The 70,662-nt window shown below is 38.5% G+C and overlaps 4 protein-coding genes across 6 annotated transcripts in view; 2 read left to right on the forward strand and 2 right to left on the reverse strand.

The window, feature by feature from the left end:
- Positions 1 to 1,904, reverse strand: part of tfap2c (transcription factor AP-2 gamma (activating enhancer binding protein 2 gamma)) — a 13,537-nt gene extending 11,633 nt beyond the window's left edge. The window contains exon 1 of the mRNA XM_060868235.1: positions 1,784 to 1,904. Coding sequence (XP_060724218.1) covers positions 1,784 to 1,813 — 30 coding nt within the window. The 5' untranslated portion in view covers positions 1,814 to 1,904. The remainder of the gene's footprint in view (positions 1 to 1,783) is intronic.
- Positions 1,905 to 12,026: 10,122 nt separating this feature from the next.
- On the forward strand, positions 12,027 to 16,565 carry LOC132844611 (beta-1,3-galactosyl-O-glycosyl-glycoprotein beta-1,6-N-acetylglucosaminyltransferase 7-like). Its single transcript, XM_060868237.1, has 4 exons — positions 12,027 to 12,440; positions 14,160 to 15,119; positions 15,290 to 15,385; positions 15,535 to 16,565. The coding sequence occupies exons 2-4, from the start codon at positions 14,183 to 14,185 to the stop codon at positions 15,762 to 15,764; spliced, it is 1,263 nt and encodes a 420-aa protein (XP_060724220.1). The 5' UTR covers positions 12,027 to 12,440; positions 14,160 to 14,182; the 3' UTR covers positions 15,765 to 16,565.
- Positions 16,566 to 21,264: 4,699 nt separating this feature from the next.
- On the reverse strand, positions 21,265 to 53,143 carry rtf2 (replication termination factor 2). 3 transcript variants are annotated; one of them, XM_060868238.1, is made up of 9 exons: positions 52,953 to 53,142; positions 48,657 to 48,751; positions 48,459 to 48,552; positions 46,370 to 46,509; positions 43,302 to 43,380; positions 33,824 to 33,937; positions 33,670 to 33,724; positions 24,638 to 24,691; positions 21,265 to 22,202 (listed from the first exon to the last, which is right to left on the reverse strand). In XM_060868238.1, the coding sequence occupies exons 1-9, from the start codon at positions 53,019 to 53,021 to the stop codon at positions 22,021 to 22,023; spliced, it is 882 nt and encodes a 293-aa protein (XP_060724221.1). In that variant the 5' UTR covers positions 53,022 to 53,142; the 3' UTR covers positions 21,265 to 22,020. The 3 variants fall into 3 exon arrangements, with proteins under 3 accessions (XP_060724221.1, XP_060724222.1, XP_060724223.1); XM_060868240.1 differs by lacking the exon at positions 21,265 to 22,202 and adding an exon at positions 22,678 to 24,267 and having other exon boundaries at positions 52,953 to 53,143; XM_060868239.1 differs by lacking the exon at positions 24,638 to 24,691 and having other exon boundaries at positions 52,953 to 53,143.
- LOC132843974 (beta-1,3-galactosyl-O-glycosyl-glycoprotein beta-1,6-N-acetylglucosaminyltransferase 7-like) lies at positions 37,358 to 41,809 on the forward strand. The gene is made up of 4 exons (XM_060867119.1): positions 37,358 to 37,583; positions 39,404 to 40,380; positions 40,586 to 40,681; positions 40,831 to 41,809. Exons 2-4 carry the CDS (start codon positions 39,462 to 39,464, stop codon positions 41,055 to 41,057), a joined length of 1,242 nt encoding a protein of 413 aa, XP_060723102.1. The 5' UTR covers positions 37,358 to 37,583; positions 39,404 to 39,461; the 3' UTR covers positions 41,058 to 41,809.
- Positions 53,144 to 70,662: the final 17,519 nt, after the last annotated feature.

A 70,662-nucleotide genomic window follows, 5' to 3' on the forward strand; every position in this document is an offset into this window, starting at 1 on the left:
GAGCTTAAGCGCCGATGTGCATTCACTTTACAACTAAGCAGCAGATCTTCTTTCTCATCTTAATTATCGAGCTGCTTTCCCGAGGCCTCTGTGGCGACTTTCTCTTGGTTTCGCATACAAGATGCAGGATATTACATAATAATAGGATGACCTCTTTGTAAAAATCGACTTTTGAATAATAAATCATATTTATTGCCTATTATTATTATTATTATTATTATTATTATTATTATTATTATTATTACTACTACTACTACTACTACTACTACTACTACTACTACTACAACTAATAATAATAATAATAATAATAATAATAATAATAATAGTAATAATAGTAATAATAATAATAATAATCTTTACTCGTAAAGCAGTGGCGATTGATTGTTTTTAAATGGCTTCGTTATGCCTAATTCATTTTAGATTTTCATATTTTAATGTTTCTTTTTCCTTTTTTTTTAATTTATTATTATTATTTTTTTTACTTTTATCCATTGGAAAAAATAGCAGTTTGTCCAGCAGTAAATGTCATTGCAAGCCATTTGGTTAAAGCAGTGTAAACAACCTATGCTATAGTCTTTATGCTTTAGTATTTAACACGTCTTAATTAAATGCAATATTGGTTATATTTGCTATGTGAAGCAGCAATAAACGAATGGTTAAAAATCCTACTTGGAAGTCGGATATATTCGGCTCTTCTAGATCATTACTGTAAAATATTAAAACGTGTAAAACCTACCAGCGGATTTCGGCTGTCAAATGTGTTATTGTTTATATGTTTCATTCTTTCTATAAATGTAATATAAAAAGATTTATATACATACAGACACACATATTCACACACACACACACACACACACACACACACACACACACACACACATATATATATATATATATATATATATATATATATATATATATATATATATATATATATATATATATATATATATATAAATATTTATATATATATATATATACACACACACACACACACACACATATATATATATATATATATATATATATATATATATATATATATAGATAGATAGATAGATAGATAGATAGATAGATAGATAGATAGATAGATAGATAGATAGATAGATATATAGATATATATAGGGTTTTGGGCTTTGGGGTTTAATTATTTATTTGTATGATTTTGTTTTTTTGTTTTTTTAAAGAAATCAACTCTTACTAAAAAATGTACCAATAAATAGACTTTTGACTTTTGTATATTTCTCGTACGAAGTTGAATCTCAAACGAATAATAAAGCTAACGGGGACGCAGACGAGGACAATTTAGTCTAAACAAGTCAGAATTCTGTCCGGGACCCCATATGTAATGTGTTAAGCACTAATATTAAATAAATATTTAATTAACACTCCTTGTAATATATTTCCATTGCAGGTTCTGTCTTAGCTCTTAATTAGAGATTAATTAAACCCATTAAACTCATCTCACCCATAGCCAACACAGTCACGATAAACAGCCTACTGATGTTCAAAAACTAAAAACAATCGGTGAACTTATTAATATTGTTTTTGTGTTACTTTTGTCGTTGTTTTATTATTAATAAAAACCTAACAAATTATTAGATTACTTTTTAAATTGTCTAACAAGCCTGTACAGCTTAGAACAGGTAGCAACTTAATCTCAACAAAAGGATGCTCTGGATAACAAATAAAACTTCAAAACAAACACAAATCGGATCGCTGGTTGTGTGGATTTTTTGTAATATAAAGATCACACTCATTATTCAGAAAAAAAAGAACTTACCCGCCAGTCCAGCCTCTCTAATAACGACATCTGCAAAGATATCTGTACAGTCCTTTCCGAGTAAAAGCGAATGCCTGAGATCACAAGTGCGCGTTATCGCTGACTACACCTGGCTGCCGACTTCTCATTGTGCGCATGCGCGAAACCTGCACCACCTGAGCAAAAACAGTAAAGACGATGGACCGAGCTAATAGGTCCAAATGACGAATGCGGTGCCTTCATTCAAATCAGAATAGACACGTGGTCATAAGGCTACGATCCGTGAACACGTGAGTCATGATATTTAACCCATTTTGTTTGATTTCAGCGGTTTTCCTACCTTCGTTACATGATATATACTCACTGCTGTAAGGTCACTGAATCCAACAGTGGTTTTCCCTTTAATTAAACCGTTTCAAGTCAAAAAGCATAGTATGTAAATAAACAAATAAACAAAACAAGAGAACAATGGGAATCATCAGCAAATCCACACCATAGATATTTGAGATGCAGATGGTAAGGTAGACAAAATCAAAACCAAAAAGTCTTCATTCTCAGTTATTGGTAATGATTTAGACAACAAATAATCCGATGCAATAGTGTTTAATAAATCATAACATGAGGACAATCAAGTTAAACCGATACCCAGCATCTGTAAACACGAAATAACTCAAAATGTAAGATTTACAATCAAGCACCTGATCACTGAATTATCCAAGAATCAATGCTTTAGAAGCTTTATTTACTATCCAAAATGTTCCCAAGCTAATAATATACAACATTTCTCACCGAGGCTGTGGATCTCATCTAAGTGAGAATAGATAATGACTGCATGGACAACCAGTCAAAGGTGATTTAAGGTGGAAATAAGCCAGAATACACACAGAGTAATGAGTGTAACAACGTGTATTTTTCATTCTTTTTTCCATGTATTTATTTCATACAGTAATACATAAATCCACAATTTTGAATTAACAACAAATTAGCTTATGAACAATTCATGTTTTGCGGATTAAATCTGTCCAAACGTAATGTGTTAATGTGCTAACACAATATACTGGCGGATTGCAAAGTAAATATATGTGGTCTTGTTTCAGTGAACAGTTTAGAGTTGGATTTAGTAATCCTTTAACCAAAAATCAGTACTGTGCTGCCATCTGCAGGACATTTATAGGCACTACAGGCAGAGGGAACACTACCTGGGACCGTTGTTTAGAATTTACCCTTTTGAGTATTTAAGGGAAGTCAAGACTTCACATAGTAAGAATCACGCTGTCATGTTCATAATTGTGGTTCATTTTTAACAGTTCAAAAGACAATTTCACATAGGACACTCACAGAGAGGTGATAAATTAAAGCAAGAACTGTCTCCTAAAGGGAAGGGTCACTGCAAATCACTAAGGCGCCAGAACATGTTCCAGCATGGCAATGCACCTGTGCATAAAGTAAGGTCTATAAAGATTAGTATGGAATTTGAACGACAGTTGCATTTCAGTCATGGGGAAGTCGTGGCCTAATGGTTAGAGGGTTTGACTCCTAACCCTAAGGTTGTGGGTTCGAGTCTCGGGCCGGCAATACCACGACTTAGGTGCCCTTGAGCAAGGCACCGAACCCCCCCAACTGCTCCCCAAGCGCCGCAGCATAAATGGCTGCCCACTGCTCTGGGTTTGTGTTCATGGTGTGTGTGTGTTCACTGCTGTGTGTGTGCACTTTAATGGGTTAAATGCAGAGAACGAATTCTGGGTCACCATACTTAGCTGTATGTCACGTCACTTTATTAGTGCCTGACCTCATTAGAATGCTTGAGGATAAATGATCTCTACGATCTACTACAAAGTCTAGTACAAAGCATTCTCAGTAGTGTGAAAGTAATAACAATAAAGGCCGGATCTAAATTTGGAACAGGATGTTAACAAAAAAAAACATAGGTGTGGCTGCTCAGATATTGTTACACCAGAAGGAGGGAGACAGACCCAGATACAGGATAGCTTCAAATAAACAGTGTTTAATAAATAAACACAGAACAGGAACACAGACGAACTAGACAGGACAAAGGACGAGGGTACACTGACGATGAGCACGGTTAAATAGACATGACAGTAAACATATAGGGAACAGGTGAGTAGATACGGGGAGGAGTAAACAAGGGCGGGGCAGACACGTGACACGGAACATAAATAGAAGCACATGGCCAAAAGTCCAGGCTGAACCGTAACAGTACCCCCCCTCGAGGTGTGTCTCCCGAAGCACCAATCCTGTCTTAATAACAATCCCGACGAGGTCCAGGAGGGGGGGAGCAAGGCACACGGCGAGGCAGATGGGGGAGCAAGTCACACGCCGACGCAGATTTGGGGAGCAAGGCACACGATGGCGCAGCCAAAGAGGGCCGTTCAATGTCCACAGCCGAGTAGAAGGGCCAAGCAACGTCTACCACGGAGCAGAAGGGCCGATCGATGTCCACCTCTGAGCAGAAGGGCCGAGCAATGTCCACCGCCGGGCAGAAGAACCGAGCGACGTCCACCTCTGAGCAGAAGCGCTGAGCGATGTCCACCGCCGAGCAGAAGGGCAGAGCACAACCCCCAACACACCGTGGCCAGACCATGTCTCAAAGACCAGAATGGAAGGGAAAGATCCTCCGCTATGGGCCTGCAACACCCCCCGCGGAACAGAAGTGCAGTGACGTCCTCCATGGAAAACCAGGAAGTGAAGCGATGTCCCCCACCGGAATGCTGCAGAGCACCAAAAAAAAAAAAAGAGGAAAAAACAGGGATGGTGACATACTCCGCAGAACAGAAGTGAGGCGAAGTCCTCCGCTGGGAACCGGAAGTGGAGCAGCGTCCCTCAACGAATAAAATGCGGAGCGATGACACCGAAAAAAGGAAAAAGTCCTGGGGAGAGAAAAAAATAATAAAACATTATGCTCCCAATAAGCCGGTCCAGGCTGGAAGCTATCCTGCTGGGTCCGAGTTTGTGCGGAATCATTCTCTCACAGCAGGAGGAGGAAGACAGACCCATCCGCAGGATAGCTTCAAATCAACAGGGTTTAATAAATAATAAACAAAGAACAGGAACACAGACGAACTAGACATTTTGTGTAGCAACATGATTATCAGACCATTTATTACTGACTTACTCTCAGGCCCTGTGGATGTGGACACTGCCATCACTCTCATCAGAACAAGTGTTTCATGATAATAAGTACAGAATTTGCAGCGGTCCTTCTTTCTGTGGAAAGATTTACACGAACAATATCAGCAAAACACCCCCACTGCATAACATAGCCATCCATCTGAATATCCACTAGTTCTAGTAAAACAGTTTAACATATCCTAAGACTAATATCAGACAAGAGAAGTTTCCTCAACAAAATATGAAAATGTCTGAGAAAACACAAAGTAGCTGTTTGGCAAAAAACCATTTATTATCGCTACAAAACACTGAACTACACAGTAATTACTGAATAAGGCAAAATGTCTTACAAGGAAGAATTGAAATTTCATATTAAACAAAAATGTTGGCAAAAGACCTTTGCCAGTAGAAGGTGCTTTTTGCTTCTTGCTTCTTGGCTCTCATAAGTGGTATGGTGGGTGTACAACCCAGATGGACATCTTGTCTTTTGTATATGGTGTAGATGGTTTTTGGGTCTCCTACAAGTCCTGATCTCCCTGCTGCAGCAATGGGCTTCATTGGCTTTAAAACCAGAGGGTCCTAGAGCTGTTGATATGTGGCAACACAAGAGTGTGAAAAAACTACGAATCATAATTGTCATTAACAGAAATAGTTCATGGATAATTACATACTATCTTGAGTATGATTATAAATAGAAGTTTTTCCAGATTCACATTAGTTTCATGATTACAACAGCCAGGATTAGAGCTGACTGTAAACAGGAACTTAAACAGAAATGCACATAGGATTTTTTTCTTCATCTAAGGTTAACCTAAAGTTCAATGTTTCAAACAGACATGTTTCACTTGAGAATGTAACACCTGCTTCTGTATTCTGCGTTCTCTCACTACTAGTGAGAGAAACTAGCAAGGGTAGATTTGATTTGATTTGATTTGATTTGATTTGATTTGATTTGATTTGATTTGATTTGATTTGATTTGATTTGATTTGATTTGATTTGATTTGATTTGATTTGATTTGATTTGATTTGATTTGATTTGATTTTGGGTAGTGCCACAGGATTGCCTGAGTATCCTGGTACTGTTTTTGTTACTTTACTTACTTGTACTTATTCCTTTATAACAAGGTTTTAGCTTGGCATTATGCTTAGACCTGGACCTAGTTTATCTGACTCAAACTGCTAGCCACAGTATCTCACAGAAGTAAGTAAATCCCTCACATTGTTGTAAATATTTTATTATATCTTTTCATGTGACAACACTGAAAAAACAACACTTTGCTACAATATAAAGTAGTGAGTGTACAGCTTGTATAACAGTGTAAATTTGCTGTCCTCTCAAAATAACTCAACACACAGCCATTAATGCCTAAAAACGCTGGCCACAAAAGTGAGTACACCCCTAAGAGAAAATGTCCAAATTTGGCCCCATTAGCCATTTTCTCTCCACGGTGTCATGCGACTAAGTAGAGTTACAAGGTATCAGGTGTGAATGGGGAGCTGGTGTGTTTAATTTGGTGTTATCGCTCTCACGCTTTCTCTCAGTGTTGTCCCATGAAAATATATAATAAAATATTTACAAAAATGTGAGGGGTGTACACATTCTTTTGTGAGATACTGTAACAATATAAAAAGTAATACTGTGTAGAATGACAAAAACCCATCAAACAACAAAAAAATCATGCAAACACCTACTCAGCATACATACAGAGTAAATTATCATTACATCTTGCCAGCAAACGGCAATGTATCACAAGCCAGACTAATGCAGCACTACACAACTTATTATAAGCAAAAAACAGAAATGACAATGACAGCCAACAGAACTCTGAATTCATTTATAATTAATGAAATAAACCCCATGCATTATAGAACTACAGGATTCATGTATTATTCATGTACTATTTGTCAATGTTCTCTTTCATTTGCTTCCTGTTTTAAACACAAAAAGAGCTAAAAACAATTTTAACCATATCCTGTTTCTCAAAATGTGAGCTGGTGCAATATCCAGGGCAGAAGTAAATGTGAAACCAATAGCTTAGCAGTTAGTGTGATGGTTAGGTGACAAAATACTTTTGGCCACACAGGATGTTTCACACATTGCCTGAGCACGATATGTGTTTTTTCTTTTTTTTGCAAAACAGTACTGGATTAATTTTAAATTGAACCTCTTGTTTTCTTCCATCACCAGTCTCACTCTCGCTGTCTGTAAGTAGACTGTAAGTAAATTTTCAGTTGTTTTTATAGCCGTTTTCATCTGTTTTTAGATGTTTCTAACTATATGGCCAAACGTATGTGGGCACCTGACCATCACACCCATATTTAGGCCTGTATAAAGCACACAGTTAGATAGGATGTCTTAGTATGCTTCATTTCATTACACTTTCCCTTCACTGGAACAAAGGAGACAATGAAGACATGGTTTACCAATGGAGGTATGGAGGAACATTATAGCAGTACATTTCTCACTTACTCATTTTCTACCGCTTATCCGAACTACCTCGGGTCACGGGGAGCCTGTGCCTATCTCAGGCGTCATCGGACATCAAGGCAGGATACACCCTGGACGGAGTGCCAACCCATCGCAGGGCACACACACACTCTCATTCACTCACGCAAGCACACACTAAGGACAATTTTCCAGAGATGCCAATCAACCTACCGGGGGAGGAAACCGGAGTACCCGGAGGAAACCCCCGAGGCACGGGGAGAACATGCAAACTCCACACACACAAGGCGGAGGCGGGAATCGAACCCCGGAGGTGTGAGGTGAACGTGCTAACCACTAAGCCACCGTGCCTCCCATATAGCAGTACATTGGAGACTGTAAAGACGTTTGGAGAGTGTAAAGATGTAGACATATATGAAAGGGTGCAGCGGATTTATTTGTTGTTTTTGGGCCTTAAAAAAATGTTGTTACAAAATGTATTAATTTTCTTACAAAAGCTTAGGGTTCCTACACAGCTAATATTAACTATTACCATAAGATTAGCCTATATTTGCAAATTTATCACTTGCAGCAAACATTTAAATTCAACAGTAAAATCTTGGGTATTTAAAGAAATTTCACAAATTCTAACTCATAACCATAACTAGAATTCCTAAAACTGCATTGCAAGATATGCTTCTGAGAACTTCTTCAAATCTACCAATGAACATGATCTATCTGCATAAACACCAGTTATATATACAGGATGCCATGCTTTCACGATTTCCGGGTTGATTCACTAAGGTGGAAGTTGTGGTATTCAGTTGCAGTGTAACCAACCGTTGACAGTTTTCTAAATCAGCAGTCAGATTAAAACCCAGCTAAGGAGAAACATCCTTGTGTTCTGGTGTATGCTTTCTGTGTACACAAGACAAACCTTCAAATCAAAAGAAAGTAATGTAGCAGCATAAAGAGAAACAGGGAAAAAATTTACATATACATAGTTTACATACAGTATACTCTATGTGTATCCCCACTTAGTCATATGCACATAGCCTACACATACTGAGCTTCCATCACAATGTTTTATGTTAACTAGTAGGCATTAGAGGGGAAATATTTAGAGCGTTTAAAATCAAAGTCTGGCCATCCCCATAAAGCAAAAGTGAAAAAAAATTCAAAAGGGAAAATCTTCAACTCTACTTGACAGACTGATAGTTAGCACCTGCTGCTTATTAATTTTACATGTAGTTAATTTAATAAAAGAAAATAATATTCATATTATGTGTAGATTGTACAATTATTTCAGATTTAATATCCATATAATCTGCATATCTTATATACCAGGCACATTATCAAAAAATTTATTACTTGTGGAAAATACACTTCATCAGCATAATCCACCCTGGTTTTTCTAGTCTTACAACCTGGAGAAAAATACGCCATACTCTGAGATCAACAAATCATATTGTAGTTTTCAAAGAGTAGGAACATGTATAAGCACTAAAGTCTAGAAAAAAAATTTAGATGAGGCTGATGAAAGTCTCTTTTACAATAATCTTTTAACACGCCTATATAGTGTTAGATGTTTTCCCTTAGCAGCTGATCACTTGTGTACTGGTTTAGTACAGTGACTTCATTATTTATCATTTGTACACTACTTTTTGTCCACCTTTTATTTTATGATGGAAGTTGAAACTCAGTAAAATGCAGTGGTCACAATGGGATTTATGCAAATGGTGATTTATGTGGAAAAATATGTACTGTAGGCCTACATTTGCATATTTGCAAAGAAATCACAGGACAGACGTCCCTGCATGATAAAAAGCATGATGAAACAACATATGAATGTTTGTGTGTGATTCTTTTTTTCATGAATAATGGTGTCTTGCTAACATATGCAATATATACATAAAGACCTGGGTGTTATATTAGACAGCAAATTGTCTTTTGAAAATCATATTGCCCATATTACAAAAACAGCCGTCTTCCACCTTAGAAATATTGCAAAGCTGAGAAACATTCATGCATTCATGACCTCTAGACTGGACTACTGTAATGCATTACTAGGTGGTTGTCCTGCATCTTTAATAAATAAGCTACAGTTAGTCCAAAATGCAGCTGCCAGAGTTCTTACCAGGACAAGAAAATCTGATCATATAACCCCAATTTTATCATCTCTACACTGTTAAGTTTTGAATTGAATACAAATTGTTGCTACTTGCATACAAGTCTCTTGACGGTTTAGCTCCCACGTATCTAACTAGTCTTCTAACACGTTACAAATCTTTGCGCTCTCTGAGATCACAAAACTCAGGACTTCTGGTAGTTCCCAGAATATCTAAGTCTACTAAAGGCGGTAGCTCCCAAACTTTGGCATAGTCTTCCTGATAGTGTTAGGGGCTCAGACACACTTTCCCAGTGTAAATATAGATTAAAAACTCATCTCTTTAGAATCAAAATCAGAATCAGAAAGATCTTTATTGTCAGGTATGTTTTCACATATGCAGAATTTGTTCTAGTACAGAAGCTCCAAAGTGTAAACAGAATGGCATTGACAAGACATGAACGCATATAATATAGACAGCTGTATGTACAGTGGAAAAATGTGCAAATTGAAATATAAATAAGTAAGTATGTGTTTTAAGTAAATAATGTAAGAGTAGTGTGAGTAGAGTGTGTTCTGTGTATGTCAAGTGTTCGTCAGATGGATTGCCTGAGGGAAGAAACTTCCTATGGTCGTTCTGGTGCTCAGGGCTCTGTAGTGTTGACCAGTTGGCAACAGTTCGAAGAGTGAGTGTGCTGGATGTGAGGGGTCCAGAGTGATTGTCTTTGCCCTTTTGCTCACTCTGGAGAAGTACAGGTCTTGGAGAGGGGGAGTGGGGATTAGTTTAGTCAGGCAAACACATAACACATCCCATAATATTGTGTTCTATTACATCAGACCAAATGCACATCTAGTGCTTGCTAATATTATGAACAGAAGCTACGTTAATCTCCATGAACTCCATGTGGTCTTTTGAATCAATACAACATTTGTCAGACTGTATATTTATAATCACACCCTCCAGGGTCACCCCTATGAGGATGGGTTCAGCTTTGAGTCTGGTTCCTCTCAAGGTTTCTTCCTTTCATTCAAGGGAGATTTTCCTTGCCACTGCTGCCTGAGTCACCTCAGACTTGCTTATTGGGGATAAATACAAGCACATTTACATATATCTTGAATTTTGTATTCTATTACTCTCACTCTCTCACTCACTCATTTTCTACCGCTTATCCGAACTACTCGGGTCACGGGGAGCCTGTGCCTATTTCAGGCGTCCTCGGGCATCAAGGCAGGATACACCCTGGACGGAGTGCCAACCCATCGCAGGGCACACACACACTCATTCACTCACGCAATCACACACTACGGACAATTTTTCCAGAGATGCCAATCAACCTACCATGCATGTCTTTGGACCGGGGGAGGAAACCGGAGGAAACCCCTAAGGCACGGGGAGAACATGCAAACTCCACACACACAAGGCGGGAATCGAACCCCCAACCCTGGAGGTGTGAGGCAAACGTGCTAACCACTAAGCCACCGTGCCCCCTGTATTCTATTAATCGTTCTATTATTCTTTATAATAACCTTTTGTTCTATATTTATGACCTGTAAAGCTGCTTTGAGACAATGTCAATTGTAAAAATGCGATACAAATAAACATCATTATTTATCTTAAGATTATTAATAATCTTTGTTATTTATGTCTGTTTGTATAGTATTAGTGTTATTTAAGTTTGTACTTTTGAGAGTTACAAACAGCTGGAACCAAATTCCTTGTGTGTGTCAACACACTTGGCCAATATACCTGATTCTGATTCAAATATCAAGAGCCTTGTTTTTCTTTTCCTTTTGACAGAAAACGGTGAATTAAACAAAAATATATTCACCGTCTGATTACAGGATGTGGTTAAAAGCTTGACAATGTGAGGTAGATACAGGAAAATTTGTATTTTCTATTACAAACTGTTAGGGGAGACCATTCTTTTTTCCATTTCCTTTGGCTGATGTCAAACACAACATCATATTGAAACAAGGTATTTCCAAACTATTAAACATTAGACGGTTCAGAATTTCAGAACCCTTAAATATGAACTTTTAGATTGGAAATTATATTGATATTGATATTATAAGAATGTGGTGTGCTTGGACTGAGAATTACTGTCAAAACAATAAGAAACGGAACAGGAGGTCCATTCAAAAGCCTTGCATAAGTGCATACTTAAGTGTCATTGGTTAGCTACTGAGGAACAGATGACACTGACTCAACACTTTCACAGCACTACTTCCTCTAAATCCTGTAGGGATGTGCTAACTCATCATATTTGAGAAAACCAACGGCTAACGGCTAATCAAATGCATGGTGTTAAACAGGGTCTGAAAATACTGTATGTCACTTGACAAGATAAATTTAAAGGTATTTTTTTATATTATATTATATGTTAGAGGAAATAAAAGCCAATTGATTGATTTAGTAGAAAAAAAATCAATCATTTTCTTTTAGAGTGGTCTATCTGAAGAGACTGGGCTGACACAAGGACTAATCTCCTGAGCTGACCAGGCAGAGCTCACAAACAAGCTTCCCCTAGGGCTTACAACATCCACAACACCAGGGAACCAATCTCACACCAGAACCAGTCTAAAAGTAAAGTACTTTAGAGAAGAGAGGGGAGGAGTATTGGAGAGAGAGAGAGAGAGAGAGAGAGAGAGACGGGGGCATGAGTAGTTGCTAGGCAAGCTCAGCCTCTAAATCGCTATGTTTCTCTCTAGTGAGCTTTCGCTTGTTGTATCACATGGGGAATGTAGCTGAGCAGCCAAGCAGCCAGTCACACAGAGAAGAGAGGACAGCACACGGATTACACAGCAGCAGAAACAAGAGCTTCAATAACACCACAATCTGCATGCAGCGTGTGTGTCGGCAGACCTTCCAGCTAACTAAATGGCAGGCATGACTCTCCTCTGCCTTAGGCAACACATATTTAGCTGAGGTCACAGTGGAACAGACTTTTCTGGACGTCAGAGTATTTAATGGTTAACCTTATTTGATGATAGGATCCGACTTTTCTGCAGCTAAAAGGTAGGAGTCCACTTTGTTTGATTATAAAGTCATGTGTGCTTTTGGGGTATATCTGTAGTAACATCAAATTGGTCACCAGATGTAATATCTGTAGCTGCTTGGTAGAAATTTTCCACAGGTCAAGAACAAACGTTTTATAAATGATTACTCTATTGCAAGACCCAACTTGACTGAAATGAGAGGACCTCAAGATAAACGGGTTCAAATGAAAAGTTAAAGATTATTCATTTCCGCTAAGATACTTACTGCTTCTGAGGAAAGCAAAGAATGTAGTTTAATCCTTTGTCTTATTTCTCAGAAAGGAAAAAAAATGTACATTTTAATCATATACTAATTCAAATTTTTATGAGTAAGGAGAATGTGCTTAATGGTGCATGTAGGTGTGTTACTCTGACAGTGATATGCAAATAGAGAAACACTCGGTGCCTGTGTTCAAAAACATATAATGTGAAATTTGCATGAGGTTATTGGGAAACATTTACCACAGGCAAACAAAAAAGAGATGACCTATGAGAATGCTAGAACATGAGATCATATTTTAGTAGGTAAATAGGACATCAAGCAACAATAATAATATAATTATAAATGTAATCCAAACCTGCCTATGAGCAAAAACACATTTCATGAAGGTGTGACTGTCAAAGTTGTGACTGTTTAAAGTCACAGTACGTTTTCAAAATTAATTATTTATTATTTATTTAGTCTAGCACACGTATGGACAAGGTTGCACCACAGTAACCACCGAAACATCAGGGTTAAATATATCTGTGCTGACCAGCGCAGGAGATCATTTTGCATTTAGAATCGCTATCAAATTATCAGTAGCCAATAATTAATAACAAATTCACATTAAATCTATTTGTAAAGTGTTAGATTTAACATTTTCTTATAGGCTGTCTCTTTTGCTTGAAAATGTGCGTCTGTTAAAATGCAGTCCAGATCTAATACTACCACTATTAATATTATTATAAATAATATTTAATAATAATAATAATTAATAATAATAATAATAATCAAACAATGCTATATTAAATCATTACTCACATATACAAACCTTCAAAAAATGAAGAAAGGTATTACGTACAAGACCTAATACAGTACATTAATGAATGATCTATAAAGCATGGGATATTATTCTAAATCATGACACTTTTTTAATATCACGAATATACAGATCTCCGATATCATGTGATCATGTACCACCTTGCATGGTACTGAGTGAAAGTAAAACCCTGTAATCGCTCTCAAAATTCTTCAAGATTAATCTTACCTGTTAATTTCATCCAGTTATAGAGATAATTAAATAAGACCTAGTTCCATAATATCTATCACTTAAATGGAGACAAGAGATCAGATGGTGGTTCAGGAGAACAAAGCACCATCAACAAAGCATTCAGATTTAAATTTAGGATGAGATTAAACTTGTGTAGATACATTAAAGAAGAATAAACCCAAGGCAAAAAGTGTTACCTTCTTTTGAAATATAGATAAACAGAATGAAATCTTGTCCTGTCTTGTCTAGTCTTGTCAGTGAATGGTGTAGGAGGTCTATAAATTGTACAGAAGTGTGAAAGAATTTTGTTTTCTGGAAAAGGTAAAAGCACCAACATTTAGACAGCACCAGAAAAAATGTTAAAGTCAAAACATTTTAATTTCAGTATATTTAGCCATGAGTTTGCAAAATCAACAGATTCCTTTTTATTCCATGGTCTTTCATAGCCTGGTCTGCTTGATGCTGGATTATGCTCCAGCTTGAGAGTGCCAAGTGGAGTTTTCTTCTGTGCCTTGGAATCAGCATCTTGATCTGCTCAATCATTTATCTTAAGGATAAGCCTTCTTCTGTTCCAAGGCCGCTGCATCATGCCTTAGGATGCCATCCACTTGCTGAAAACTGTAAAGTTTTTCCACCTACCAGCCCTTACACAAGATGGGAAAGAACAGAATGCCAGGCACCAAAGTTTAACAGTCCACTCAACTGCAAACGTATACAATCAGAGCATCATTTTATTATGAAGACCCTAAGCAAAGAAGAGGAGGACTACCCTCTGGCCTTCATCATTACTATCCACAAAGACCTGGAGATGTTTGTGCGCCTGCTCAGAGCCATCTATGCACCACACAACGTCTACTGCATTCACATAGATGACAAAGCCCAGGCAGAATACAAGCTAAGTGTTCAAAGATTGGCAGAGTGTTTTCCCAATGTTTTTCTAGCCTCAGTTAGCGAGATAGTGACCTATGGTGGTTTTTCTCGCCTGAAGGCTGATATTAATTGTATGGAGGACCTAGTAAGGTCTCCAGTGAAATGGCGAAAGGTGATCAACCTGTGTGGCCAGGATTTTCCTGTCCAGAGCAACCTGGAGCTGGTAAGATATATGCAAGATGAAAAATGGAAAGATAATAACATGACTCCTGGCATAAAACAGCCAGTGAACTTTCGACACAGGACTCAGATACAGCATGTAGAAGTTAAAGGTGATTATGTGGCCTCCTTGGGTCACAAAAAGACCCCTCCTCCACACAACCTGACGATCTACTTTGGTACAGCCTACTACAGTCTACAAAGAGCATTTGTGGAATATGTGCTCACCAGCCCAGTAGCCAAAGACCTGTTGGAATGGTCAAGGGATACCTACAGCCCCGATGAACATTACTGGGTAACCCTTAATCATCTGGAAGGTAAGCATAGACTACTCATGAAATTTGATCCACAGCTATTCAAATAATCAGGGAAGGTCCCAGCATTTGCAAAAACAAATTGAAACTGTGTGAAAATTCAGAACATTTAGGCAATTGACAAAAAGGGATTATAATAAATATATTCACTACCCTGCTCAACATTTCCACAGATGCCCCTGGCAGTAATGTAAATGCTGACTGGGAGGGTAACATTCGGGCCATTAAATGGAAAGACCAAGAAGGGTCAGTACATCAAGGCTGTAAAGGTATGAACACTACAAAACATATACCAGCCATTACAATACTGTATGAAACACAGGAACATTGTGCAACTATTGTACATGTGAGAAGTTTATGTCATGCGCTATACAAGAAACAGGACAATCTTATCAAAAAGCTATATTTGTCTTCAAAGGAATGTACATCAGGGATATCTGCATCTACGACGTTGAGGATTTACCTTGGATAATTGAGAGGAACAGCATGTTTGCTAACAAGTTGGACACCACTAGATTTCCTCAAGCTCTGGACTGCCTAGAACAGTGGCACAGGCACAAGGTCCTACAGCAGGCAAAAGTGCCCATTCAGTTATCATGGCAACTTGCAACAGAGGTCAATATTACTAATGCTACAGTAGCAGGCTAAATGAAAAAGGTTAGACTGAAAGCTAATAGATAAACTAAATTGTCAGTCATTTCAACATGAATTCATTAATCGTTGGAACAAGAGCTAATGAGATTAAGCGCAAGCCTGTTAATTTTTTTGTATTTATTTATTACTATACAAGGTTATGTATCTATGGCTGCCTGTACAGTATGCATTTATGTATTTGTTACTTCTAATGTGTGGGTTAAAACTATTATTTGGCATATATTATAAAGGAGACTATAGAGTTTTTATTTTGGCTGGCTGTAAGTTTCAAGTGCCTCATTCACGAAATGCCATGTTTACAAAGAAAAATAATGTACATAGAGCCAAAAGAGAGAGTTACGCTTATCATTAAATAGAAGCAGCTGCTCGATAGCCACTGATTAACCAAACAATAAACCTGCTTGTCAGTTTAGAGAAGCTGCAGAAAGTAAACACACTGGTCACACTTCCACTTCCTCATTGTTTTATGACCGTTCAAACGATAAGTTAAATAATTAGATATCTACTAACTGCCATAACTGATATGATTGTAACTGTGATGCAATATCAGACTTATTCATTAGGCTTATGACATCATAATATTATGCTTTTTGAACAGGATTTAGCATGCAGTTTGTGTGGCGCTGTTTATATATTACTCTGTTTTTCTCCTTGGCCAAAATGGGGTTTAATTCGAAAAGCCTGGCCTCTTTTTACTAGTCTAAAGGCATTTCACAAATTGCTATTTCTTGTGCCTCTTTTTTGAAGCAGACTTTTTTGTGTCATCAATAAAGTGTACAACCATTTCATAGTCAATGGTCTGACAATGTGCCTTTATACTTGTTTAGAAACATGATACCATGTTCATCTATAATTACTAATACAGTATGATAGTAATTATACTTACTTTCTGTTATCCATATTCCACTTTTCCTCAAACCTGGATCCTCCCATCACACTGATAGATACTGCATTTGTCATCTTACATTGCTTTGTAGAACCAAGCATTTTCATATCCATGCATACAATGCTATGCAAATATTTGGGCACAAACTTTTGTTGGTTTTAAAGCAAAAAGAAAAACACACCCAATCAACATGCAAGAAAACTCTCAGATCGAACTGTCCTTTACTGGACAGAAAAGGCAAAATCACTACATTGGAACAAGGACCTGTAAGAATCCCAAGCTGATACAGGAGTGTTGGTGAAACATTCTACTCTGCAGTTCTGCTTGCACAAACATGATCTGCATGGAAATGTCATCAGAGGAAATTTTACCTTTACTCGTATTAAGAAAGACAGTGTCTGTAATCAAAATGATAAGAACATACAATCATTTTGCTCAATTTTTGCACAATTTTATCTAAGAAGACATGTGTCAGGTCTAATCTAGCCACAGGTCTGTTAAACTAGCCAAGAGCAAACACTCCAATTTCCACAACACACCAGCACGCCTACTTTCACGGTCACTGGATTTATAATTATACTCACCTGTATTTAATTACACACAAACAAACAAACGCACACACACACACACACACACACACACACACACACACACACCAGGAGCTGGGCCAGATAATTTTGAACGCAGGTGCTGATAGCACGCCTGTTTATTTACAGTTGGGAGCGGAGTCATTACAAATAATATATGCAAAATAGATCTTCTTCTTCTTCTTCTTCTTCTTCTTCTTCTTCTTATTATTATTATTATTATAATTATAATTATTATTATTATTATTATTATTATTATTATTTATTGTTTGAAATCCAAGGAGCACTCAGATTACAAAATTAAATGATTTTGCATAGACATTAATTAAACACCAGAATGTCAGTCAATGGCTATACAACAAACATCTCTAGCACTGAGGTATTTATGGGCAAAAGTTGTTGTTTCATCCAAAAATCTGAACAATCAACATCTGAACCGTTCGCGTTTTCACTAGAAGCGAAATCTGAATTAGAATTACAGCAAGAAGTCGCTTATTTGTCACAAGAAACCAATTAAAAATAAAAATAAAATAAAATGATATGCTAATCCAGTGTAGCCACAACTCATGTCACATGACATTACGTTAAATGTTTTTACTTTATTTCATTTGTTCTTTTAAACGATGAACCAAATTATTGAGTAGAACACGGTCTTTATTTTATTGCTTTAAAACTGTTTGGGGGTGCTATGAGGGAGTTTTTTCTTTATTGGGGACGCTGAAGCACCTGCTAGCCCCTCTCTGGCGCCGCCTATGGTTCATATTTATAAGCTTCTCTTTGTAAGAGCCTCAGTGCAAAGTAACTGTTGACTTCATGACTATTCATGCTAGTTATGTTGAAGCTTCTATGTTTGTAGAAGCCAACATTCTGTTATATTACTGGAGTTATTTTTCTTAGCCAACTTTTTATTAATTGCTACTCCTCCCAGAGCTTTCGAGCCACATACACCAAATCCTGGTCTGAAGTTTGTTGCTATTACTTTTCTAAGCAATAGGAATTCCGGCATTCCCGGTACGGAAGCTCAAAGTGGCCTTTTTTCCCATAGACTCCCATTATAAACTCGGCAAGTTTTCAAGCGATTTACACCAAACTCGGCCAGGTTCTTTAAGACCTTACTCTGGACGAACCTTTGGACCTTATTCTGGAGGAACCTTCGGTTTTCCCATAGCCAACGATCGAAAAATCCCAAAAACTCCCATAGACTTGAATGGGGAATTCTTAAAATTCTCACACACGCAGCGTGCACAGAGCTCAGGCACGGCTTCTCTTCTGTTCTCAACTATCACCTCCACACTATCAATCCGATGATTCCAAAAGTATTGGCCCCAGTCAATACATTTACCACACATCCATCCATCCATCCATCTATCTATCTATCTATCTATCCATCTATCCATCTATCCATCCATCCATCCATCCTTCATTCAACATTAAGAATTACATGTACTGTTCTATGCAGTATAATAATAAGTAGAATCCCATAATGACTACAGTATTGACATGAAATGTCCAAACCCTCACTAGCCACTTTTCTCCAAAAGTATTGGCACTCCACCGGGTATTCTGGTGACGGCACTCGACACCACGCAACATCACGTGCAGCCCTGCCCTAAAATAAGCAAATCAAATAGGAAAATCAAACATTAGCACACCATGGACATGTGACATATCAAAACATTCAGCCCAATGAGGGGAACTGCCTCATGGGTATTCTGATGACGTCATGTGAAAATAAAAAATTAGCACAACACGGACATGTGACATATCAAAACACTCAGCCCAATGTCACGTGATGTCACGTGCAGCCCCGCCCCAAAATAAGCAAAATCAAAAAATTTCCAAAACATTGACATGTGACATATTATAGCACTCAGGATAATGAGGGTAATTGCGTCACGGGTATTCAGATGACGTCACATGCTCATATCCGCTTGCCTTCAAAAGTATTGGAACCCTAGCGGGCCAGTAGCTTTCACAAGCTTTCTGCCCACTTGCCTCAAAAGGTCACACATACCCTTATGTCCAGTCGCCTCCATAAAGCACCGGCCTTTGCGAACACTTGCTTTGTCAAAGCCAACATCAAATTTTGCTGTTACGAACTTTACAAATCTAGTTATTTATTGTTTTTGATCCTTGTTCTACTGACATTTTTCATCAGAATTTTGCACTTGATTTTCAGTTGGTCGATTGCCTGACCTGTGCCTGATCTTTTCTAACCATTTGGATGTGATTACTTCTGTAGTAAATACCATGCTAACTTCCATTTGATCTTCCTTGAAGTCTGAAAAAGAAATCAGAAAAAGTCTGTGAGATTGAAAGTGTCTTCCTTATCTTCATATACTTACGTTCAAATGAACCTAGCTAATTATTGGACCACCTGAAGGTAATAATTATTGGACTAATTATTGGACATAATAATTAGCTTACAATAAGAAGTCAGTCGATGTAACAACAATGTAACAGTACAGATTACAAACTGTCAGCTTCATAATATCGAGTCTGGTAGAGGCACTCAAGAATTTTTACAGCTCTTGATAATAGATTATTTGAAGATTTGTGACTGTAGAATCACGTGTTCATACTTCTTTGTTAAATCTTTGGTAAAATTATCAAAATCAATATAATGCTATTTAAAACTAGTATAAATAATGACATTTAGGCAGTATGTGTAACAACTGAGGTTTCATTTATCAAAGCACATGTACACACAAAGAAATGTATTACTGTAGATAGAGAGCAAGAGAGAGAGAGAGAGAGAGAGAGAGAGAGAAAGAAAGAAAACATGTTAACCATTCACAAATAAGCAGTGTCACGTTAAAAAAAAAATAAACACCTACCTGCCACAAAGAGATACCTCATTTTGTCTGTGAGAGAACCGTGAAAGAAATGTGAAATGATATAGTGATATATGGTCAAAAAGGGCCAAAATGTAAATACATGCATGCTTTGAAGATCATTTGGGGTTGTCAGCAAGATAACCAACAACCAAGATGGTCAAACACATAAGATTTCAGGCCTCTCTGCTTTAAAGTCAATCAGAGCCATGAGATATTTGACTGTCTTCTTAGGAAGACAGAACATTAGCTATGCTTCTGGTAAATTTTTCACCAGACACTTCCTTCCTTTCAAGCACATTAAATCAGAAAATTGCTTATCATGGTTTGTGTTGTTTGGATGGTAATGGCTTTCTTAATGGATGTGTAATATATTAATTTTCCCGAGAAGACCTCAGCAAGCATGTGGTTTTCAAATACATTATAAAAGCATACTTGTAACTTTGGAGGAAAATTTGTTAATGCACTCCAACTGTATGGCATGTTTTTAAGTTTTTTGCTGCAAATATCTTCAAATGTAAGAGGCAAGATCAGGAGACCAACCCTAACTAAATAAACAAGGACAACATCTCTGCAGTGGTGTGAAGTATTTAGAAATGTTGTAAAGTATATTTACATACACTACTAAGGGATTATTACAATACAAATATCTACATTCACCTTCAGGTGGTGCTATAATTCCAAAATTAGAGGTTTTGAGCTCATTTGCAACTCAGGTCATTAGAAATCAGCTAAACTAAAACCGGTCCCCACACAGAGAGCTAATCATATGACTACTGATATCTTTAGATGTTTTCTGCATGCCAAAGTTATTAAGATCAACATCTGAACTGTTTTCAAGTTACTGCATGTTTTAGTAAAGTGTGACTCTTGCACTGCACTTGGAACAAACTCAAATGAAAATGAGAAACCAGCAAGTTGATTTGCTGGTTTCTAAATCCTGAATGTTCAGGTCAAAGTGACGGACCTGTGGGATTAGAAATAACCCAACATATTTGGGTTATTTAACACCAAATAAGCCCAGAAGTCTTATTTTCTGTGTATAAAATCTGTCAAATGTACCAACATAGTATAAATACGTAGTTTTGTTTCTGTAGAGGACTCTGTACTCATAAGGCTGAAACTTAACCAATTATCAGTACTGTGCTGCCCTCCCATGGGCACTATAGGAACAACAGGCAGGAAAATGTTTGCAAAGACCTTTATTTTCAAACCATGCACCCTCAAATATGGAAGCATGATTTTACATTATACGTTATAAGAAGCACGCTGCCATCTCCTAGCAAGTCTTTATAAAGTTTATAAGAAGATGTTTTTTATTAAAACAGGTGACAAATTAAAGGAAATACTGGTGGCTTTGTTATCCAGTTGGTGGCATTTGGTTTTTGTCCATTTCTCACTTTAGAGTGGAGGTGCATTTAAAATCAGTACAAGGTATTTATTACACTGGAAAGCTACAAAATGGTTGATATCTAGTGATTGAGACTGGCCTACCATATGTCATAAAATTTGTACCATATGGATGAAGAGACCTTTCCGATCAGTATAGAAATCTTGAGAATAAATTTATACTATTTTGCAATGAACTTTCCTTCTTTGTGCACAAGTTAAGCCAAACCAGTCAGTATAACAGAGCCAGCAATGTGAATATCCACTAGTACTAATAACACAATATTTCACAAAACTACTGTAGGGAAAATAAGTACAACAATAACAGAATCCATGGTAAAATAATCCAGAAAAAAAAATTAAACCTTTTTTTTGCTCGATAAAATACAAACATGCTAGAAAAATAATAGTCATACGGAGTACGTGTTTGAAAGGATCATATATTAAAGCCACAAAACAGTAAAATTGCTAAATTAGGTCAAATATGTTTAAAGGAGGAATTTAAATGCCTTCTTAAAGACTTTCTCTTCCACTTATCACTAACCATGTGGCTCTTAAAAGTGGTAAGGTGTGTGAGTAACCCAGTTGGACATCTGGTCTTTGGTACGCTTGGCAGAGCTGTGAGATGTGAAGAGGGATTTGTAGGCCTCGGACTTCTCTGTTTCCTGAATGGACCTTTTACTCCCTGCTGCAGCAGTGACCTTCACTGGCTTTGAAGAGCCAGAGGGTCCTGGAGCTAAAATGAGTGAAAGAAAAGAATTTAAAGTATTAAAAAAAAAAATAATAGTTTGTGGTTAAGGTGGAAAAGGTGTTCTGGTAGCATGGTATAGACAGGACAAAAACTCCTTCAAATGTTGAGCAGTGAAGATGACATTATTTCAGAATTGTTCAATTGTTTATAAATTGTTCTCTAATTTTGGTCTCCAGTGTATATATAGGAGAGTATACTGGATTTATATAGTATATTGGATTTTAATGACTGTAAAAACAAGTGGAATGGCTCTGATGAATAAAATCAGTATTATAACAGAAATAATAACAGCAACAACAATACTGTAAACTATAAACAGGAACAATCACCATCAGGATAACAGCAAATAAGTACATTCAATTGTATTCATTAGATTAGATTTGAAATCGATTGACAGTGAACCGTTAAAGACAATTAAATATAAAAGAATCAAAGCTGCTTGACCTGATAACAGTCTTACTCGCTGTTTACTGTCAACTTTAATGTTGAAATCTGCAGCACAGATGACAGATGCTGATCAGTTCACTGTACTGATACTGCAACACTATCACTGTAGTTCATCATAAAAAAATTTTGTTCACACGTACGAAGCTAAATAAACAAACCTCACAGCACCATCTCTTAGGTGGATTATACACTCTCAAACTTATTCTGAAACAAAACATGTTTTGCACAAGAAACTGGTAAGGTGAAAGCGGTCATGCGGATTAGGAATCTACGGTGGCCGGGAAGTGCAAAACAAATTAACAAAACCCAAACCAAATTAACAAAACCGAAAACACTAACAAAACCCAAACCAAATTAACAAAACCGAAAACACATTAACAAAACCCAAACCAAATTAACAAAACCGAAAACACATTATTCATTCATTCATTCATCTTCTACCGCTTATCCGAACTACCTCGGGTCACGGGGAGCCTGTGCCTATCTCAGGCGTCATCGGGCATCAAGGCAGGATACACCCTGGACGGAGTGCCAACCCATCACAGGGCACACACACACACTCTCATTCACACAATCACACACTAGGGACAATTTTCAAGAGATGCCAATCAACCTACCATGCATGTCTTTGGACCGGGGGAGGAAACCGGAGTACCCGGAGGAAACCCCCGAGGCACGGGGAGAACATGCAAACTCCACACAAGGTGGAGGCGGGAATCGAACCCCGACCCTGGAGGTGTGAGGCGAACGTGCTAACCACTAAGCCACCATGCCCCCCGAAAACACATTAACAAAACCCAAACCAAATTAACAAAACCGAAAACACATTAACAAAACCCAAAACACATTAACAAAACCCAAAACACATTAACAAGTCAGACAACCCGGAAGCGGTTGGTATAATTTGTTAATTGAAACTTACCATCATCGGACGAGACACCTTTCATTCACCTTTATATCTTTAATGACAGTCGTCTTGTCCAATGATCGGTAAGTTTCCATTCACAAACTATACCTACCGCTTCCGGGTTGTCTGAATTGGTGCATGAAACACATTAACAAATCAGAAAACAAATGAACAAATCAGAAAACAAATTAACAAATCAGAAAACACAACGACATTTCAGACAACCTGGAAGCTGTTGGTATAGTTTGTGATTGGACAAGACACCTGTCACTCAAAGTATACATGAAGTTCAACAGTCTGCCACAGGGAAAAGTTGGAATGGATGGATGGAATGGATTACTGTGGATTAATTCTGTTATTTTCTTGAACGGAGAACTTTACACATTACACATAAGATTCCATACCTGTATATCTAAAACCGATACACTACCGTTTCTGGGTTGTCTGACTTGTCGTTGTGTTTTCGTTTGTTCGTTAGATTGTGTAATCTAGCAATAGCCAAAGAAATGTCAAGACCTAGGCTTAATAATCTCAGGTGTGGTGTTCTGCAAACATACAAGTACACCGTGTCTACATTTTTTCCAGCGTACATTTCTTGGGTATGTCCGTAAGGCATGGCTACTACTTTATCTATGGCTATTATTACTCAGTCCCAGTGCCTGTTAGTGATCCTTATTAACAGCATTTGCATAATTTCTGAAAAACAAAAACACACACAAAAAAACCCAAAGGAAGTTGGGTTTAAGAATTACCCTTGAATGACTTCTGTGCCTAAGCTGTAAATAAAGTTAAATGAATGTGACATCTGCTTTACTTAACTAGAGCCTCCTGCTGATTAAATGATTTATTTCTTTTGTATGTGGACAAAACTAGAACTGCTGCACTGCCACGGCTTAATACAAAGATTAATGATCCATTAATCATCAGCAATCATCAGACTAAGCAAATGCCAAGCATTTAACAAACAGGTTTTCACTGACTGACTGACATTCTGGTGTAGTTATACTGAAAACCCAAATGGAGGCTTGTTCTAGTTTTCAGAGGACAATCACTGTGAAGTCTGTACCTGAGCTATTGCTGCTGCTTTCTCCATTTGCTGGTGTTGATTTCATCTCAGGGGCTGTATGAGAATTAGAGAACACAGTTAACAATAAACATTTTACGGGATGTAATGTGGTAGCTTTTAACACTAACTCTAACCCTTTTAACACTAGTTTTTTTGTAAAAAAACAAAAAAAAAAACAAACAAACAAAAAAAAACCAATTGAGCCTGTAAACACTGAACATGTGTGTGACACTGAAGCTGGAAACTGCTATCAACCTGTAGAGCTCAGCTGTAACAGGGTTCCCACTCTTTTTCAGAGATCATTTTCCAGGACTTTTCCAGGACATTTCAAATTTAGGAAAAAAAGACAAGGATCACAGATTCACGGCCTAAAGTAGTATGTTCTTCTCTCCAGAAGTCTTAAAAACAACGTACGCTTTATGGCTATTACTTAACTATAAAATTAGAAAAACACCAGATACCCACACACAGAGCTCTTTCAAACGAGTCATTCAAAATACGTATTCATTTAGGAATAAAGAAAATGACGGTATTTATGATGATATTCACTTTCACGAACCATTCGTTAATAAATGCCTACTCAAAGAAACGCCATTGTATGTTGCTAAAAAGGAAGTGACAGGAGTGATCCTATGGTTAGTGAAGGATAGAAAGGAAGTCACTTAACTTCTTGTTTAGTGAACTGTTGCAAAAATCAATATCACATTTGCAAACGTGTTTTTAAGTTTATATAAGTAAACCTATTATAGGTTACCAGCCTTCGCCTTACTGTATATGTTTACAACACTAGTCTGTGCTGCACTTTGAGCATGCAAATAATTGTTCAATGTATGCTTCACTGTGCATCCCGTCAGTAGAATATCTAATTTTGACTTCTTACAGTATATCGCCCATAAAACAGGTTTGGGGACTGTGTGGATGGATTACTTTTAAAGACAATTTGTCATGTGAATGAAATTTCAACAATTATAAAATAAAAAGACGGCACATATTAATACCCTTTCCTTTCTCAGGCCAATGCCGTCATGCATACTTTAGTTTGCTGTGCATTCCCCTTGCACATGATATTCAGATTAACAAGGTTGATATAACATGCTTACCCGTCACCATTTGCTGAAAACATTCGAGCACTTAAACCATTCCTAGCAGCTGAAACCGCCAACACAACACAGCGTCATCCGTCACAGCGAGATTAAACAGCATAACAAAAAAACGTCAAAACTCAGCGTCCCTGAACAGAGCGCTTTCTGTTACTAACGTTAATTGTTTCGACCAGTTGTAAACTGTTCTTTAAATGATCAAGAACATTTAAAATAATAATGTAATAATTAAAATAATAAAGTAAATAAAAATAAATAAAAATAAAATAATAATTTTCCAGGACAACAAGATTTTTTCCAGGACAATTTATGTTTTCTCTCATTTTCCATGTGTTTTCCAGGACTGGAACATTGGTCATTAATTTTCCAGGATTTCCAGGTTTTCCAGGACGCGTGGGAACCCTGTGTAAAGACATTGCTCTACTGAACGGAAGGTTTTGTATCCCAGGACACCAAGCTGCTTCTGCTGGTCCCTTGAGCATTTGTATATTGTACAAAAATAAAAAAAAATAAAAAAAAAACACCAGAAATTGTAAATGTCCCATTGCAACTACACCGAGACCTGTCTAATAAAAACATCTAAAAGCAACTTCTAACAATATGCAGTGACAATATGTACAGATCTGTTCTTTCGTATTAAATGTACTAGTTGGGAATGCAAAACTCATGAAATAAATAAAACATTATAATATATTAAATTAGCTTTTCAAAGAATCTATGTATAACTAAGCGATTTCTAATTATGTACAGTTGTAAAAAAAAAAAAAAGGAAGCACGTAACACGTGAAAGACACAAAGAAGAATAGTAGTCATTTGTAGTAATTTTAGTAATTAGTACTAAGTACTACGTTTGACTGAAGATAGCAGCAAGAATACCCGTAAAAGCACCAGTGTAGAAAAAACAGAAGTGCAAATACAGTTCCCTTTCGATACTCCACTCATACTGCGTATGGGGAAAAGCTCCTTTTTTCCTCAATACTGAAGCCTTTTTCAATAACGCAGTGCAACTGCACTGCCATTGGTTTAATCTGTAAACTTTTTTAAACCAATGACGGCGCTGCGTAGCTGCGCGAGCCTGTGGCGATGCAGCGCGCCAAAGCCAGCTAAAAAGGGGCGGGGCGTATAGCTATATAAGCAGGCAAATCGCCAGAGGAAATCAGATCTTACTCCTTCAGCGACGACTTCACTTCGCTGAATTTCCTCTGACCGCCTTCGCTGGATTTTCGCCGTTGAACAGGCACCGCAGTGGACCAGCTGAGACCGCCGACTGCTTGCAGCGCCGGCGCTCTTTAGACAGCCGCTTCTTGCACCGTTCTCGGGCCGCCGGCTTCCTGCTTGCAGCCGCTTCTCAGCGATCTCCTGCCGCCATCCGGCGATCACAAAAAGAGCTTTCCAGCGGTTTTCACCGCTCTAAAAGAGCATTTCCGAACAAACGCCGTTTTAACGGCAGCGGCCATGCCGCGTCACAACTGTGGCACATGCAGAGTCCCTCTGCACGACAATGACGGCCATGAGGAGTGCGTTTCCTGCCTGGGTAAATCCCACGCTGAAACTGCACTCACTGAGTCCTCATGCTGCTTCTGTGAGACAAGTCAGACAACCCGGAAGCGGTTGGTATAATTTGTTAATTGAAACTTACCATCATCGGACGAGACACCTTTCATTCACCTTTATATCTTTAATGACAGTCGTCTTGTCCAATGATCGGTAAGTTTCCATTCACAAACTATACCTACCGCTTCCGGGTTGTCTGAATTGGTGCATGAAACACATTAACAAAGCAGAAAACAAATGAACAAATCAGAAAACAAATTAACAAATCAGAAAACACAACGACATTTCAGACAACCTGGAAGCTGTTGGTATAGTTTGTGATTGGACAAGACACCTGTCACTCAAAGTATACATGAAGTTCAACAGTCTGCCACAGGGAAAAGTTGGAATGGATGGATGGAATGGATTACTGTGGATTAATTCTGTTATTTTCTTGAACGGAGAACTTTACACATTACACATAAGATTCCATACCTGTATATCTAAAACCGATACACTACCGTTTCTGGGTTGTCTGACTTGTCGTTGTGTTTTCGTTTGTTCGTTAGATTGTGTAATCTAGCAATAGCCAAAGAAATGTCAAGACCTAGGCTTAATAATCTCAGGTGTGGTGTTCTGCAAACATACAAGTACACCGTGTCTACATTTTTTCCAGCGTACATTTCTTGGGTATGTCCGTAAGGCATGGCTACTACTTTATCTATGGCTATTATTACTCAGTCCCAGTGCCTGTTAGTGATCCTTATTAACAGCATTTGCATAATTTCTGAAAAACAAAAACACACACAAAAAAACCCAAAGGAAGTTGGGTTTAAGAATTACCCTTGAATGACTTCTGTGCCTAAGCTGTAAATAAAGTTAAATGAATGTGACATCTGCTTTACTTAACAGAGTCCCTCTGCACGACAATGACGGCCATGAGGAGTGCGTTTCCTGCCTGGGTAAATCCCACGCTGAAACTGCACTCACTGAGTCCTCATGCTGCTTCTGTGAGAGCATGAGTCTCGCCTCTCTGCGCTCGCGGATCGCTTTCTTTAATGAAAGTGACCCCGCCCCTCACGCCCCCCCGTCTTTTTCCTCCCGCGAGCCGGCCAGGAAGCGACAGCAGGGAAGAGGGGCTCAGCGCCCGGGTTTGGGTGAGCTTACGCCGGCTCGGCGCCCTCGTGCCTCACCCTCTCCAACTAGAGAGAGCCGTCCCCCTTCCTCTTCTCACGCCCAGAGCAGCGTCCCTCAGCTGAAGTGAGTGACCTCGTCTCATTTGGCGGATCGGAGGACGAGCTGCTTGACGACTCCATGTCACTCGCGGCTTCTGAAACGGAAGACTGGGCCGGTGATTCTAACCCCGCCCACTTGCCGTCGCTAGAGCCCATCGACGCCAAAGCTGGGATGGATGCCGAGCTTCTCCGCATCCTCTCCAGAGCTGTTGAAGATCTCCATCTGGAGTGGGCCTCCCCTGAGGAGCCGATGCGCAGCAGGCTGGACGAGTGGTTCCTGACGGGAAGCCGCCAGGCCCCCCGCCAGCGTTCTGCCCCGTTCTTCCAAACCTGCTTTTCAAGACCTCCGCAGCGCCACAGATCTGGCCCTGCGCGCCACAAAAACCACTGCCCAAGCCATTGGATGATCCATGGCCAACCTGGTTGTGCTGGAGCGCCACCTCTGGCTTAACCTCACTGTGATTAAGGAGAGCGACAAGGTGGCCTTTCTAGATGCCCCAGTCTCTCCATCCGGTCTCTTCGGGCCGGCCGTAGAAGGGTTTACTTCCCAGGACTGCGCCGACTCAGCGCCAGAGCAAACCTGTCCCTTCTGCCCCCCAGGTGGCGCCCCCAAGGAGCAGCACCCAGCTTGCCCCACTAAGCGCGCTAAACCGCCTGGACGTCAGGGCCCCCGGCAGAGGATTGTGCTGGACCCAACGCCCTCTAAATCCTCCTGATTGTTGGGGAAGGAAGAGGAAAGAGCAAAGTCCCGCCACGGCCGGACCACCCCAGAAGCTCTCTCGCCTGCCGGCTATGCGACCTGGCCCACCGTTGTTGCGTCCACGCAAAGCGCTGTTGTTATGGCAAACACAATAAATAGTTCACATTTTCTAAAAGAGAGCAGTTTTCTCGTCAGTGTTCAGGCCCCTAATCAGTGGCCTGCCATCCGACACTATCCAGCCCCTTGTCACGCGGGCCGAGGCCTGGCAGGCCATCCCCGGAGTGTCCAAGTGGGTGTTGGGGATAATAAAATATGGCTACACTCTGCAGTTCGCCCGGAAACCCCCGCGTTTTTGTGGGGTGATTCCCACTTTGGTAGAGCCGGACGACGCCCAGGTCCTCCGCACCGAAGTACTGACGCTGTTGAGGAAGGGAGCCATAGAGATGGTTCCTCCCTCAGAAAGCAGGTCGGGGTTCTACAGCCGTTATTTCCTTGTCCCCAAGAAAGATGCCGGTCTCAGACCCATCTTAGACCTCAGACTCCTGAACCTCTCCCTCATGAAACGGAAGTTCAGGATGTTGACACTGAAGCAGATCCTCACGCAGATTTGCCCCGAGGACTGGTTCTTCTCGCTGGATCTGAAAGACGCTTTCTTTCACATCCAGATAGCCCCACATCACAGACGATTCTTGAGATTCGCGTTCGAGGGTGTGGCTTACCAATATGCAGTCCTTCCCTTTGGGCTGTCTCTAGCTCCACGCACTTTCACGAAGTGCATGAACGAGGCACTTTCCCCTCTGAGACAGATGGGAATCCGCATTCTGAACTATCTCGACGACTGGCTCATTCTAGCCCAGTCGCGAACCGAGCTAGACCACCACAGATCCGTGCTCCTGAGCCACTTAGAGTGCCTAGGACTCAGGGTCAATTTTGCCAAGAGCTCACTGCTCCCCAGCCAACATATGTTCCTGGGAGTGGTTTTCGACTCAGTCCGCATGAGGGCGGTCATATCACCAGAGCGCGCTCTGGTACTTCAGCAGCTCGCGGCCTCTGTCAGGAACAAAGCCTGTTTCCCTCTGAAGTTCTTTCAGAGGATGCTAGGGCTGATGGCTTCTGCCTCCCCAGTTTTACAGCTTGGCCTCCTACGAATGCGGCCCCTGCAATACTGACTGAAACTTCGGGTCCCACCTCACGCTTGGCGGCACGGCCGCTTTCACGTCAGAGTCAACCAGGCCTGTCTAGCAGCCCTGGAGCCTTGGATGAACCCTGTTTGGTTCAGCCGTGGAGTACCCCTACAGGCGGTTTCCAGAAGGACGGTGTTCTCAACAGATGCGTCCAACCTGGGTTGGGGCGCTCTGTGCGAGGGCAGACCAGCCTTCGGCTCGTGGTCGCACGAGGACAGCCATCTCCATATCAACTGCCTTGAAATGCTGGCGGTAGAACGAGCCTTCGATCTTTTCAGGCGATCCTGGAAGGGCGCCATGTCCTAGTCTAGTCGGACAGCATGACAGTGGTGTCCTACATAAATCACCAAGGTGGCCTTTCGTCCAGCCGCCTCTACATGCTGGCAAAGCGCCTCTTGGAATGGGCATTACCCAGGTTGCAATCGCTCAAGGCGACACACATACCTGGCAAGTCGGATCTGGGAGCAAACATGCTTTCGCGAAGCAACGTCCCCTCGGACGAGTGGATGCTCCATCCCCAGACGGTTCTCAAAATCTGGGAGATTTTCGGGAAGGCAGAGGTTGACCTCTTCGCCTCAGAAAGCAACTCTCATTGCCCAACTTATTTTTCAAAGGACACAGATGCGCTGGCCCACGACTGGCCCAGCCTCCTTCTTTATGCTTTTCCCCCGATCGCTTTGGTCCCTCAGGTCATCAGACGAGTCAGGGAAGACAGGCGCAGAGTCCTCCTGGTGGCCCCACTCTGGAGGAGCCAAGTTTGGTCCTCGGAGCTATTCAGGCTTTCCATGAAAGCCCCATGGCCGATCCCCCTGAGGCGGGACCTCCTCTCTCAGGCGAACAGGACAATCTGGCACCCGCAGCCAGAACTCTGGGCTCTGCACGTATGGTCCCTTCGATGGGAGCCTCTGAGCCTCCCCAAGGACGTGCTACATACCATTGCTCAGGCGAGGGCCCATTTACAAGACGCATCTACGCCCAGAAATGGTCAGTCTTCGTTGACTGGTGCTCCACACGGAACGAAGACCCTGTTGAGTGTGACGTATCTCCGATACTGTCATTTCTCCAAGAGCGTCTGGACAAAGGTCTCACCCCTTCCACGCTCAAGGTGTACATAGCAGCCATTGCAGCATTTCATGCTCCTATTGCTGGCCAATCAGTGGGTCGAAACGGCCTCATTGTGCGTTTCCTGAGAGGTGCTAGGCGGTTGAAGCCCCCACGTCCTCTCACCGCTCCCACTTGGGACCTTCACACGGTCCTTGAAGTGCTCAAAGGACCTCCCTTTGAACCGCTGCGGTCATCTGGCCTTCGGCCCCTAACGCTCAAAACCGCTCTGCTACTTGCTCTAGCATCGGTCAAGCGTGTTGGCGATTTGCAGGCCCTCTCGGTGAGCCCTGCATGCCTTGAGTTTGGGCCCAATGACTCAAAGGTCATTTTAAAACCCAGGCACGGCTACATACCTAAAGTGCTCTCAACGCCATTTAGAGCGCAGGTAGTTTCTCTCTCGGCTCTGCCTCTGTTGTCAGGAGAGCGAGAGCTGAATTTACTCTGCCCAGTGAGGGCTTTGAGGGTATACACTGAGCGGTCACAGCTGTTCAGGCAATCTGACCAGCTTTTTGTCTGCTTTGGTGGCCGCACCAAGGGGTCTTCGGTCTCAAAGCAACGCCTCTCGTGTTGGATAGTCGACGCTATCGCTCTATGTTACTCTTCTATGGGTCTTGAATGCCCCATAGGAGTAAGAGCCCACTCCACTAGAGGGATGGCCTCTTCATGGGCCTGGTCTGGTGGTGTCTCTATCAAGGACATCTGTGAGGCGGCCAGTTGGTCCTCGCCGTCCACTTTTGTCAGATTCTATAACCTGGACATCCCGACCTTGCACGCTCGGGTTCTTTCGGTTTGATACGACGGCCTCTTCAGACTCCGTCATCATACCACCTCCGGGGAGCTTGCTCCCTCTTAGCAGTGTTGCGTCAAGGGTTCGACGGCCCCGGCCCTCTCACTTATCCTTTGGGCCCCAGGGTGTTCAAGATAAGTCTTATCGTTCCCTACCGTGGCACGGCGCGGTTGAATTCGTTCCCCATATGCAGTATGAGTGGAGTATCGAAAGGGAACGTACTCGGTTACGAACGTAACCTCGGTTCCCTGAGATACGGAACGAGTACTGCGTTATATGCCGTGCCACGAGGCTGCGGCTTCAGTGTCGTCGCTTCAGTCGTATGACCTGATTTCCTCTGGCGATTTGCCTGCTTATATAGCTATATGCCCCGCCCCTTTTTAGCGGGCTTTGGCGCGCTGCATCGCCACAGGCTCGCGCAGCTACGCAGCGCCGTCATTGGTTTAAAAAAGTTTACAGATTAAACCAATGGCAGTGCAGTTGCACTGCGTTATTGAAAAAGGCTTCAGTATTGAGGAAAAAAGGAGCTTTTCCCCATACGCAGTACTCGTTCCGTATCTCAGGGAACCGAGGTTACGTTCGTAACCGAGTACGTTTCTGAAGCAAAGTCCAAAAATTCTAGATACTAGTTCAGTTATTTGTAATAAGTGAAGTTAAATCTTAAAAAAAAAAGTTTGTAACTGTTTGAAGAGAAGTGTTAACACTTCAATTGTATAATAATATTCTTAATTTTCTTTTTTTTTTGCTTCCTGTAATAGAAAAATGCAGACTTGATAAAATTTGTTAATGCCTTGTTTTAGAACTGAATCTGTAACATTTTCACTGCATTTGAAATATGGACATGAAAGCTATTAAATTATTTGCACTTTTATTCACATACTGCTGTTTTCTTTGAACACGACGGTATGATGGTAAATTTTGGTCATCAGCTTCATCCATCTCATTTTCACTATGTGGAATTTTACAATCTTTAATAATAATAACTGTTCTAATTCAATTTAAACAATGAAATTATTACATTTGATTTATTGATTTAATTTCCCATATTTTGTCAGTCATTCAGACTGTTTCTTCTGTACACAGTGTGTCTAAGCTCATTTCTACTTATTTGGTAATGTTACAGAACAATTGCACTGCAGATATAACAGGTATTTTATATCTCCTTGCTAGGACACACCTGTCTAGAAATGATCATTTCATGACTCACTAGGTGAGTAACACTGTTCGACAGCTTTGTTTTAGTAGGTTTAAGCCCCTAATCAGACATGATCTCAACATAAAGTCTATGCAAGTTCATAACGCAACTAAAAAAGTGTGATAAAGTTCTGGTGAATTTGTGTTTCCAGTAGCAGAGAGCTTGTAACTATACAACAGAAAAACACAATGTACCTGTTGATTCTGGTGACTTGAAAACAGTCTCAAGAGCCTTGCTTTTCTTTGACTTCTGAGGAAGTAAAGTACAATATTACACATTAGAATTATTTTTAAATTAGAAAAACATGGTAGATAACTTCCACGCTGGCATCGCTAGGTGAAGTTTTACCTTTGCTGTCTTAGCCTTGGCCCTTCTCTCTTCCATTGCCTTCTGTAGCTTGTCTTGCTCTTCTTTGCTGCTGTTTAGCATCACAATATCATTTTCATGAAAGGGGTCTCCACACTATGAAACAGAAAGCAGAAACAAAGCAGAAGATGAATTTTCAGTTAATATATCCAATAAATATGTATGTGGTGTTTGTGCCGCATGGCCTGAAAATTACTGACAAGGATACAGTTTAACAGCACATTTATTTTTTGTAAGGCACCTCTTTCCTGAAGCTCTGTAATCTCTACCTCTTTCTTATTATCCTCAGTGCTTCAAATCAAATAAAGGGTTTTCTTGTGAACTTTTTAATCAGCCTTACAGCCAGCCTTATAGCCAGTTTTGCCTGCTTGCCAGAATTCACCTGCCACACAATACAACTGCCAACATTTGGCAACAGACTGATGTATATAAAGTCGCATACCGTAGATGGGTGGTTATGATACCAAAAAATTTAATGTTGTAAACAATCAAGCACCAAGCCAAGAATGTTAGTGGGTGTGTATACATACAAAAAAATATAAAAAGGTGAAAAAAATGTTTCCATGTCTGCCTCTGTTTTCTCATTCCTGTACTGAACCTGGGAAGTGTTACGCAGGTGCTAAAAACTATGACTTTTTTTGCCAACCTTCACCAGGCATAGCATCAGGTCCCCCTACAACTGCGCCACAATTTGGAGCATCACATCCACAAGTGGCAGATTGTCAGGTGCTCCAGGGCTACAATCTGTCTAGCTAACACTTTTCTGGCTTCCACAGTTTCAAAAGCTTAAGTGCATCGATTGCATGATTTGTCTCCAAGACCACACTCGAACCAGAAGCTGTGGATGACTGCAAAGGTGCATGCGCTGCTAAGGTCTAGGGACTTGGCCTTCAGAGAAAATGGACAAGACAAACAGCAAGGGTCAAACTGTCCAGAGCCATCAGTGTTGCAAAGTACGCACATGCCCAGAGAATCCACAGCCACTTCCTAAACAGCAGAGATACCCAGTGCATGTAGCAGGTTATCCAGGCAATCACGAACTACAAGACAACTTCATGCCTCCCTCCCAGATGCGCTGAATGAAAAGAAGTCTACAGTGTCCTGCCTCAATGACAATCGTCCCGTCACACCCATTGTGATGAAATGCCTCGAGAGGCTCATCATCAACTTTCAACTTTATTCATTTATATAGCACATTTTACTGCAATTTCAATTGCCCAAAGTGCTGCACAATATTACAAAAAGCATAAAGCAATATATATCAGACCGATTATAACAAAGAAAATTAAAACAGATGAAAAATAATATACATAAAAGGGAAAAAGATAAAATGAAATAAAATATATAAAAGCATCAAGAAACTCTCTCTAAACAAGGTCTATTCTCAACGAATGCTAAATTAAAAAGATAAGTTTTTAACTGAGACTTAAAAACCTTCTAAAGTTGAGGCCTGCCAAATGTGCAAAGGGAGGCTGTTCCACAGTTTTGGGGTGATGACCATGAAAGCTCTATCACCCCTAGATTTTTTTGAGGAATCAGTTTATCTCCTGATCTCAGCGACATGACTGGAGTATGGTCCTTTAAGAGGTTGGTGATATAGCTTGGAGCGATGTTGTGAAATGCTTTAAAAACCATCAATAGAATTTTGAAATGAATTCTATACTGGACCGGAAGCCAGAGAAGAGTATATAATACTGGAGTTATGTGTTCTCTAATGTTTGTGCCAGTTAGAAACCTAGCTGCCGCATTCTGCACTAATTGCAGACGAGATAGATTGTGTTTGCTTATCCCAACATACAGAGAGTTGCAATAGTCCAGTCTTGAGGTGATAAAAGCATGCACTATGACCTGTAGGTCTTTAGTATTAAGGATGGGTTTCAGCCTGGAGATGAGTCTAAGTTGATAAAAACTTCTCTTTACTACTGACTTAATCTGGTTGTCAAAGCTGAGGGAAGAGTCAATAATAACACGAGTAATAACAAGAATAACAAGATTCCTAACAGTATTTTTTATAGGTATATCCAGTGGGGCAATAGCACTAGACAAAGCTTCCTTAAGTTTTGATGGACCAAAGATAATTATCTCAGATTTTTTTTTTTCATGAGGCAAATCAAGATCCAGCTACCACCCTCAATGGACTCCCTGCAGTTTGTGAATCGTCCAAAATTCTTCAGGGACAATGCCATTGCCACGACCCTCCATCTGACCCTCACCGACTTGGACATTAAAGATGCTTATGTACAAATGCTGTTCATAGACTTCAGTTCAGCATTCAGAACAATCATCTCTCAGTACCTCATTGAGAAGCTGAGCCTGCTGGGCCTGAATACCTCCCTCTGCAACTGGATCCTGGATTTTCTGACTGGGAGAGCTGTCAGTCCAGACCAGGAACAGCATCTCCAGCACCACCACACTGAGCACTGGGGCCCCTCAGGGCTGTGCGGTCAGTTCACTGCTGTTCACTCTGCTGACTCACGACTGTGGAGCAATGTGTCTCTTTGTAGCAAACTGTTGGGAGCTGTGGTGCAACAGCTAACTGCCTATTGTAGAGCCAATAACTTGTCACTAAAAGTTAATAAAACATGGTTGTTGAGTACAGGAGAGCACAGAGTGACTGTTCTTCGCTGAGAATTGATGAATTCTCTGTGGAGACCATCAAGAGCATCGAATTCCTTGGTGTTCAACTGGCAGAAAACTGCACTTGGTCACTCACCATCTCGGTTCAGACTGTGCAACAGTTTCTTCCCTCAAGCAAATCAGGTTTTTCAACACCCAGAACTAAACAGTTACCAAACACACACATGCAAACACAGAAGTACATTGCGATGATCACAGGATGCATAGCCATGCTGATTTGATGTCAATCCAGAAACAGGTAAGCAGCTGGAAGATGACAAAAAAAAATATAGGTTGACGAGCTGGAACTAGCAGCTGATTTTGTTTACCGCTTGTAGACAAAAAAGTTCAAGTAGCAACAGCACCTTGAACATGGCACAACTTGTTTGTCTAACCCTAGAATACTCTGAAGCTTTGGTGGAGTTCTTATTTAGACTGAAATAGGGGTTGGCAAGTCTAACTAAAATCACAAATTAAAGTCACTTGATATTGATGCTTATATAATAACACAATATCTGTTGATCTATGATAACATCAGTGTATTGCAAAATCCTGTATAAAGCAATTTTGTGTTTAGCTTCTTATTGTGACATTCTGTGGGCTTAAACAACCATCAACAGCATTCAAGTGCTGTAACTGACTCAGTCTACTCAGAAGTAGTGAGCTAATTTAAGATTTATTTAAATACCACTGGACTTGACTGTTGGCTTTTATTTAAGAAAAGGTATACTAGTTTAGTCGCATGGAAGATGAGTCGCATGATGGATGAAAAGAAAATTCAAACTGAAATCTAGTTGAATAAGGTGGTGAAAAAAATCTAGAGATGCTGACAAATTAAGATTTGAGGGCAGTACCATAAGGGAGAAGGGAGGAGAATTGGAAGTTGCAAATGTCTCTCTCTATCTGAGTAGTTAAACCTGTAGTCTCAGAGTGAACTAAGAACATTATATACAGTGTCTAAAACAAAAGCTTTGCCGCACCAGCTTCACTTAGCGCACAGGTAATCTACCTGACTGGCAGTCAGCAGAAACAATGCTCCTCTGTTGAACGTGGGTCTTTACCTGAGGTTTCACTACGGAAGATTTTCCTGGACATCAACATTCTTTGATCTCTTCATAACATAAAGGTAAAGTAGTCTATTGATGTATTAATGTGTGTATGTTGAAAAGACATAGATTTTAGAAAATATATTTGGTTATCATTATCTTATAATAGGAAATACTACAAAAACTGACTATCTTGACTACAATCAAGACTTGTTAAGGTGTAAAAAGGTGGAAAATTATTCATTGCCACTAAGGCACACAAACTGAAGCTCCAAGTCATAAACCATCAGAGCTTTTTTGAATTCGTGAGATGAAGTTTAGTGCTTTTTTCCTCATCTCTACAAAAATAATGTAATAGTACAGTGTTACTCATTGCGCGGCTCGTGAGCCTCCTGCGGCTCGCCAAGCTTTAATATGCAGCATGGCAGTAAATAATACGATGATATGATCATGTAGTTAAAATTTATTTTATTTAAATAACATTAAAAACAATCAGGGAAGCATAGAAAAACGAATGTGCTCTATTACAAATAATAATATATATACACATATATATTATTTGACTCGTCACTGACTCACTGCGTTCTGCGCAATAGCCAGTTTTTGACGGCCTGCCAGAAGCTAGTTTGTGTTTCATGCTAGTTAACAACTTGTGTTTACTGTACACACGGACTAAAAAATGGATCGATTTCTTATCAAACAATCCCTCGCACAAAATGAACAGCAACAAAGCAATGTGACAGTGACAAAAGAGGTAATAAATAATATAAATAATAAAGAATGATTTTTAAGTAATTATTGTATTGCAATATTGTACATTGTATTTAAGCAGATAAGCTATTTAAGACTGAATAACTTGGCATACTTTGCGGTGAAAGTGGCTCTCCTATTGACTTTGTCCTATCAGTGTGGCTCACATGAAAAAAAAATGAAGACCACTGTAATAGTAGAATAGCTTTCAGAGACACAGAATACCTGCTTTCAAAAATAACTCGAAAATGATATGCCACAGTATTTTTGAACTGACAGCAAACAGAAATGATAAATGAAGAGCAGGACCAATATTTATAATGCTGATAATGTTATAGATTAATAAAGACATTTCTAACCCAATAGTGTTGCACTGGGGAAATAAATGCAGTACAGTTTAAAATAAATAAATAAATAAATAAATAATAATAAAAAAAAAATTGACAGATGTTATCAGATTCTTGTGGTTATAAATGCCTGTGCTGATCAGGCAAGTAAAGCCAGTAAACTAAATTATGTTTTCACCATTATAATTAAAATAATTAGTGTTGGGCTCAATGGTTTCTTCTTTCATAACTTTAAGTGTCAAACACAATGTGGGCATTCTTGTTTCATTTGGCCTATGTGGCCTTAGAAAAAATAATACTGTTGATGTCAGTACCTGTTTCACTGAAGCTGGTTAACAATGGTCCAACAATTTTCAATCTCCAACAATCTATTTCACTGGTTTCATACCTCTATAATTACAGTATATTCCTAGGAAGTTCATATTGCTTAACCTGTAATCTACTTCTGTATACTCATTTATGATATTATTATTATTAATTATAATCATCATCATCATCATCATCATCATCATCATCATCATCATCAACTTAGAAATTCTGACCTACATTCTTCTTTTCATCGTCTGATCTCAAAACCAAAAGTATTCAAAAAGTATAGATAAGACAAAAGAATTGGCCTTGCTATTTCAATATATTTGGAGCACTGTATTATTGGAAGGGTAAATGAATTTTGTTTTCTGGATGAAACAAATCCAGTAATATTTAAATAGTAGATCTATTTCTTTTAGTCAAAAGACTGTATAACCTCTCAGTTAACTTATTGATTAACTGATTATTGATCTTACTCTGTCTACACATTTCAGGTGCTTGAACGTGGTCTGGTCGGCTTTATAGTGAATTAGTCTCCATCTTGGGAGTACCATGTGGAAATATATTCTATGCTTTCTTATAAGCACCACTATCTTCTTAGGCCTATATTTTAAGGGCAAGGTTTATTATTCTACAAGACTACAGCTGCCTGTATTAAGATGCCATCCACTTGCTGAAAACTGTAAAGTTTTTCCACCTTCCAGCCCTTACACAAGATGGGAAAGAACAGAATGCCAGGACCTGGACTTTAACAGTCTCAAATGCAAACATATACAATCAGAGCATCATTTTATTATGAAGACCCTGAGCAAAGAAGAGGAGGACTACCCTCTGGCCTTCATTATTACTATCTACAAAGACCTGGAGATGTTTGTGCGCCTGCTCAGAGCCATCTATGCACCACACAACGTCTACTGCATTCACATAGATGACAAAGCCCAGGCAGAATACAAACTAAGTGTTCAAAGATTGGCAGAGTGTTTTCCCAATGTTTTTCTAGCCTCAGTTAGTGAGATAGTGACCTATGGTGGTTTTTCTCGCCTGAAGGCTGATATTAATTGTATGGAGGACCTAGTAAGGTCTCCAGTGAAATGGCGAAAGGTGATCAACCTGTGTGGCCAGGATTTTCCTGTCCATACCAAACTGGAGCTGGTAAGATATATGCAAGATGAAAAATGGAAAGATAAAAACATGACTCCTGGGGTCAAACAGCCAGTGTACATACGACACAGGACTGAAATACAACACAAGGAAATCACAGGTCACTATGTGACCTCATTGGGTCAAGACCACAAAAAGACCCCTGCTCCACACAACCTGACGATCTACTTTGGTACAGCCTACTACAGTCTACAAAGAGCATTTGTGGAATATGTGCTCACCAGCCCAGTCGCCAAAGACCTTTTGGAATGGTCAAGGGATACCTACAGCCCCGATGAACATTACTGGGTAACCCTTAATCATCTGGAAGGTAAGCACAGACTACTCATGAAATTTCCCCATTAGAAAAAAGCATTTAATTTTTTTATTCACTGCTAATGAAACAAGGTGAGAAGCCAGAAAATGTAGCATCTTAATGCACACATGTATAAAACCTCAATTCACCTGAGTGTCTGTACAATTAAAATACATAAATGCGTGAGGTATATTCACTACCCTGCTCAACATTTCCACAGATGCCCCTGGCAGTAATGTAAATGCTGGCTGGGGGGGTAACATTCGGGCCATTAAATGGAAAGACCAAGAAGGGTCAGTACATCAAGGCTGTAAAGGTATGAACACTACAAAACATATACCAGCCATTACAATACTGTATGAAACACAGGAACATTGTGCAACTATTGTACATGTGAGAAGTTTATGTCATGCGCTATACAAGAAACAGGACAATCTTATCAAAAAGCTATATTTGTCTTCAAAGGAATGTACATCAGGGATATCTGCATCTACGACGTTGAGGATTTACCTTGGATAATTGAGAGGAACAGCATGTTTGCTAACAAGTTGGACACCACTAGATTTCCTGAAGCTCTGGACTGCCTAGAACAGTGGCACAGGCACAAGGTCCTACAGCAGGCCACAGTGCCCATTCAGTTATCATGGCAACTTGCAACAGAGGTCGATATTACTGATGCTGGTCACAGTTAATACCTACACTTATTCCTTAATCTAGTTTGTTGTACACACAATTCAACATGGAATAATTAATCCATTAAACAAAAGCTATGTATATAATAAAATTATAAATTATACTAGTAATTTATATTCCTTTTTATACAGTTTTTTCCTGTGCAAATCCTATATTATACAACCTAACTTTTGTACTTCATATTAACTCGTACTGCAGTTTTGGTTTACTTATCCTGGCTTCATATTTACTCAGAACAACTATTTCACCATACATTTGTTTCCCCCTTTGCTGAGCAGAGGACATGCAATAAACAGTGCTGTAATTTACTGTGCTAAATCTTCAAAAAATGTTTTTGTTGTAAATATAATAGTTTATAAATGTTTTCATACCCAATTTAAGCCAAATGCAGGCACAGAGCTCCTGATGCTTGAAAGATACTGTTTTTGTGATCAGGCCAGAAAGCTGTTGAAAGTTGCTGTGCTTTGTAATATGCAGTAGCAAGAAAATCAGCCATGCAAACTGATTCATTATATCAAGCCAATGTGCCATTCGATCAAGGTTGGACACATGCATTTTATGTAACCTTTAACTTTAACCCTAATCCTGTGTTGTCTTATGGAGCGCTGGGTCTTTATGTAGCACCATGGTACAGAACGATGTTGTTTCATTACACTGTGTACTGCATCAGCTACATATGATAAAAATAACAATAACAGCTTCTTGACCTGATCATTTGTTTGTTTTACTGTATTACAAAGGTGTGAAGTGCCTAATATGTGTCTAAATGTGTCTAATGTACTTTCCATTAAAACAAGTTAGCCTGAATGATAAAGAAGCAGTCCAAGAGGTTTAGCTTTAATGTTATTGGTGTGCCACTGTTTCTCGATCTTGCTAAATAACTTAGTCATGTTAAGCTAGGACACCAAACAAGAAATCCACACCACACCCATAATAAATTACTAGTTGAGACCCTTGTCCTGAAAAAGCCATGCATTATACCACAAAAGCCTGACACCAGGTCATGAAAGGTTTAAGTGCTTACATATGGATTTATATTAGATTTTGATAGCTATATACCGAATTTTAAGAACCTGTCAAGTTAAATTTATGTATCAAAATATTTGTCAAGATTTTAGATAATTAATTTTTATTTTTTACTAGGCAGTATTTTATTACTGACATGAAAATGATGCTTTTCCATTCACATATAATCTGCCATTTATTTAGCTGTCCACGCATGTGTAGAAGACGACAGACAAAGTGGATGAAGCTTTTTAACCACTTTTTTTTTTAAAGATAGTCGTCATGGTGTAAATACAATAATCTTTTATAGGTTGCAGAGATTTCCTGTCAACAAAAGGCAAATAAATAACTAGAACTCCAGATTCAGACAGAGCCAATAATAACATCAGCCTCAGACTTCATGCCTACAAACTGCCCCACCTAGTTTCACCAAAACCAAGTTATTAAAGCAAACAATTATGTTTCTATTTCTATTTCTATTAGTTCTCTGTATTCAATAGCAACAGTAGATAATTGTATCCTTTAAGGATAATTATGTTTCTTATATATAATCTTTGTTAATTATCCTGTTTTCCTATTTAAGCTTAGACAAAAATTTATAAAATTTAATGCGGCCTAGGGCTTTCGAGCAACAGGAACCAAATTCGGATATGTTGTAGACGCTGATCTGAAGTTTGTTGCTCTTACTTTCCTAAGCGATCCGAGTTCCGGTACTTCCGGTACCGCGTCTCAAAGTGACCTTTTTTCCCATAGACTCCCATTATAAAATTTGGAGGTTTATAACTCGGCAAGCTTTCGAACTATCTACACCAAACTCGGCCAGCTCCTTTAGGGTGATACTCTGAACAAAGTTTTAAATTGGTGTACTGACTGGCCTTTCAGTTGTCCCGCAGCCCCACCCCCAAAATATGCAAAATCAAAAAACTTTTTACAACATGAACATGTGACATATCAAAACACTCAGAACAATGAGGGGAACTAATTCACGGGTATTCTGATGATGTCACATGCTCGTCTCTACTTACCTCCAAATGTTTTGGCACCCTAGCTTTCTGTCTACTTCCAAAAGTAACACTGACCCTTATGTCCACTCGCCTCCAAAACGCCCCGGCCTTTGCGAATACTTGCATCGTCAAAGCCAACATCAAATTTTGTCGCAACAAACTTTACAAATCTAGTTCTCATTATGTCTTCACCACTCAACACACACACAAAACTTGTATGGTAAGGCTTTTTACCTTATGGCAGATCTCCGTCTTGACCTCTTTGAGAGCTCGTTCTGAGAAAACGCAGCCACAGGTATGCAAGTAACAAAACCTGACAAAAAAAAATTTATTCCATTAGCATAAATATGAGGTCAGAAACATAAAATTTATTTGTCATCATGTGGGAAAATCAAAGAACCTTCACTGTTTAAAAGGAAAATATTAAGATTTGTTTTATATTTATGAACAATTCTCAATTGTGGATTATTTTTTATTGAAAAACACCACAATTTATTATAAACCTTTGAAAATGTGAATCCATCTACAGTAACTAAAGGAGACAATGGTTCTTAAAATAAAAGATGTGTAAATAAAGGAAGAACATTTAAATAATAAGTTTAGAGTTACTTGTTTTCAAATGCTTCTTTCATGATTATAAAGTTGTAGAGTAAACTTTTAAATTGAATTTCCTCATTTGAAACACCACAGCAGAAGTCATTTCATCCTATTGGGGCTTTTGAATGGAACAGCATTCCCAGAATCCAAAAGTAAAAGACATTTTTTGATTTTTCCAAGAACCTGAGCTTCTTCCATGTTCAAGGAGTGATGTCAAATCTACATGGCTGCTCAATCGACACGGCAGCATCAGAAGTAGACAAAATACCACTTCTGGGCCCATATTCATGAAAATTCTTAGTGCAAAGAGTTTCTACTAGTTAGGAAATTCTAAGAAAATTCTTAGAAATGTGGGCAATTTCCCTTAAAATTAAAGAGAAGATCAAAGTTAAAATAAAAGTTATTCACTAAGCATCTTAACCCTTAAAAGAGCGCTTAGGGTTAAAAAGTGTTAGGAATAGTGAGGAGGACTTTAAGAGGTTTAAGAGTTTTTTAGCAGAGGAGGAAATGGCCGAAACATAAAAACAAAGTGAAGGCTTATAATTGATCCTATTTTAAAAGCACTATTATTTTTTTATTGGACAACAAATCACAGTCTTCAAAACAAAAAGTGTCATACCTAGTAACAGGGTTAAGCCCCACCTCCTCTCTAAGATAAAGGTGTTTGTGTTTTCTTTGCTCAGAGTTGCTCTGAGATAGTCCTGAATCAGATATAAGATTCCCAATTAGACATTTCCTCTAAAGATAAGATTCCTATAATTTTTAGAAGCATTATAAATATGGGCCCTGATATTTATAAGACTTGTAAACTCACTAATTCTGGGTAGGTTTCCATATGCTCTCAAAATAGCCAAATGGAAAAGCCACAATGAGCTTATAAAGTAGGTTACTGTTATTTGACTGTGAGAGCAAAGGTTAGTCTTCAGATGAAGAGCAGCGTTGCTTAGCAGACTATTGTGTTGGTCAGAGAAAGTGAAAAAATAAATAAATAAATCCTGTACTCAGGTAGGACAATAAGGTATAATCTAGCTAAGGACACTCCACACACATATTCAGGGTTTCCCGTAGCACTTTGCAGTTCGGGCGGCCCGCCTAAGCTGGGAAACCCTACCGCCTTAACTAGGTCGTCCAAAAAAAAAACAACTCCGCTGCACAAAAGGCCGTCAAGTGCATCTCGGAGAATAGCGCGGACGCAATTCACACCGCGAGCGGGCATGCGTGCCACACGGCCGAAATGAGAGAAAGACGTGGTCGGTCACTGTCTGGACGATAACTAGCCAGTTGATAAAACGTGTTCTGTGAGAACTGTAAGTGGACTTATGTTTTGGGTTTATTTAAGCCTGTTATTGTATTAGTCTATAGTTCTTGCAAATTTAAAGTAAGTTAGCTGGTGATTTTGATAATTGTTAAACGTAGTACAGAGTCTGTGGTCTATCTTCTGCAAGGAACATGTGCCACACTGATTTACTCCAAATGGCTGAATGGCAAGAGAGAACGATCTAAAGGTACTTCAACTAAGTATTAGTTTAGAAGTGTGCGCACGTATGCAAACAGGTTATTGTATATTTTGTTCTTGCCTTGTAGGTTGCTATTTCAAAATAAGACTCATCAGACCCGTATTGAAAGCCATCAGAACCTTATTGAAAGTCTTTCAGAAATAAAAATAAAGAAAAAAGAAATAAAACTTAAAGAAACAAAAGGGGCCAATCTATTAATAGGCAAATTTTAAAAATAGAAATGTTCAGTGAGATTCATGATGTGAGACATTAATTAGTGCACTGAACATGCTGAACTCCAAGTAACTAAGCAAACACACACTTCTGGTGATGTCAGAAATCATTTACAGATTTCACAGATAAACCACATACTGCATTCTCAATAACAGATTAGTTTTAACTACATTTGTGCTGTCAATTTGTCCATATACAGTTATTTGCATGTTCAAAGCAACTCAAGTATAGTGAGAGATCTGTGTAAATCTCAGAGATTGACACAGCACTTACACAAAGTTACATACATTGTATATGTGTAAAACTCCAAGTAATCTTTAATACAACATGCTTAACTGGGCTTAACTGAGAAGTAACTTACATTACGTACTCTAGAAATACAGCAACACTTTCCTTTCACGTAACACCCTGTCAAAATTTCAAATTTACACTAAAGCAGGCAGCTAAGATCAAACATGGTGGTTTTTGCTTGTGTAAAAAGACCTGTACATCTCGTCGTACTTGGGTATTATTGTACAGTCACCAAGAGAGGTGTAGTGTAACTCTTTTTAACGGTGATGACATGGTGTGTATCAGCTGTTCGAAATCAGAGCTATGATTGTTTCTTCATTGAAGGATGGGGTCATGTGAACACTTTGCTCTTTCTACATTTGCACTACATCTGCACAGATTGCAACTGTATTAGATGTAAATATAATTTAAAAAAGAATGCTTATAGTGCACATTTTTTGCATAGTGATCATGTTGCAATGTGCTGTTAAACCCTCAGCTGCAAAGGGTCTACAAAAGTACTTCCTGCATCCTGATTAGCGTAACCACCGCACCAACTTTGTTGATGCTAGCAGGACTGCTGTGTAATACTACCACAACATTATTAACCCCATTTTCATAAAAGGCTTGTGCTCTCCTCGAACAGTATGATTATTCCAGATCTATCATTAGGATTTTATAGCAGTAAAAATGAGCTGCTCTTACCTGTGTTTGCCGTTCATTTCCAGTCCCACTACAGGGCAGATAAACATGCCGCAGTGCATGTCTTCATAGCAGTCACCCTTAGCGTTCCTTCTCTCCCCTTCCCATGCTGGGTTATCAGTCAGATTCAACTCTTTCACATCCTTTATGGACAGCAAACACAAAAAATGCACAAAATGAGACAGAAAAAGAGAGACAAAAGAGAAAGGTTAAGCTTGTGTAACCAATAGGTCAGATTCTCCCCTATATTGCACTGAACACCGAAACCCATGACACTTTCAAGAGAAACCTTTATTGTGCTTGTTCACCGCTTAATAACACAGATGTAATTAACTAGAAAAACAAAAATTATCTGGTTGTCTTGTCACATGTAGCTGAGCCTGGCTAGAATCTACATTTAAACTCATCTTCATTCAAAAGCAAGTTGACTGCATGTTTTTCAAGAATTGACGTTTTAAGAGTGTTAATGCTGCGTTGTAGTGCATTTTGCTCAGTTTAGTCAGGTTCCACGTGTGGCTATTGGCAGCAACAAAGCAACCAGAGACCATTCAGTTTCAATGACAGCAGGCAACCTCAGGTTTAACTTTCTGCAAATGTGGAGTGACTTGGTGCAGCGTCTACCGATGTGAGTGATGACAGTGGCACGAACACGATCTGCAGAACGGCGCATACACCTTCGTGAAAAATTGTAGTGTAAACAGATTTTTGATGACAGATGCACCAACTAGTTATAAATGCTATTATTATGGGTGAGGAACACATACTACTGTTGATCTCAGAATAGCAACTGTTGACACACAAAGATAAAAATCACTATAACTCTCGCTCTCTCGCGGTATCTCTCTCCAGGTCCATCCTCAGTTTCCCATTGGTCCGTTGAACCGTCAATCTCCCGCCTTCAAAAGTGACGTCATGTGTCTCTGCTCCAATCACAATCATCCCGGTACTTTAAGAAACGCCACCGGAGAATTGCAAGTGGCTGGGAGCGTTTCATTCATCCTTGTTGTTACTCTTTATCAAAGCCGAATGTTTGTGAGTTTGGGTACTGTGTGTCATACCCGTCCGTTTGCTCTGTTCTGTCACTATTTGTGTATATTGTGGGTGACTCGTTTTCCGGTTAGAGGGGAAAAGTGGACAGGTAAGAGGTCGCGCGACATACATTGTGCTCACATAGGTTACCTTAACTTTGTATTAGGCACACTAGTTTAGGAGTGAGTGCCACCTCTTGTACGTTTTGTGTTTTGGATAGTTTAGAGTAGTTTAGATAGGGCGTTACACTGAGTTTAGTTGAGTAGTTTAGATAGGTTTACACTGAAGACCCTTTGTTTCCACATTTATTATTATTATGATTATTATGATTTATTAGTCAGGCTAGGGAGGGTCTAATCAAATTAGTTAGTATTGTTTTGTTTTGTTACTTTCGTTCCTTTAGCACCACTCTCGTCCCTTTCCCCCCATACCTCTTATTTCATTAATTGGTCTGTATATATTGTATATAGTTTCACCTTCTTCATTATTATATATATATTTTCTGACACTCACTACTATTGGGATTAATAAACACCCTTATCGATTGAAGTTGTTGTCTTGCCTTCCTCCATTTCACACACATACCCCTGGGACTAAATCCTTTTTCTTGAATGTTCCTTCCCTAAATACCCCTAGACCATAATTGGGTCGTAACAATAACCGTCAACACAACCTAAGAAATCCAGTTCCGCTGAACAGTCAGACTGATTCAAATCGGTAGTGCAGGATTAAGAAACGAGTAATACCGAGCTGCTTTGCCCCACCAAGAAACATATGAACCAAATGAGTTTTCTTTGGGTCAAAAAGGTGTCCAGTTCTCCATCAGTGGGTAGATGTAAAGTAAAGTAAAATCAGTGACAGTTATATTAACAGTGCAATGAATCTACTTTTCCACCTAGCAACTGCAAATTAAAAACTAAACACAATTTAAGACATATAAACCTTCTCAGCCTCGGCTTGTATATTGAACATATGAAACTTAGTTAAGCAGGCAGGTAAAATAGGACTTAAAGCATGACCATTTAATGTTTAAATTCACACCAGTGTTTGTCCTTGAGCTCACCTTGATGCTACGTATGTGTGCAACAACTTCAGTGTTTGGTCGTTCTGCTGATTTATCCAACAGATACTCGATGATGGCATCTTTATTGTACAGCCTGGTAAAGGAATTCAGTTAAAGTAAGATCAATGTTAAAAACTGAAAATGATATTTCGACTGCAAGTCATTTATTCTTCTACAAACATAACTACATTCTTTTACCTGCCAAGTTCACAGGACACGATAGGACGGCGTAGCTTCTCTTGGCTCAGACTGCAGTATTTCCACTTGGCAGCAAGTTCTGCATTTTTGTCCACCTGAAAAACAGTTTTTGAGTAAGTTCGCTTTTCACCTTTTTTTTCACCAGTATTTAAACCAACCAGCTCGCAAAGTCAGCAGGCTAGTTACAGATGGGAATCTCTGAAGCCATCATAAGTGAATTAGACAGACTTTTGGTGGCAACATTTTTAAATGTATAGCTGTCAAACCAAAATGACCAACATGTACTTTATAAACCTACAATTTGACCAGATCCTGTAAACTTGATGGATGGCTGCCTCGATGTGTTGGTGAGCTTTGTTTTGTTCTGCCTTTTAAGACATTTTTTTTGTGTTGATACTGGGAGCTCATCCACCAAAGAATATAAGGGAAACAGTCCTTATGGATTTATTTCCCACTTTCATTGGCACATCCGTAATTTTATTGGACATTCTAGTGAAAGGTGCTCTACGCTACCGGGAATATTCCTCTCCGACGTGGGTTCGCTGTGCAACAAATTTGACAAACTTCAGCTAATGGTGGGGAAAAATAAAGACTTTTCTTCATCATCCATCTTGTGCTTCACAGAAACATTGCTGTGTGGACTAGCAGGATTCCAACTCTTCAGAGCAGATTGTCATGCAGAACTTTCTGGCAGGTGTAGCAATTTGTTTTTACACAAATAATGGCTGGTGCAAAGATGTGATAGTGATTCGGCAATATTGTTCTTCTTATCTAAACTGCGAGCTCTTCTACTCCCCACGCAAGTTTGCTTCATTTTCACTGGTCGGTGTTTACAAGCAGGAGGCACAGCGGGTGCTCGCTGATCGGATACTGTGTGTGGAGCGCACGTTCCCGGACTCATTTGTTATTGTCCTAGGTGACTTTAACAAAGCTAATCTCACACAGGAACTTCTCAAATATAGACAAATCATTAAATGCCTGACTAGAGAGGAAAACATTCTGAATCACTGTTACACTACTGTAAACAGTGCATATCATGCTGTCCCACGAGCTGCACTATCACACTCTGACCACATCATGGTCCATGTGATTCCTGTATATAGGCAGAAATTAAAGTTTTCCAAACCTGTTGTGAGGACATCAAAACAATGGAGGATTTTTCAGGCATGCTTTAATTGTAATGTCTGGGATATATTCAGGACTACCACAAACAGTCTGGATAAGTACGCAGAGACAGTAACATCATATACAAGTTTCTGCAATGATAGCTGTGTACCGTCATGCACCAGGGTAAGTTGCAACAAAGACAAACCCTGGTTCACAGCCAGAATCAGACAGCTATGCCTGACTCCACCTGCAGGTGGATTAAAGACTTTGACACATTAGGTAGCACGCGAAACTGGGAAAATATGCTGCTGACTCGCGGACTATAAATATTCATTCGTCCCAAGGGTGTTCTTTCTCCTCTTCTTTTCTCCCTATATACCAACAGCTGTACCTCTGATCACCAGACACCACCCTCATTGGGCTCATCTCTGAGATGGAGGAGTGCTTACAAGAGGGAGATTAACCACCTGGTGCAGCAGAAACAACCTGGAGCTAAATACTGAGAAAACAATTGGAGATAGAGGTAGATTTTAGGAAGAACCCAGCCCCTCAAACCTGCGGTGTGGACTTTTTCAGTATATCTGAGAAAGACCAACGGATGGCAATTTGCAAAACATGTAATGCCGAAATTTCAAGAGGGGGTGCGTCTGCAAAGACATTCTCCACTTCGGGTTTAATTTATCACCTAAAATCTAAACATCCTGATCGCTATGCTGAATATGAGAGGAAGCAAAACCCCTCTGATCAATAAATAAAGCAGCGCGCACGAGAAATGATCCAGACCGCGATGGATGCAGAGAACCCACAGGGAGATGGAGAGGGAGCAGCGCACAGCGCAGGAGAAGGATAGCAGAGCGCAGAAAAAAAAGACAAAAAAACAAGACAAAAAAAACAAGGCATGCACCCTCATTATCTGATATGTTCACCGAAATCCTGCAAGAAAGTGCCTCAAATAAGAATAGGCAGGCTATTTATTCTGTTCTGACTTAGGCTACTATGTGGCTATCAGATTGTAGCCATAGTTCTGCTAGATATTTTTAAATTTGACAAATTTAATTTATGCACTGGCCCTATTTAAATACACTCTCTCAAATCTTTCTCAAATGTCAGGCAGGCGACAAGCTCAACCACTCAGACTGTTCAGTGCAGCAGCCCATGTTCTCGATGAGAAGAGGAACAGACTTCACTGTGATTTAGCAGAAGCAGAGAAGCTACTCTTCATCAAGAAAAACCTGCCACTTTACCTCAAGAAGTAGGATGGGCTTGTCAAGTGTTTAAATATTTATTATACACTTTGCACATCTGCAATTCTTGGTGCATTTGTTGGTGTTAAAGTTCTACAGTTAACATATGGGCTATGGCAGTCTTTGTTTCGATACACTATTATGTTGTAGGCCTACAGTGAAAATATTGTTGTATCTTTAAGCAGTTGCACTTGTTCTGAATGCACTTTGTTTTTATGAAAGAACATGTTTAATTTTACAACCTTTCAGTGGGCCAGAGGGCCTGTACATTATTATTTAATGTACACGAGTGCATTTAAGTTAAACATTTAAGTTTGAATTTTAATTTGTTTTATCCTGTGCATTGTTGCAATGTGCTATAAATAAATATTTTCATAATTTGTAATTGATTTATTCTTTGAAACTTGAAATATTAATTTATGCAATTGAAATGCCTTGATTTTAGTAAGGTTAGTACACAGTCATAGCCATAAATGCAATGGTAATAATAATTGGCATAATTCGGCCTTGCTTTCCTCTTTTTCGGTTTTGGCCAAGAATTTTCATTTCGGTGCATCCCTAATCTAAACTACTTCTGCTGGGAAGGTGATCGGCTGCAATCTACCACCTCTTCAGGATCTGTACACTTCCAGAACCCTGAGATGGGCAGTGAAGATTGTGGCTGACTCCTCTCATACTGGACACAATCTCTTTGAGACTCTCCCCTTTGGCAGAAGGCTGCGGTCTATAAACTCTAAAACATCACGCCACAAAAACAGTCCATCCGCAACTGGCCTAATCAACAACACCCTGGATGAAGCATGGTCTCTTTTTCACCACGTTGGTCATTAATAAACTACCCCACCACTGCTCAGATACATTACATTAACGTTCATTATGACTGTTATAATGCACCTTCCTCTCAGTTTCCTTTCATGTACATTTAGTTATTTTGTAATATATGGAACATTTCTAATTGTATATTTGCACTGGCCACTTTGCACATCCTGCATTAGTGTAAAATTCATGTCTCTATACTTGTTATTACCATTATCACTATGCACCAACACACCAAGACAAATTCCTATACATGTAAACCCTACACTACCTGGCAATAAACCTGATTCTGATCGGTCATATATTCTGTATTCATATTTAATAATCATACTGTCTATATTGTATCATATCATCTACATTGTCTTATATAGTCTGTATTATCTTGTCTTGTACAGTATAGTGTTATTTGTGTATGTACGTTTGAGCGTCACAAACAGCTGGAACCAAATTCCTTGTGTGTCAACACACTTGGCCAATAAACCTGATTCTGATTCTAATTCTGTATGGACTGTGTTTACACCAGGGAAACATATGACTGTTAACGTTCTTGTCTATATTAATATACTATAAATGGTCTATTCTGAGATTATTTTTAATGGATACAGCAAGTATTAGTTCCCCCTTGTACCTGAATTAGGTTTCCCAAATAGTTTTATGCCGTTTTTTTGTGTATGTTTTTTTCTGGATGAATGACTTAAAGCATCGTTGTATTAATAATCATCATCGCCAAATCTTCAACGTTATTTGTACATGTATGCAATAAAAAATTTTTTTTAGAAACGATTATTTTTACACCTTCTCAACTCGCTAGTCAATGGCGGAAAACGGATATTTATTTATTTATTTATTTATCTATCAAACATCAGGAGGGAATTTTGGCTTGTAATTAAAACTTTAGTTGCTCGATACTTCATCGTGAATGTTAAACTTTTTATTTAATTATTACAAACAACTAACTTATATAATTATATTTTTAAATGTATATTATTATTACTATTATTATTATTATTATTAGTAGTAGTATCGTTATTGTTATTGTTATTACTAAAAAGAAGACCTGGCTAGCCGAAATTGCTAAACCGTTAGCCATCTTTATAGCACAAGCGTCTGTTAGCTAATTATTTATTACCTTTTCCACCTTCTTTGGTCCTTTAACCAGTTCGTGTCTTTTAGGAATAGTTCCTCCGTCACATCCCATCTTTACTCACAAATCTGAACGTTTTATACACAAATTCACCAGAGTTTACCAAAGTTCCCAGAGCTAACAAATCTAAACTAGCTAGTCGGTGTTAGCATATAAACAACCAAGGAAACCGGAAAAAAGACAATTCTTTCGGCTTGTTAAAGTGAGTGTGTGCTTTTTGAGTAGCGCCCCCTGTGGCCATTATACGTGAACGTTTATACGGGTCGATTAAACACTAGATGGAGCTGAATTGTCACCTTGAATTAATTTGTTCCGATTATAAACGGTTTATAAATAATTCAGATAACGGGCAAAAATTACTCTACAATTACACACGTGTGTCTTAAACATAAATATTTACCCCTTAAACTTTTCCACATTTTTTTGGAGTTACAATCTGCACCTAAAAAGGGCTTTTTTTGCAATAAATAATTGGGAATAATAAACAAATATATTACAGATCTACACAAATTGAGGCTAACATCAATACATTTAGTAATTAACAATAAATAAATACAAAAATAATTTAATAAACAACATTAAAGTTGTGATTACATAAATATCTGGTGTTGCAAAAAACATGAACTGTTTGGGGTAGCTGATGAAAATAAACAATGAAAGTAATTTATAAGCACATTTTGATAGCACAAGTTTATATCCAAGATCTTTTATTTATTTTTTCTTCTCATAAATCTTTCAATTCTATTACAGTCCACAAGACGATTTTAATTCATAACAAAGATCTCAGCCTGATCCCAGGCCTCAGGCAGTAGGTTTGACAAACCTGCTTGATCAAAATATATACACCAGCTGAAAAGCCTGGCCTATACTTGTAACATCGGTATAGTTATAATATGATATGTGTTTACTTGTTTTGGGTGACAGTTTATATCTGACTTTAACTTTATCGTGTTACCTTTGTGAATAAGCTGTGCTATTCACAAAGCACTATGACTATTAACACAACTACACTAGCTATATCTAACACCTATGTAAACAGTGTTTTAACGACTCTACATTAATAAAAAATCTTTGTTTTATACATTTCTTTCAGCATCACACACACACGCACACACACACACACATACAAACACACATACACACAAACACACACAAGAACACACACAGACACACACACAAACACACCACACACACACACACACACACACACACACACACACTACCATGTCAGCATTAACTCTGTAGTTAGAATGGTTCATCACCCAAATAATATGGCGGATGTAACAGACTGAATTACTGGGAAGTCACTAAGTGTAGCTTAGAAAGTAATAGAATTGGTTATTGTATGCTTCTAGGAACAGTATGTGCTTCATCTTGTCAAAAGTATTTAAGACTAAAAGTATGTAACAATAAGAAACTTGTGACACTCACACTGAACTGTGTGAACTGAACTGAACCGTAACATTCAAAAACACACCCAAACACTCAATCAGTATACATCCATGTCTACACCACCACCCATATTAAACTGTTTACATGCTGTTTTTGCATACCACATTTTAATACCCCATTCAACTGCTGCTATTACACAAGTGTATATATGTTTATTAGAACCCTCTTTGTTCATAATCCTATATTTGTGCACACTGTACTGTGTAATATAAAGTACGTGACTAGGACAGCTTACAAAGTCCTTAGCTCTGTGTTGTTTTATGTAGCACGATGGTCCTGAGGAAACGTTGCTTCATTTCACTAAGTACTGCGTCTGCAATATACGGTTCTTGACTTGACTTGACTAGACTTGACTTGGCTTGTACACAGGATTCTAGTAGGAATTTCTATCATATTTAGGAATCATTCCAATAAGAGTTGTGTAGGAATTGTCTTATAGGCCAAGACATAAATAACAGCACAAGGGAAGGGTAGAGAGGAGCAGAGAGGGTAGAGCTGTCAGTCCAGTATCCTTTTAATCCATTACCTTCAAACACATTTCAGATAAACATTTTAAAATGTTTATCTGATGTTTAACATCTAAAAATTTCTTTAATGAGAAATGAAAAAAAAAAGATTTTTTTTCCCTTTACTGTTTCCACATATTTTGCGGTTGAATATTTCCTTCAGTGTGACTGCCTTTTTATATTCTAATGTTTTTTTGTTTAATGATTAGATCCTTATATATATAAATATATATATATATATATATATATATATATATATATATATATATATATATATATATATATATATATCCTTATATATAAATATATATATATATATATATATATATATATATATATATATATATATATATATATATATATATATATATATATATATATAAATCTTTCAGACTTTTAAAAGTCCCAAAGCACCTTCCATAATTTTCAGTAGCTTTCCAATAACAAAATAATATTTTAAATAAAAGTTCCCACATATTTTGTGGTTGCATACAGTTGCATTAATGTGACCACCTTTGTATATTCTAATGTTGTGTATTTATTGCTTAATTTGTAGCTTTGTTTGTTCTTCAGGTTATACTGCTGTAGCCAGTTATATTCACCAGCAAGTAAGAAATAAGACTCAACAGAGCATATTAACAGTTAACCATTTATCCAAACAGCACGTTATATAATCTGTTCATTATTAGCATTTGATTAAGTGGTATGTCGACAATACAAGCCCATGTGAATGAGCTCTTACTGTAGAAACAAAGAACATTTTAGAACCAGCACATATAATTCACATATACTTAATATAAGTCTGTCATTTGCCTTACAACAAACAGTGCTGTCTGGGCCATTGTTACAGGCAGTTAATCATCACCTTATGACCAATCAGATTTGAGAATTCAACATGGGTGTGGTTTAACTAGCTATATGATATAAAATATAATATTGTATGTCTTAACTAGAGCAGTGGACGTGCCTTCCCAGAATCGCTGCAAGTCGATTTTTCTATCACTATCAACAATAGATATGAAAAGAAATGGTCAGTGACAGGTCACTGCTACAGTTCCTTGGATGAGAGAGATAAAAGTTTTCTTGAGTGCTAATAAAAATCAATTTCCTGAGCCACACTGAGACGGAGATTGGTTTAACATTGATGTACATACAGGACTTTATGGAGGAGGATAGCAAGATGATTGATGTGCATAAGTTTCATAATAAGGTTCAAGCCATTAAGTATTAATGATACAGTTTCCTGAATATCTATGGTGGTTCGAGTAATGTATGTAATGGGAATTATTTGATTATACAAAAGTATGATGGCTTTAAATGTTTTGCTCATTAGATCATGTGGCATTCTGTTAGGTTTATTTTCATAATACTTTGAGTGTCTTGGCATTACTAGATTGTTGATCTGTAGAACTTTGATGTTTTCTTGGTCCAGAATTAAAGGTCTTTGGATGTTTATTTTATACCTTGAGAGGAATAAAAAAAAACCCAGGGTCTTTTTCATGAAATCAGAATCAGCTTGAACTGGCCTCTGAACCTGCCGTCATGGTGGCTGATAGGGCAGTAAGACGAATGTGTTTAGCATGTCAGTTCAAACAGAAGTCTCACAGCGTCTACAGCAGGGGCTCCTCCTCACCAAAACTGGCTGCTTAAAGGCGGCCAAAATTCTAGAAACCTAAGGAATGTAACTTTTATTCTTTCTGCATTTACTGTTCCAAAGCAGGAAACAAAGCATACTAGGGACACTTTGGCAGGCTGGTGTGGTTTAGAGATCACGTTCGAGTTGGAAGAGAAGGCACGTCTTGATTAAATTTCAAAAGGTAGTCCATCAATACTGTATATGCACAATGGGAAAAGAATGTGAGATAGAAATGCTAAGCATTTTTAGCACCTTGTTTATGAGCTGTAGTGGTAAATCTCTCCACTTCAAATGTTTCTAGACAAGTCATTACAAATTAGATAAGAGTCATAACAAAGGAGTGACTAAAGCTCACTAAAACGACTTTCTCCGGTCAGCAGGCCAACACCATTAGTGCCCTGTGGGTCAATTATTATTAGTTTTTTTTTAAAGGATCCTTATATTAATCTTACCCACGACCATATAAATTAGTCAAAGTAATACTATATCTAAGGATATTGTTTTCTGGTAGGGTGGAAGTCTTGATTCCCAAAAAAATAAATAAAAAAATGAATTAATGAATAGATAAATAAAGCTCATATTATAACAACAAAAGTTATAATAATAATAATAATAATAATAATAATAATAATAATAATAATATTTAATTAATTAATTAATTATAGAGTAGCTGTCAAGGATGTTAAGGAAGAAGTAAAGTAAATATACAGTAGCTTAGTCATTACTGCCACAGCTGAAACACTATGACCCAAAAGTTCTACACCCCAGTGCAGTCTGGGAAATGTAGTTTCTTTGTTCTATATCTGTATAGCTCCTTTATGATATACAACTGTATCTGTATGTCTGCCTTTAAGTATTGCTAATAGATAGATACAGTAGATAACAGTTCATCCAGTTCATAACTTGTCTCAACTAGAGATGTTTTCTTTTGTTGTTTGTACCCACAATATGTTCTAATATACTTAGTAGGTTTGGTTTTATTTCCCAAATTAAAGATAGTCTAGTATACTTATTTAAAGCACAGTGACCCTGACTGGGCAATTAAAAAGAAATGTAGATGCATGTTAATGAGCATGGTCTTAAACCATATAACTTTGTGCTTGTCCATGCCCTCATGGGATCCCAGTACCAATATACAATCCTGATATAAAATTTTCTATCAGGCTTTAAACAAACAAACAAACAAACAAACAACAATATCTGTTTGTTTGTTTTTTTTGTTCAGTCCAAATAATGTTTTTGTATGCATTTGTATAATGTACCGATTTGGAGACATCTTCACATTTTATTTTTTTTTTTAATGTTAAAACTCAAATGTTAAAAAACCACCCACAGTTTACTATCGCATATGATCTTGTTCAGCGCTAATTCACTTTGTCCTATTTGCCTTGATTACGCCTCATTCCTGGGCTCCACCTGACATCACTTTTTGGTAACAGAACTCCCGAAGATGTTTTCCACTGCTTGAGAGTAATTGGCAGCATTCATGGGCCTAACGAGGGAAGCCTGAAGCCCGAGAGACGGGGGAAAACCCAAACCTCCACATGTGCACGAGTGGAACAAACCCAGCACACCCCCCTTCTAGTTGCTGGCTGCTCAGGCCTGGTCGACTCTTGTTATGCTGAAGAAGGAGAACAACGTTCATGACAGCTCTCTGGCTGTGGCAGGAGTTACCCACCGAGTTGGGGACATACCTGTGGCTAGTGTCTGCATGTGTGTGCGTGTTTCTGTAAGCCGCGTGGTCATGCACACAGGCACTGCCACACAGTAGCCCATGCCAGACCTCGTCTTTTAGAGCTCTAATAAATAACATACCTCTGCTGCCTCCGGGTGCATGCCATTGCATATCAATGAGCTCCAGCTTTGTGCTTTTCCACATTCAGATGTGTGTGGCTCCTGACTGGTGCAACGGTAAAGAGTTCACCATATCAGCAAGAGATCATGACTTTGAATCCAGATGATGCCACAGCTATCCATGACCAGGTGAAAAATAAAGCAGAATTGGCCATGTTAGGGTGCCTGGGTGGAAGGGATGGTATCACTCTCTCTCCTGTCAGTCAGAGTGATACCAACCGATTCTGGGCATGTTTGGGATTATGGATGTGGAAGAAGGCAGGTAGTGTTTTCAGCTGACAAACCGTAATTTGAAAACATGCAGTGACTGGCTTGTTGGGTCTTAGGGGAAGACCCAGTAGATTTCCTGGTGAGTAGCTGTCATGTGATAGGACAGAGCTAGTTCAGTGGGAAGAAAATGGCAAATGAAGAAACTGGGAGAAAATGGGGTAAAATTTAAAAAGAAACGTGCATGTGAATGTAAACGTGGAGCACAGCCATTCTAAATTGTGTTCTAAAGCACCACTGGTGATGCTAGGAGCCGTAAATATCAGATGGTCATATAGCTAAAGCAGCATTTGACTAAAGTCAACTCATAATTTTTGACCACCAACTGGTGCAAACCAAAAGAAAACCTCTTCAATTCAGAATTCCTTTTTGGGAACACGGGATGGTCTCTTCAACTCCCAGTTCAGAAATTGACGTCCTAGAAACATGAACAGCAGGAACACTTCTGACATTTAAGTGAATTACGCTGTTTATACAAGAATTTACTTTGTATTAATCAACCAACAGACATGCTATATAAGCTTGTTGTACCTATGACACTGACTATACGATTTACTGTTTTGAGGACGCAAATATACATCAATATCTGCCTGGCTTTTTGCTAACAAAACACAAACATTAGAGCATCCATATTCTTTCTTGAACTCACAGAATTCAAGGTAATATTTGCATCTCGGAGGTCTCTGATATCACACACACACACACACACACACACACACACACACACACAAGCGATCTTTTTTGTTTACTCTGTACAGATGAAACCAAATCTCAGTTTCTCTAATTTTCATACAATTTCCAGAGCACTTCTGAATTGCTGCTTCAACGAGTTATTCTCTCATTTCTTTTTTTTTGTTCTCTCCTCTCCAGCACATGTTTCTCATAAAGGACTGAGCGTCTGGCCTTGCATAAATGTTTTTGGTGCGTTCCTTTTGGGACCAGCTCAGTCTTTACTGCATGGGCTAATCAGCTGTAAATTCTGTTTTAAGAAGGAAAGGAGGGGGAGGGAAGGAGTTAAGCCACCAAGGCCCATTGCACAACACTCTCAGAAAAGAGGATAAGAAAGGGAGGGGGCAAAAGAAAGAGAAAGAAGGAGAAGAAGAAAAAAAGGTCTGAGGTTTGACAAATGATCTAATAAAGGGGCAGAAGGATTACAGGCCGGGCGCCCAGTGAGAAGAGGAAGTGGTGTGGTAAATATTTTTAAAAGCTGTCAATAAATTTGCAATGTTAAGTCGATATTACTCTCCATAGAGAAGAGCATCAGTGAGAATATTCTTCAGTGAATATAACAGCAATCGAAGAAAATAAAGAAATGTGATAGTTTGATAGCGATCATTTTGAAAGTTGCATTTATGTATCTCTATATTGATCAAGATACGGCTTTTCACGAGATAGAGTTTTGAAGGAATAGAAGTTTCTATTGAAAGGTGAAAACATATTTCTGTATATTTTCATAGTTTATATCGGATGTGATTACTTTTACCTGGTAAGGAAATGCTTCTAATAGAGATACACAGAATCGACTAAAAAAAGGAATTAATAAAAGAAGGTTTAATATGTAATCTTAAGCATCAGAACAATAGCAAAACGTTCCATCAGACATAGTAACATTAAATCAAGCTTTTTAGGTATGGATGTAGAAGCAAAAATAGTCGTTCATTGCAGTCACTTAACAAGATTTCAGGTAAAATAATGCTGTATTGAGCACGATTACTGCACTGTAAAACTGTATTGAGCACGATTATGCTGTTTTCGTTGTTATTTATGCTTTTTTTATACAAGCTTCAATGTTATGTCTGTTATTTATTAGCTTGTTATTTATTCGGAAATCACAGTGGACCGAAGCAGTTTTGTTTATGCTGTATTATTTATTATCCTCATTCGAATATATTCAGTACGCCTTATGTCTCTTCAATCCAGTTCATCACACGTCACTATATTATAGTATCCGCTCCACATGCCTTTAAATTAAATCCTCAACGAGTTCAGTGCACACCCTGACCGCTGGCTGCTTTCTCGCACATGGGGCCTTGCTCTATAAAAGTCACCTGTGCTCACTTTCCCACACATTCATCCCAGCTTGTTAGTCATCAGTCTATTAAATCTAATTTAAGCAGTTCACCTGTGCTAGCCAGGGGGCGGTTGTTTCCTGGAGACAATCTGGGTTGACTGATGTGTTGATGAAATAGGAAGGATAGCTAAGGGTCAGGCCTGTAGACACTTGCTCTGACACCCATAGAATGGAGTGCTTCATTAGTGAAGATAAGGGCAAAATGGGCTAAGATGATGGAGAGGTTTTAATTTTCTGTCTTTCTCATCATGCGTCTGACTTCCATTGCTGTAATAAGAACAACGATGTAGTCAAATCCATTTATCTGGTGTTTCCTATTAGAAGAATACTATAAAAAAAAATGTAAAAGATTATTAAAACTATTTCTTGTCGTTGCTTTACTGATAATGTCACATTCTATGATAGAATGATTATTTGCCTTTAAAATAAGAAATATTTAAACTTGATTACAAAATAAACAGCAAAATAGTCTACAATTTTAGTTTGATTTATGGTAACATTTCATGGTAATAGTCAAAGACAGGAAATATTACATAAATTGGACTATATTCAAGACATTTTTTGTAGTGTATAAGAAATAAGTTTTTTCTTTATTTTTCCTTTTTCTATTGTTTTTGAGAATTGACCATTTCTAAGACATTTTTATGTTTTAGAGTTCAATTTGCTAATAGATAAATGATTTAATGATTTAAATTTGTTTATCTTATTAAAAATATTGCTTTGTATATAAATCATGGCCTAATTTCAGGCAATTCCCTCCACTCAAATTATGAATGAATGTAATAGACTTTAATACTGCATTGGGCATTAACCCAGACACATATTTTTGACCAGAGAAGAAAAATAAAATTCAGCAGTAAATTAAATTTCAAGACTTTGCTGGAAAACAGGCATGTTATTTCCCATCTATTCTGTCCTTAATGAATGATAGCCCATGAATGGTATCATCTTTTGTGATTATAAACTAAATAAATCCTGTTAATATATATTATTAAGATATTTTCTGATATGTGATGTATGGGTATTTATCTGTGAATTATCAATGTATTACTAACAGAGCACTATCGCTTTCTGTCATGGAGAGATCTCTCTCTCTCTCTCTCTCTCTCTCTCTCTCACACACACACACACACACACACACACAGACACCTTGCCCAAAGAGATCTGAACAGCCAAGGATGTGGGCCGTTTCCTCGCATTAAGCAAGAGGTTGAGGACATTCTTGCTCAGTGAGGCGTTGCTTCAGTCCTCTTCTTCTCTGTATTTGTTAAGCACTGGGAATAACGTCACACCTAATCCACTGAATGAATGTGCCTGTGCCTCCCAGCTGCCTCGCAGCTCCGGATACTGTTTCATTAACTCGGAAAAGTGCTACGGCTGGCCTAGCAGTAGCGGTGGAACAGTGGAGGTGGGATTTCTTTACGGACACGCTTCGAAATCCTGCTGACATGCTGAGCTCATCATGAAAATCTTCATAGGGAGATCTGAAAACGATGCAAATGTATTCGTCATCATTGTGCTCCTGGGTGACATTGAGATGAACAGCATCTTTGCTACATTTAGCTTTTCAGTGGCTTCATTTTGTTTTTCCTTCTCATCCATCTTTATATTTTTGCCCAGTCTTCTTCTTCTTCTTCTTCTTCTTCTTCTTCTTCTTCAGCAGTATTTTACCATGGATGCAGTGTTCATTGACTCTTCCACCAGTCACCATAAGCAACAGTAAAATACTTGCAATGCATCCTAAGTAAATACATTACTTAAGCAAGCACTCACCATACCCAACACCTCTCTAAATCAAGTCAATGCCAGTTTCAATTACTGTCAGCTTGCACAGCGCTGCACTAGGGGGAAGCCAGAGTCTGGAGTTTCATAACCACAGTCAAGCTGTAGAACCTACCAGTTATTTTTACTGTAAAAACCTTGAAACTACATTTGTATAAATCTCGCCAAAATCATTTTGCGCATCCTGACAAAAACTATCAAAAAATCTTATTTACAGCCATTGTTGATAATCCTTTATTTCTGGAAAGTTCTCGCATGCTTTACATTCCCATTTTTTTCTCTCTTACTCTTTCTCCTAGTTAAGTGCAAACTCCATTTGTGCTTCGTTTTCTTTGGCAGTTCTCTTAGCTTTGTGGTTTTATGTGTATGCAGATGCTCAGGGCACCAAGGCTGTGAAGCTCTTTCACTCTCACTCTATACAGCTTGAGAGGTGAGCGTCTGAGTCAGTGTGCTTCTTAAAAAAATGAGGTCTCATGCAAAAAAATTCATTTCTGGGTTCGCCTCCAGCCTGTCAACATCACTTTTCCACTTAGCCTACCTGCCACGTGTTTGTTGACAGGATTGTAGCCCTTTGTGATGATTGTGATGAAAAAAATGCTTATGTACAAGCAGACATCATGCCACACATGAGGCAAAAGAGACCAAATTTAGTAACGTCCGTCTAACTATCCTTAAGTCACATAAGATCTTGTCTGCTGTCCCCAGTCTCTGAATTTCTGCCTGCTGTTCAGAATCCTCTCCTGTATTTGTAGATTAATCCCCGCATGCTATTCAAAAACAAATAACATCAACTTCCCCTGGAATCTAAGTCAAAACACTCGTAGGCCGAGCATGTCCACAACACCCAGGCAAATCAGCACCAGATGTCTTCTGAACCGTTCCTCTTCTCTCCTCTCACCTCCCCTTTTTTTCGTCTCTCGTTCTCTTTCCTGTCTGGAATTCCACATTCCATGTGGATGGGGATATGTGAAGATGGTGGTGGTTTGGGCACCCTGCAGAACTTTATTATTGATTATGTATTCTGTGGGATTTTCGGACAAATCCTTATATGTTGAGTTTTATCAGTACTGAAAAATGAGAATCATTATATTTTAAACACTGTTATGCCTAGTTTCCTTTGGAATTGAGCCGAACCAGGGAAGAGATGGACTGAAAAGATCGCCACTCTGCTGTCAATCCTCGCTCTCCACTCCACTGCATGACAAGTGTGAAGTCCTAGATCTCTTTTACACATCTTCAGTGAGGAGTGAGAGTGTCCGCTTTGGCCAAAGAGACAGCAAATCGGCCACTGCAGCCCACCCAAAAGTCGTCCAGCACCCCGCCTGTCGACACACTCCATTCACACCGTTCTCTCAACCAGGGAGAGAAGACTAATTTACTTTTCCACATGAGTGCAGTAAGAAAACTGCTGCCCTGCAGTGACTAAACAAAGCAGCCACTCGAGAGATGATAGCAGCTCTTCAGGAAGCTACTCTATCCTCAACCAGCCTAGAAGTCTAAAGATATCTAGTGAGAAAGTACACACACATACTGTCAGTCAAGGTGATAATGAAAAAAAGCTCCCGGTATTGTCTTTAAGGCTCAGGAGTGACCTGAAGCTCCACTAGGAGTCCACAGAGAATTTCATCAGAACGAATGAGTAAAAGTGTTTGAAGTCTGAGAAGGACTGGCGGCTATGTGTTTCTAACTTTTTTCCGCTGTCACATCCTAAGACGGTAAGATGGCACTGAAATGCAGGGCTTAATTAGGAAATACATTATGCGACCACCATCCTAAATAAATCAGATGAAATATGAAAAACAACACAATCAGCTACTTTTAAGACTCAAGCCATTATTTCTTGCTGTTATTACTTCTAAAAAAAAAGTTCTAATAAACTAGATGTTTATAACAGACATAAAAAAAAAATCAGCATATTCTAAAATAAATGCATTGCCCTGAAAGTATTTCTAATATATCTGCAACAGCATTGGAGTCATGTTCATGCAGTTTGATTTTCTTCTTTCTACTTTAAATCAGAGTTTAGAGATTGTAAATATCCAGTCCAGTGGGGGCTCATGGGGGACAATTGTGGGAAGGAAAAGCTCTCATTGCCAGGGATCAGCTTGTGTAAACATTCAGGTTAATGAAGCTCACCGCCCCTAATCCCCTCTTCCCCACTCACCTCCCCCCTTGTCTAGCTTAATCCAACGGCACAACCCCAACCTGTCAATCATGCAGCCCTAGGGTCTGTGTTTGTGTGTGTGTGTGTGTGTGTGTGTGTGTGTGTGTGTGTGTGTGTGTGTGGCTGTTTGTGCTCATGTGAGCTTTAAGGAGTTGTATCAAGGGTGAATTCTGGGCCCAAGTTCTGCTCAGATCCAGATGAGGGCTAAGAACTGCACGCTTGTGAGTAAGTACACAATTCTAATCAACTCCACATGATGGTGGATCCAATAGAGATATTTCAGCAGCCTCACAAATGCTTACATCATGAACTGCTGTTCTGACAACCGGAAAAGGGGCATTTATTTATGGGGTAGTCATAATGAATCATAAGAAAATTATGAAATATGGTAGTGTGGAATATTTCCATGCCACTCATTAAGGCAATACTGAATGATGTCTATGAAAATGCATGACTTGGAATTAAGTTTTTGTTTAATAATTATTATACAGTGTCATATGTTAACATTTGTTTTATAGTCTTTCTTCAAGGTGCCTTGGTAAGAAAACTTTGGTGGTTCCTGGAGGCATACAATATACTTGGACAGCAAAAATTACTAGGAAATAAAATATGAAATGAAACAAAAATGCAATAATTCTATAATGCAATATATTTGTTTGATGGAAGTGATTTGAACACCACTTTTACCAAATTGGGCCTCGGTTTTTATTAAACTGGATATAAACAGATTTATTCAGAAAATCAGAAATTGACTAAATAAATAAAAAATACACTTTTGTATCCTTCTCCTGCTCCTGAGAGTGTGTAAAATTATACATAAAAAGACTAACTAATGTACACCGTAATTGCAGTGTAATATAATTTGTATGGATTACTGCACTATCAGATACAGATTATAGTTTTTTAGTTTAAATTACTTACTTTTATTACATTTACAGCCTTTTGCAGACACTCAAATACAGATTGACTTTTAGAAGTCTTCTGTAATCAATAATTCATCCTTGTATGTGTTCACCAATTCAGATTAAGATTATTACTGAGAAAATGTCTGTTTTACCTTCATAGTCATAAAGTCATTAATGAAAGAATATGAAAAGAATATGACCCATACGTTTCGACATATAAAACTAGTCTAAATAAATGTTGTCATATAAACAAGAGTGGATCGTCTTGTCTGCACATAACCATAAACTGTAAACAAATGTGTTAGATGATGGAAGATTGAGGGAAACCTTTAAAGATGTTGCTTAAATACCAGTATCGTATCGGGTTTTTTTTTTCAGTGTATAAAATCTGGTTTAAATCAGATCTATTTCCTCTGTTTGCTTGGTGTATAAAGTATGATCACCTGTACATATTTTTTTCTCCATTTTGTTTTAAACTCTCTTACTTCACACTTAATTGATCCTTTTCTGTAATTTGTGTCTAGATTTTGACCTTTTCAGGTACAATAATAAATTTTTTACTGGCATAGAAATAAATCAAAATAACTTGATAGAAAACTGAATACTGGTAGAAAACATTTAAAGGACTAGCTGCAATTCACAGACACTGGAGTGTCCTTCCATTAAAATTAATCATCCATCACAAAAAGGTACACTAGATCAATATTTATATGTTTTCTTTTTGACAAACTGTCTTTGCTTTATTTGTTTAATTTTAGTTGAAGTGGCTAAGCTGTTTTTTTGCACTTTTGCCTTGTATTTCAGGGTTTGGGGTTTCGGTTTCCACCTCAAAGGCTTCATGTGTTTCCTCCATGTACTCCAGTTTCCTTCGCAGTCCAAAGCCATGAGTTGTAGGTGGATTTGCATCTCTAAATTTTAAGTAGTGTGTATGTGTGTGTATTTGTGTCCTGTGAGGCCCAGGGTGTCTCCCTGCCTTGTGCCCCATAGGATAGGCTCCAGGTTCCCCATGACCCTGTGTAGAATAAGCAGTAAAGAAAATGGATGGATGAATGGATGGATGGATGAATGGATGGATGAATGGATGGTGTGGAACATCTGCCATCCAATTCCTATGACTTTTCTGAAATCCATTTATAAGAGAACCTATGATTTCCAGCTCAGACTAACAGGTTTGCTGTTATAGAAAATTAATCAACACCTTCCAATCGATCAGTAATTTCACAGCACTCTGGTATAACTGACATTATTGAACTTTTATAAACAGGATATCCCTGTTCTTTTTCACTAGACCTAATGTGACAGTAGATCAGAAACAAACATGTAACATCTGCACCATCATTGGCATGACTAATATCTTGAGTATTATAATACAGCCCTCGCCTGTTTGTTCTCACACTTCTCCCTTTTCTTGTCATCTTTCTGTTCGTTCTCTTTCTTTCTTGCTCACTCTGTCCACTTGGCGAGAGGAAGGAAGGAGTGTTTTATTATGGCATAGTTATTGTGATGAAGTTGATTTATGAGCAAGACTTCTCTCTTTTCACTCTTTTCCCCTGTTCTCATAAATCAGGCAAGAGTAAAGCACTTGGCGCACTGCCACTCATGCCAAAGAGACACCTTAGGGGATGAGAGGAAGTCAAAGCACCCTAAGAACTTCCCACTTTCATATTGGAACATTTTATCATCTGTTCATTCACTGTCAACAAAAGTTGTTACATGTAGTTGCAGTTTTTTTCCTTTCTGTGTCTTCCTAGACACTGCGTCTTTAATACAGAAAATCTGTTACTGTTTACCGCCTCCATATATCACTAGCAGTCCTTGCTAAGACCTCAGAGGCCAATAAGAGCAAGAGGTTGTCTTACTTTGAACACAGTTAGACCCTTATAACATGGCAAGATGAGAACAGGGAGATTTTCTGTATATTTATGTATATGTGGGTATGTCATGAATGACTCAAGAAAAGAAGAAGAGGCTTAAGCAGAAGAAAGAGAGTAAATTATAGCCCTCAGACGTCAAGATGTTCAGCCAGCAAAATATAATCAAGTGAGATGGGCTTTTCCGTCAAACCTGCTGCCCAGATCGTGACGTGCTACACCTCTGCCACAACCACATCCAGAGCCACGGGTGTATACAAGCGGCCCAACGCAGATCTGTACACCATAAAGCTACATGAGGGATGATGACATGCTCTGTCTGTGCTTCAGCTTGCTGGGCCTCTATAACTGAGTCTTTATGGTGGGCCTCAGCAGTTATTATTTCTATTAACAGGCATTTTATTTTCATCCCTGATGCCAGCACTCATTCGCACAGCTGGTTTTGCTCAGACGCCGCATGTTTGCTTAAGAGGTTTTTTGGAAAATGCCGACTGATATTTTCCCTTCAGTGCCCCCTTTTCCTCTCATCTTCTCTCTTTTCTCCTTTCCCCTTTCCTCTTAGTCTATAATGTTTGTTTAAGAATAACTGATGTCATTTATTATTTATCTCTCAATAATGTACTACTGCAGCCTGATACGTAGGTTTACTTCCCATGCTATCTGTCTATGGGCAACAGAAGCTACCAGTTGATGCATTCATTCAAAGAGCAGTTTAAATTAGAAATATTGAACTGTGGAAATAGTGGTGAAATTGTGGAATTGTGAAAATAGAAAGTGTGGCTACATGAACGTCCTGGCATTTTCCCCCCACATGCTTGTCTGTAGCTGTTGATCAGGTTAGTATCAAATAGATTTATATACTCAAAACACACAGTACATGAAAATGGAAAATTAGTGCGTAAAGTGCAGAGTTGGAGTCTTGTGGTTTTGGTCTTGAGACCACATAAACATGGCTTTAATCTGGTTCTGATTACTGTGAGTCTCATCCAATGCTACAGCCTGAAAACACCAAACACTTGGCTGAGGAGAATCATTAATGACCCATGAATATTTTGCTAATTAAGTAAGATAAGTAAGTTCCACATAAGATAAGTAAAATTCCAGAACCTGGAATCTTTATTATTTCATAAAACTGAGCCATATGATAACATAACATGGTTTCATGCTAAAATTGTATCATTTCGATTCAAGGACAAAGACAATAAAGGAAAAACTTTAGACAAAAGACAGACACAATGTGTGAATAGAAAGTGAATACAAGATAATCTCACTGAGCAGTAACTGCAGGTCATAGGAAAGAGGTAGAGCTTCAAAGTGAATGAATACATAAAATCCACCTGACAAATATCGTGTAGATCCCCATCTTGAAAGTGCAATATGAATTCAATTCCGTATGATGGCGTTAAAGTGGTTTTATCTTTCACAGAGTTTAGAGGTTCATAGATTGCTGATTGTCATAAACTACAGCTGTCACTTAGCAATGAAACAATGGACGCTAGAGTGACAGTCACATAATTAGACAGGCACAGTAAGAGAAAGGAAGGTGTGTCAGCACCAAGATACACCTCTACACATACAAACATTTCTGTGTAGACATCCAGTCATCAAAGATCATTTATAAATGTGCTCAAAGATGTGTCCTACAGGTTTAGCTTGTGGTAGCTAACCCATCCAATGTTAACAATGTTAGTGGAAAGGCTCAGGTAAATCACTGACATGAATCATTATAAAACACAAAATATACAAAACACACAATAAAATAACAACTATTTTCAACTTTATCTAAACAAATATGATAATAAATAGAATTAATTAAATGCAATAAACAGTACAATACAATACAAGTACAATACAGTACAATATAGAGAATAGGATAGAAGTAAATAGAAACAAAACAAAATAAGTAATATTTTAAGTAATCATCAGTCCTGCTTAATAATAAAGGTTTCATATATGGATTTTAAAACATGACCAAATTGCCATATATGTGCTCAAATCGTGCCTTCTGTGATCAAACAAAAGTATAAATAGCTATATTTTCATTCTAGTGAAATAGGAATCGGGTTCTTTAGATTAATGTCATAAAAGATTTATTTTATTTTTGTAAAAACCTTTAATTCCTTAAACTATCTGCCTTTTTTAAATGTTATAAAAAAAAAATCGAATAATTATTACGTTCCATCATATGAGACTTTTCCACACGTGTGAATTTGGGTGTGTGTTTTTTGTTTTTTTGTTTGTTTTTTTAAGAATTAGTTAGACTGGTTTTCTTTAGTACATTTTATTTATTTTTGAATTATAGCTTTTAACCTGTTTGGTCACAAATAGTACATTCAGTGTATATTCATTAACTCAAAAACAAATCAGCTTATAAAAAATGTTAATTGGATCTAATGCTTTCTGTCGGTGGATAATAATAATAATAATAATAATAATAATAATAATAATAATAATAATAATAATAATAATAAATACAAATACTTAATGAATATTAACAATGACTTAATGTTAATAAACATTATATTAAATATAATTTAGCTTGATTTAATACCAATAAATAAAATGCAACTTAATTTTTTACATTTTAACTTAATTTAAATAAACCTTAATATTCATTCACTATTTAGCAATAACCATATGAAATAAATAAAAATGTGCAACTCTGTCAATATTATTCATCAAACGTAGTCAACAGGATATATATATATATATATGTGTGTGTGTGTGTGTGTGTGTGTGTGTTTGTGTGTGTGTATGCTTTTCCTCAAATTATATCTGGTTATATTGTATATGGTTGAGGGATTTCATACCTCTCAGAAAATGTTTACAGTCTTTACCTTAATACTGAAAACCAACACATCAATGTAGGTTTTGTTCTGATTTATTTTTATCCCCTATTTCCTTTCGATAATTTGGTTCTCTTTCAGCAATTCAGATCTTTAAAGAGTGACAAAGAGAAGCTGAAAGAGAGAGAAAGAGAAAGAAAGCGAGAGAATCGATGATGGATCATGTTTCTCAGCCTCAGATCGGATTAGGAGAGTCTTTAAAGAGCACAGGGTGAGAGTGAAGAGCAAGATCAGAGGAGGTGCAGACACATTTGACCTCTCTATCTGTATGTCTTCTCTCTCTCTCTCTCTCTCTCTCTCTCTCTCTCTCTCTCTCTCTCTCTCTCCATCTATCTCTCTCA

The sequence above is a fragment of the Tachysurus vachellii genome, chromosome 4, assembly GCF_030014155.1.
Source record: "Tachysurus vachellii isolate PV-2020 chromosome 4, HZAU_Pvac_v1, whole genome shotgun sequence".
In the NCBI taxonomy this organism is placed as follows: Eukaryota; Metazoa; Chordata; class Actinopteri; order Siluriformes; family Bagridae; genus Tachysurus; species Tachysurus vachellii.

What these genes read in the sequence shown, in the direction of transcription:
- LOC132844611 (XM_060868237.1), top strand. Translation starts at nt 14,183, where the DNA reads ATGCTCCAGCTTGAGAGTGCCAAGTGGAGTTTTCTTCTGTGCCTTGGA. An exon ending in AACCCTTAATCATCTGGAAG is followed by an intron (nt 15,120 to 15,289) that starts GTAAGCATAGAC and finishes ACATTTCCACAG; the next exon opens with ATGCCCCTGGCAGTAATGTA. An exon ending in AGTACATCAAGGCTGTAAAG is followed by an intron (nt 15,386 to 15,534) that starts GTATGAACACTA and finishes TTGTCTTCAAAG; the next exon opens with GAATGTACATCAGGGATATC.
- LOC132843974 (XM_060867119.1), top strand. Translation starts at nt 39,462, where the DNA reads ATGTGGAAATATATTCTATGCTTTCTTATAAGCACCACTATCTTCTTA. An exon ending in AACCCTTAATCATCTGGAAG is followed by an intron (nt 40,381 to 40,585) that starts GTAAGCACAGAC and finishes ACATTTCCACAG; the next exon opens with ATGCCCCTGGCAGTAATGTA. An exon ending in AGTACATCAAGGCTGTAAAG is followed by an intron (nt 40,682 to 40,830) that starts GTATGAACACTA and finishes TTGTCTTCAAAG; the next exon opens with GAATGTACATCAGGGATATC.
- rtf2 (XM_060868238.1), bottom strand. Translation starts at nt 53,021, where the DNA reads ATGGGATGTGACGGAGGAACTATTCCTAAAAGACACGAACTGGTTAAA. An exon ending in CACACATACGTAGCATCAAG is followed by an intron (nt 46,510 to 48,458) that starts GTGAGCTCAAGG and finishes CTGTCCATAAAG; the next exon opens with GATGTGAAAGAGTTGAATCT. An exon ending in CAAGTCACCAGAATCAACAG is followed by an intron (nt 24,692 to 33,669) that starts GTACATTGTGTT and finishes ATTCTCATACAG; the next exon opens with CCCCTGAGATGAAATCAACA.